At 34.7% G+C, this 72,089-nt stretch overlaps 3 protein-coding genes across 3 annotated transcripts; all 3 read left to right on the forward strand.

Moving 5' to 3' along the window:
* The first annotated feature begins 13,718 nt into the window (after positions 1-13,718).
* LOC132562769 (uncharacterized) lies at positions 13,719-38,758 on the forward strand. The gene is made up of 12 exons (XM_060227531.1): positions 13,719-13,791; positions 16,276-16,456; positions 17,378-17,573; positions 19,031-19,067; positions 21,256-21,369; positions 21,736-21,792; positions 23,406-23,525; positions 23,901-23,957; positions 27,337-27,456; positions 33,954-35,250; positions 37,033-37,306; positions 38,753-38,758. The coding sequence occupies exons 1-12, from the start codon at positions 13,719-13,721 to the stop codon at positions 38,756-38,758; spliced, it is 2,532 nt and encodes an 843-aa protein (XP_060083514.1).
* A 35-nt stretch (positions 38,759-38,793) lies between these two features.
* LOC132562770 (uncharacterized) lies at positions 38,794-45,141 on the forward strand. The gene is made up of 4 exons (XM_060227532.1): positions 38,794-38,944; positions 41,682-41,723; positions 42,883-42,966; positions 44,882-45,141. Exons 1-4 carry the CDS (start codon positions 38,794-38,796, stop codon positions 45,139-45,141), a joined length of 537 nt encoding a protein of 178 aa, XP_060083515.1.
* Positions 45,142-62,270: 17,129 nt separating this feature from the next.
* On the forward strand, positions 62,271-63,257 carry LOC132562771 (uncharacterized). Its single transcript, XM_060227533.1, has 2 exons — positions 62,271-62,798; positions 62,925-63,257. Exons 1-2 carry the CDS (start codon positions 62,271-62,273, stop codon positions 63,255-63,257), a joined length of 861 nt encoding a protein of 286 aa, XP_060083516.1.
* The last annotated feature ends 8,832 nt before the right edge of the window (positions 63,258-72,089 follow it).

Consider the following 72,089-nt stretch of genomic DNA (forward strand, 5'->3'; position numbering starts at 1 on the left):
AAAAATAATGGATGCAAGTTAGTAATATATAAAGCAAAAACGAATGTTTTGTTTTATTATGAAATCAAGTTACGGGGGCTTGTGCTGAAAATACATTTGAGAGGAAATGTAAGATCCAGATCAAACTGTGGAGTGCTCAGTGCAGCCTATAACAATGCTGCAATCTCCGGGAATCAATTTACCGTCTTCGTGTTTTAACAACAATTCGATATCCGTATAGCAATAAATGTTGGAGGAATGAAATAAGATCTTGTTTTGTTGTGAAAAGGTAGTGGATTATATTTCCACAATGAAATATTAATAGAAATATTGTGATTAACGCAAACATTGTTCAGTAAAACTACAAATCGTCGAGATATCGTTAAAATTGGGTTATATATATCTATAAATAGCAAAGGCTACCTAGTATGGATTATGAGGAGTGAGAGATCAAAATATGAGAATGGAATATCTCATTTGACATATTATTACGAAGAATGAAATAAAATTAAAATGCAAGATGAGGAAAACACATTACAACATGTTACATTAAGTTTAATTGTAAAATGTAAACGTTTGGGAAGTATTTCAAAGAGAGGATACTTATGGGGAGGACTGAACTGTGCATTGAGAAAATCCTTCTGGTAGTCGGTAGTCTAATGTCCCGGAGACTTGAAAGACGAGTGAGAATGTTTGTGAGGAGACCGATTATGTGCCATTATTGGATATGAAATGGGACGATTATGGGGAGTGAGAGATCAAAATATGAGAATAGAATAACTCATTTGAAATATCATATCGAGAAATGAGATAAATTGTAAGAAGCAATGCAAGGAAAGCACATCAATTTTTCTCAATGTTTAATAATGATTTTAACTATCTTGGCTATAAACTGAATCATATGAACTCATGATTTATACAAAATAATGGATGCGATTTAGTAATAACATTTTGAAATCTAGTTATGGTTCTTTTCTATAAAAGACATTTGAGCCATAGGAAACTGTTAGGAAGTGTGAGAGGAAATGTAAGATCCAGATCAAACTGTGGAGTGCTCAGTGCAGCCTATGACAATGCTGCAATCTCCGGGAATTAATTTACTGTCTTCGTGTTTTAACAACAATTCGATATCCGTATAGCAATAAATGTTGGAGGAATGAAATAAGATCTTGTTTTGTTGTGAAAAGGTAGTGGATTATATTTCCACAATGAAATATTAATAGAAATATTGTGATTAACGCAAACATTGTTCAGTAAAACTACAAATCGTCGAGATATCGTTAAAATTGGGTTATATATATCTATAAATAGCAAAGGCTACCTAGTATGGATTATGAGGAGTGAGAGATCAAAATATGAGAATGGAATATCTCATTTGACATATTATTACGAAGAATGAAATAAAATTAAAATGCAAGATGAGGAAAACACATTACAACATGTTACATTAAGTTTAATTGTAAAATGTAAACGTTTGGGAAGTATTTCAAAGAGAGGATACTTATGGGGAGGACTGAACTGTGCATTGAGAAAATCCTTCTGGTAGTCGGTAGTCTAATGTCCCGGAGACTTGAAAAACGAGTGAGAATGTTTGTGAGGAGACCGATTATGTGCCATTATTGGATATGAAATGGGACGATTATGGGGAGTGAGAGATCAAAATATGAGAATAGAATAACTCATTTGAAATATCATATCGAGAAATGAGATAAATTGTAAGAAGCAATGCAAGGAAAGCACATCAATTTTTCTCAATGTTTAATAATGATTTTAACTATCTTGGCTATAAACTGAATCATATGAACTCATGATTTATACAAAATAATGGATGCGATTTAGTAATAACATTTTGAAATCTAGTTATGGTTCTTTTCTATAAAAGACATTTGAGCCATAGGAAACTGTTAGGAAGTGTGAGAGGAAATGTAAGATCCAGATCAAACTGTGGAGTGCTCAGTGCAGCCTATGACAATGCTGCAATCTCCGGGAATTAATTTACTGTCTTCGTGTTTTAACAACAATTCGATATCCGTATAGCAATAAATGTTGGAGGAATGAAATAAGATCTTGTTTTGTTGTGAAAAGGTAGTGGATTATATTTCCACAATGAAATATTAATAGAAATATTGTGATTAACGCAAACATTGTTCAGTAAAACTACAAATCGTCGAGATATCGTTAAAATTGGGTTATATATATCTATAAATAGCAAAGGCTACCTAGTATGGATTATGAGGAGTGAGAGATCAAAATATGAGAATGGAATATCTCATTTGACATATTATTACGAAGAATGAAATAAAATTAAAATGCAAGATGAGGAAAACACATTACAACATGTTACATTAAGTTTAATTGTAAAATGTAAACGTTTGGGAAGTATTTCAAAGAGAGGATACTTATGGGGAGGACTGAACTGTGCATTGAGAAAATCCTTCTGGTAGTCGGTAGTCTAATGTCCCGGAGACTTGAAAAACGAGTGAGAATGTTTGTGAGGAGACCGATTATGTGCCATTATTGGATATGAAATGGGACGATTATGGGGAGTGAGAGATCAAAATATGAGAATAGAATAACTCATTTGAAATATCATATCGAGAAATGAGATAAATTGTAAGAAGCAATGCAAGGAAAGCACATCAATTTTTCTCAATGTTTAATAATGATTTTAACTATCTTGGCTATAAACTGAATCATATGAACTCATGATTTATACAAAATAATGGATGCGATTTAGTAATAACATTTTGAAATCTAGTTATGGTTCTTTTCTATAAAAGACATTTGAGCCATAGGAAACTGTTAGGAAGTGTGAGAGGAAATGTAAGATCCAGATCAAACTGTGGAGTGCTCAGTGCAGCCTATGACAATGCTGCAATCTCCGGGAATTAATTTACCGTCTTCGTGTTTTAACAACAATTCGATATCCGTATAGCAATAAATGTTGGAGGAATGAAATAAGATCTTGTTTTGTTGTGAAAAGGTAGTGGATTATATTTCCACAATGAAATATTAATAGAAATATTGTGATTAACGCAAACATTGTTCAGTAAAACTACAAATCGTCGAGATATCGTTAAAATTGGGTTATATATATCTATAAATAGCAAAGGCTACCTAGTATGGATTATGAGGAGTGAGAGATCAAAATATGAGAATGGAATATCTCATTTGACATATTATTACGAAGAATGAAATAAAATTAAAATGCAAGATGAGGAAAACACATTACAACATGTTACATTAAGTTTAATTGTAAAATGTAAACGTTTGGGAAGTATTTCAAAGAGAGGATACTTATGGGGAGGACTGAACTGTGCATTGAGAAAATCCTTCTGGTAGTCGGTAGTCTAATGTCCCGGAGACTTGAAAGACGAGTGAGAATGTTTGTGAGGAGACCGATTATGTGCCATTATTGGATATGAAATGGGACGATTATGGGGAGTGAGAGATCAAAATATGAGAATAGAATAACTCATTTGAAATATCATATCGAGAAATGAGATAAATTGTAAGAAGCAATGCAAGGAAAGCACATCGATTTTTCTCAATGTTTAATAATGATTTTAACTATCTTGGCTATAAACTGAATCATATGAACTCATGATTTATACAAAATAATGGATGCGATTTAGTAATAACATTTTGAAATCTAGTTATGGTTCTTTTCTATAAAAGACATTTGAGCCATAGGAAACTGTTAGGAAGTGTGAGAGGAAATGTAAGATCCAGATCAAACTGTGGAGTGCTCAGTGCAGCCTATGACAATGCTGCAATCTCCGGGAATTAATTTACCGTCTTCGTGTTTTAACAACAATTCGATATCCGTATAGCAATAAATGTTGGAGGAATGAAATAAGATCTTGTTTTGTTGTGAAAAGGTAGTGGATTATATTTCCACAATGAAATATTAATAGAAATATTGTGATTAACGCAAACATTGTTCAGTAAAACTACAAATCGTCGAGATATCGTTAAAATTGGGTTATATATATCTATAAATAGCAAAGGCTACCTAGTATGGATTATGAGGAGTGAGAGATCAAAATATGAGAATGGAATATCTCATTTGACATATTATTACGAAGAATGAAATAAAATTAAAATGCAAGATGAGGAAAACACATTACAACATGTTACATTAAGTTTAATTGTAAAATGTAAACGTTTGGGAAGTATTTCAAAGAGAGGATACTTATGGGGAGGACTGAACTGTGCATTGAGAAAATCCTTCTGGTAGTCGGTAGTCTAATGTCCCGGAGACTTGAAAGACGAGTGAGAATGTTTGTGAGGAGACCGATTATGTGCCATTATTGGATATGAAATGGGACGATTATGGGGAGTGAGAGATCAAAATATGAGAATAGAATAACTCATTTGAAATATCATATCGAGAAATGAGATAAATTGTAAGAAGCAATGCAAGGAAAGCACATCAATTTTTCTCAATGTTTAATAATGATTTTAACTATCTTGGCTATAAACTGAATCATATGAACTCATGATTTATACAAAATAATGGATGCGATTTAGTAATAACATTTTGAAATCTAGTTATGGTTCTTTTCTATAAAAGACATTTGAGCCATAGGAAACTGTTAGGAAGTGTGAGAGGAAATGTAAGATCCAGATCAAACTGTGGAGTGCTCAGTGCAGCCTATGACAATGCTGCAATCTCCGGGAATTAATTTACCGTCTTCGTGTTTTAACAACAATTCGATATCCGTATAGCAATAAATGTTGGAGGAATGAAATAAGATCTTGTTTTGTTGTGAAAAGGTAGTGGATTATATTTCCACAATGAAATATTAATAGAAATATTGTGATTAACGCAAACATTGTTCAGTAAAACTACAAATCGTCGAGATATCGTTAAAATTGGGTTATATATATCTATAAATAGCAAAGGCTACCTAGTATGGATTATGAGGAGTGAGAGATCAAAATATGAGAATGGAATATCTCATTTGACATATTATTACGAAGAATGAAATAAAATTAAAATGCAAGATGAGGAAAACACATTACAACATGTTACATTAAGTTTAATTGTAAAATGTAAACGTTTGGGAAGTATTTCAAAGAGAGCCATAGGAAACTGATAGGAAGTGTGAGAGGAAATGTAAGATCCAGATCAAAATGATGATGATGATGATGATGATGATGATGATGATGATGATGATGATGATGATGTTAGGATGATGATGACGATGGTGATGATGATGAGGAAGAGGAGGTGGAGGAAAAGGAGAAGGAGAAGGAGGATGCGTGAGAATAGGGATAATGATAATGAATGTGAATGATTGTAATGTAGTTTAGTGTATGTTGACAATTAAGGAGATACTGAAGATGAACTTATTGATGTTGGGTGATAATGACAATGGGAAATAATGAATAGTGAGGGTGATAAGTAAGACATGACGTGGTGAGGAGGCCTGTAAGCAGTGGCGTAGCCAGGATCTAAAGTTGGAGGGGGTGGGGGGCAAAAATCTGGTAACGCCGGCGAAGCCGTGCGTCGCGAGCGCCTAAGGCGCGAAGCTTTGGCGAGGGGTCTGGAGGTCCTCCTCCGGAGACCCCTCCCCCAGAAAATTTTGAAAATTTTTCCTGCATTTTGAGCGTATTTTGAAGGAAAAGAACGACACGATAATACTGGGATAAGTCGATATAATGTATTGAAATAAATCAAAGTTAGAAAAGATACAAATGGAAACAAAATAATGTCGGACTACATGTACATAACAATCAATAAGAAATATCAGTAAATGACAACATACATAAACATCAAAAATCAGCATAGACTACTGCTCAGGTAAAAAAAATGTTTGTTTTGTATTGCCATGTATATGTATTACAACTAAAAATTGGAAATAAATATATCAAACTGTGGAGTATACACTGTGGCCTATGGCAATGGTGGTACTAGTATTAATACCTATTTAAATTACCTACACGATTATATCATTCCTTCTTTCAAATTCTCCTTAAGTGTAAATGTATGCTTTCATTTTTTTTAATCTAATGGCGCTAATTCGTTTTTCCCGTCTCATTATAATTTTGGCGAATGCTATCTAAATGTTTTACAGACAAGACACAGACATCGGTGCAGCTCATCGAAAAGTCATTTGTTTCGTGTTAATTAAGATTGTCGATACTTTGACCCATCGTGTGCTTGTGGGCATTTCTGCGAGGATGTTGGTCACTCTTTCCTAGAATGTAAACTATATGACACAGCAAGAATATCGTTTTTACAAAGCATGAACGTGTTAAATGTATATCCTGTGAATTTAGGTTGATTTTTATTTGGTAACGAAAAATCTTTCTGTAGCTACCAATACAGAGGTATTCAGACATGTGCAAATTTGCATAAAATCCAGGAACAGATTTTTAATAACACGTACTAATTGTTAAGCATACATGTATTACGTATGCCTGATCATATGCTATCATGTAAACATTAATATGTACTGGATTAAAGGTGATTGTTCAAGATCAGCATACGTATTGATAAACTTTCAATTACCACTCAGTTATTTCGATTAATACACCCCCATCTCCCCTCCCAAGTTAAACTCACACTTCATGCATTTGATGAAGTCAAACGTCGGGATGTTTCAGAAAAAGACTTAACCGACATGTTACATGATTTTCCAAGCAAAATTAAAATATTTTCTTTTTCTTTTTTTTGTTTTGTTTACTTTTGTAAACGCTATGTGTCAGTGTAAAATTTATTATTATTTCATGTTGCCATAAATTAAAATGATAAATCAAAAGAAAATTGTGCGTATTTGAATTATGAAAAAAGTTCTAAAACGGAAGGTGTGGATTACATTTCTGGTGCACAACGAGCTCCAAAATTCACGTGTATAAAGCGTCCCTCTGTATATGGCGGTGTGTATAGGCAAAGTATTGTATTGTAACGTACAGTTTTGTAGGCATGTAGCTTATGTTATATAAGAAATAGAATCTAACACTCGTGTTCATGTAGTATTTAATTTATCAAACGAGTATATTAACTATATATACAACGAGCCTTTGGCTAGTTTAATAAATTCAATATTACATGAGCACTCGTGTTAGATCCTCCCCATTTATCATATAAATACCGCCCGTTAACGGGTGAATTTGCCCGTGTAATATTTTTGCATATGTCAATAGTGTAATATGACCTGGAGCGTTTTTTATTGGGCAAAAATCGATTGTGACGTCATCATAAAAAATGACGTGACGTCAAGAATGGAAGATGGCGCAACAAAATGGCTACCCCTGTTTGATTTTCCCCATCACATTATTACTTCAAAATTTGTCAAGGTGTAGGTTTTTTTTAGTTATGTGATAAAACGTATATTAAATTTGTGTTCACTTCATATAAGATTTTATGAAACTCGTCTCGCAGTTTAATTTTTGCTCTCCAGGGCTCGCTAATAGAAAAAAAACTTTAAAACTCGTTTCGTTATATCTCAGATGAAATGAACACTCATTTAAGATCATTTATATATTTCATATGAATAATATGATATGTAACGACCCATTAGGTGAGTGATTTCACAAGTCAATTCCACACTATATTGATAAGCACTCACACATATATTTATCACTGATGTAATATACCCTGAAAAGTTTCTCATTGGTTATTCCATTCAGGAAACGACTGTAACGTCATGATATGGACAATGACGTTACGTCATGTATATAAAAAAAGAAGAAGAAAGGTTATAAAAGGTATCGCAGTAATTAACGTACGTACCATGTAGTCGATTATTTATCGTTCATCCTATGCCGATGCGATGATCGATTGTATTGTTTCACAATCGATTATTGTGCTGTAGCAAAAACAATTTATAAAAAAAATCACTGTAACGAAAGCGTTCCCGTTCTATAAATATTGAACACTAACCGATTTTAACAAATGAGTGATTATGAATTTTAACCGATTTATATGGGGCGCCGTTTTAGTATTTAAAAAAATAACAGCATTTGTCTGATAATCGAATTCTGATAAAAAAAAAATAAAAAAAAAATAAATAAATAAAAATACTGATATCAAAAAGTCGATATTCCGATATAAAATCGAACTTCTGATATCAAGAATTACATGTAAAAATGACTTATTAATATTAATTTATATATAGATATATAAATTATATAAGAAGATCATTTTCTGATATAAAAAATTATTTGATATCACCAATTCACATTTACGACTTCAAGAAATGATTTTCTGATATAAAGGACAGTTGGAATTTTGATATCACCATTTCGGTTTGTTAATATAAGAAACTGTCTGTACTTCCCATCAGGATTGTAATGTAATATTTTCTGATGTAAAAAATATTTTTTTTCTGATAAAATAAGAAATTCCTATTTTTGATGTCAACAATCGAATTCTATTTTTTTTTTCTTCTTTTTTCTTTTTTTTTCTATCAGAAAACTGAAGATACTCTTGATATCACAAAATAGATAACGTTAAGACTTCTGAGATAATAAAAACATATAATTTTATACCAAATAATCGAATTTCTGATAAGATCTATGTAAAATTAATTTTTGATATCGGAAAGTCGGATTTTTGATAAAAAAATATAACTTATAAAAATTTGATCACACTAGATCTATATGATATCCGGCAAAAATCAGATCTTAAGTTTTGAAAAAAAAGGATTTTTTTTTATGTAAGCCTATGCATATCAAAAAATAGTGAATACGTTGTAAATACACTAAAACGGCGCCCTATAGATTGCACAATTGTATCTATACGGACTGAGGAGTTTGAGGCCCTTTTCTCTTCGGAACATTTCGTGAGAATTTCTAGAGAGAAGATTGACCAAGCGGAATAGTCGCTAGTAGAAAAAGGTGATACTTTTTTCGCACTAGACCTATGGCAGGGGTGATTGGGATGATTGTTGTGTTCAACGACAAAGGTATCGAAATAATTCAACGCTTGGTTGAACATCTGGCATATCAGGAATACGATAACGGGACTCTTGTGAAATTTGAAGATCATTTAGATTTTCGCATTGCAAAATGTGCCTTGCGGGAGGAAAACGTCGCACACGAGGTGTTTGAATTCACAAAAAATAATAGGCGCCATTGTATCTATCATACGAAGATCGAAGACGTTAATACAGTTCGGAGTTGAAGTAAGTTTTTGTTACTTGTAATATTCAGTCAGAGTTATGTTTTTGAAGACTTTCCTATTTTCTGTACGTCCGCCATCTTGTGCACATTGAATGCGCTTTATGACAGGATCTACAGTAGACCTAGGACATTGTTCACGTAATGGAAGGCACCTGGACCTATTCAAAGTTTGTTGGGAGGGATTATTTCAATATTAATGTATGGCTTAAATATATTAGCATCGTTAAATACAATGAATTCATCTTCAAAGTTTCTCGTATTCATCGAAAAAAAAAGAAAGAAAAAAAAGACAAAAATTTGCATTCGGCCTACAACAGTAATCCTTGAACATTAAGGAAGAAATGTGTGAGAAGTATTTTTTAGAGAAATGTGTTCTGGGGAGACATTTTACGCAATAATTTAAATATACCTGCCCCTACCACCCAGTACATGTACCAGCATTATATATTTCAGTTCCTTAAACAGGCTGTACGTATGCACTTATTTCAAATAAACACTAAATATTAAGTAAATCTTAGGTTTTTATTGATTGTAGATCACTTTTGTATATGTATTCCTAATGAATTATTTCTGAACTATTTTTCCTGCTTGGAGATATGCCTGTCTGACAGTGTATAACTTTGCAAGCTTTATATCAAGCAATGAACACCTTTACAACAGAGGAGCTACCTGTTGGAATTGCCTTGTTTGTTTGTGACATGGAATTCAGTCAGGCAATTTCATTTTGTAATGATTTTGCTATGGATGTGATGGACATGAATGTGTATATCTTCAATGCAATACTATTCTTTGACAAGAAAGAATTGCAAGATTGCCAAATATTTTGTTTTCAAAATCAGTTTGATGTCAAGTTCTTGTGCTGAATTTAAATAACTGTTTTATCAATCTTGTATTGAAGGCATTTAATTTGCTGAATTCAGTTTTAGCAGGTATGAAATAAGGACATAGACTTTTTTTCTTTTTCACATTTGTTGGCAGGATATATCAAGTATTAATTACTTAATGGTTTCACTGAATTAATCTAGAAAAGTTAAGATTTGTTTTTGTTGTTTTATAAAAGATTCTGCATATGTTCTTATGGCAATAATACAATGCCTTCATTTGATGCAGAAAACACCTTACAGTATTTATATTATCTTCTAGTCTTGCTAGAAATGAGTAATTTCTGTTTTGCACAATATGATTATACATTTGCATCAATTGATTAATCAGTTTCATTAGATTTTTATTTCCCGCTTTCAGGGAAGCTGGGGATATTAATTTGGACCTGTCTGTCAGTCTGTCTGTCACACTTCGTTTCTGTGTGATAGCTTCAGTTTCTCTAGGTCGATCAACCTCAACCTTCATGCACAGGTTTCTTATTGAAAGTGCTTGCTTTGGAGTGCTTTTCAACTGCATAGGTCAAAGATCAAGGTCACTGTTACTGTAAATAGAAAATCAGTTTCTGTGCAATGACTTGAGTGTCCTTAAGCTGGTCAATCTCAAACTTCATACAGCAGTTTCTTACTGAAAGTACTTGCTTGGAATTGCTTTTCAGCTTCAAAGGTCAAAGGTCGAGGGGGCTGTTGCTGAAAGCGGGGAATAGAATTTCCATGACTTAGCTTGTTCAATAATAATCAATAATCAGCCCATCACTATAAACAAGCTGTGCTTAGGCATTCTATAAAATTTTGGAATATACCTTAAATAGACCAAATATAATACCTAAATAGATTTAATTTAAACTCAGTACACAGTTTGTTTTGAAAAGATAACATACATTTGTTTCAACGATGATTCTAAATATGGCACATCATGATTTCACTGGTTTTGATATATTTTAGGGGAAAAACAGCAACAGATCATGAGCTTCTTTAAAAAAAAAAAGAGAAATGGAGCATTTGGGTGAGTACTTTGTTAAAGGATGTTGAGATTGATCTCCGAGATATATGTAGCATCTAGCTTTAGCAACTATTTAAATATTTTATCTTATTTAAAGGCCTTTCCAAAGCTCAGCTATCTGAAAATCCATGAACAGATAAGACAGAACAGCGGTAGGTCTACAATTCTTCTTCAGTAATAATTCATTTTCTACCTATATACCTGCAAATTCATGAATTATAAAGTTTACAAATTTGCAATGCAATTTACTTGGTTTTTAGATATACTGATGTTTAAAACTATCAGTTTTTACGGAAGTTTTGTTAGAGATCTGTATAGGCCAGTTAAGTTATTTTCTAACCACTTTTGTATGGAAAAATATGCTTTCCTTTTGCAGATTATGATGAAGTTTCTAGAGAAGACAAAAGTTGTAACCAACATGGACGGTAAATACACTATGTAACATTACAAGGTGATTGGAATGTAATGAGAGTGGCAAAATGCACAGACAAAATAGGGTTGGAACCCAGGACCTTACAAATTCTATATGAATGCTCAACCAATTGAGCTAACTGGTCACTGATAATTTCTAGTGTCTTGAAGTACTTGTAAGAACAGTAATGGCAAAAAATTATCAGTTAGTTAAAAATAATACACACAGTCAAACTTGTAATAGCTGACACCCTTATATAGTGGTCACCTGTCCATAATGGACAACACAAGGAATCCCCAATGATAAATCATATATAATGTAATATATATAGCAGATACCCCCTGAATGCGGACAACGGACACTTGGTTTTGTTAGGAAGTTGTATAGCGTCTGTATAGTGGACACATAATATTTCCTTGCCATGATGAAGTTATTGTCTGTATCTAGCCTATAATACAGGTAAAAATGTTCATTTCTAGTAATTAACCTGTTTGATCATGTGAGAAAATAGTACAAATGATTTGCTACATGAGACATTGCGTATTAAAATTAAATGTAATAATAGTTCTTTCCACTTCTCCGATAAAGTTATATTTCATAGTAAGATTAACCAGAAAGGGCACGAGAGCACTTGAATTAAGGCAGAAATTATTCGGGAAAATGATTAAGACCATAGTTTTCCTCGCCATCTGTCCATGTGTCCACAGAAGTTTATCAGCACTCTAGCACTCTTTCTTGGATTCCCATCAAACTTCACATACTTGTACATAATTAAAATATTTTAGACGAGTTAGAGTTTCAGGGTTGTAGGGTCAAGGTCAAGTTCACTTCCTATTTTTTGAAAATCATTGTTATCGTTTTTTCATGGATTTCCATCAAACTTCACACACTTGTACAGAATTTAATGTGGACGAGTTTGAGTTTATGGGTTGTAGGGTCAAGGTCAAGGCCACTGTTGCTATTATGAAAAAAATTTATTGTCATTACTGTAGCGGCTTCGTTCTTTCAGGCAAAACAAAAATATGTTTGTTTCGGGAAACATGCCAGAAAAAATTAGGGTAGGTTGGTAGGGTTTTTTTTTTCAATTTTTCTTTTGATGGGGTATGACATTTCACTAACATAGTTTTTTGCCTGTAAATAATGTGATTTATAGTTGGTTTTGAAGTGGTGAGCATAACACAGTGTTTTGACTATTGTGCAAGTTTTAAAATTTTTCACTGTCACTTTTTGTCAGTCAAAATGGTAATGGTCGGAGGTAAAAACTAGGATAGGTTGGGGTACCTGAAACATACATACTTTTATTTTTTGACTTTTTGGATTTCACACACATCACACACTTGTACAGAATTAAAATATCTTTGATGAGTTCGAGTTTCAGGGTTGTAGGGTCAATTTCAGGTCAAGGCCACTTGCTATTTTTAGAAAATCATTGTTAACTATCTAGATGCTTCAGTTCTTGATGAAATTTCATCAAACTTAACACATTTATTAAGGATCAAGACAAGTTAATGTTTTAGAGTTAGGATTTGAGTGTGTTTACATGTACTGTTAAATTTTCTTGCCTTATCATTGTTACATTATAATCCATTATGAATAAATTGCCTACCTCTATCATTGCATCTTAGTAGCTTGCGTCCCCGGGGCCAGTAGGGGACAAGCATTGCTTCAGCAGTACTCAGTTTGCTTGTTTTAATTAACTTTGGATTATGCGTAAGGCTACACTGGTTCTATTTCAGAAAAACAGATGGGGGCTGCAAGACTGCCATAAAGGTACGTAAAATTTTAAGTAAAGATTGTAAATAGTTTTCAGAGCATTATGTACTAATTTGTGACATGAAATTCAGGTTGCTTTGAAGGGGTGACTCCTTTTGATAAAGATTGGAAAATTTACATAAATTGACTCATTTGGTTGGCTTATTGAAGTTCAAGGTATTATGATCTTTTTATGTACAGCATCACTCCTATATTACCAAACCATCACTCCATGCATGTATATAAGCTTTATTTCAAATGTAGATATGCTTGTTATGATCACTTTGCAAGTTAAAGATATACCTATTATCCTTTGCTATGATCTGTGGATTTATCAGTATCCATTTATAATGATTTAGAATATTGTGAGGTAAGCAAAGTGAGATCTACACATATTATTTACTTTCCCCCAAGAGTGGTGTCCACCTTGGCTTTGCCTTTGTTACTGCCTTGCCTGAAAGTAAAATACAGCACATCTATGTTTTAAATATATTTCAAAAACTTTTAGGATGATATACGTCATAAGAGAAGTGGTAGGAGTAGGATAACACCACAAAAGATGGCCCATATTTGGCTTGGAAAAGAAGAAGACCCAGAGGGATTTAAAATTATCTATATCAACCCAGTGAAAGGTACAGTTTGAAAGATATACAAATCTTGTTGCTGAACGAGATACTGAAGTGAATTTGGGGCCCATAAGGTCCCGTAAGGGAAATTACTTAGCCATTTTCCAAGTTTACGTTTTGGTTTTTTACACAGATGAATAGTTTTTATGACCTTTTGAAGCAAATTGATGTTGGTTAGAATTGAACAAAGAATCATTTTAAGCAGAGGTCAAGGTAAAACTGTCTCAACTGCTAAGATTTTGCTATGACATTATGAAGCAAAGCTGATTGCAATCAAATAGCAGGGATAAATTGACCATAGCTCAAGGTCATGGATCAAAGGTCAAGGTTAGATTTTGTATCTTTTAACTGCTTAACATTTTGTTATGACATTATGAAGCAAAGTTGGTCACAATCAAACAAGAGTTGTAAAAAAATTCATTTGATTTCTGTAAACATTTCATTATGACATTGTTGCAAAGTTGGTCACATACAAAAATGATTGTGCATTGAATGTTTTAGAGCAATCATGTAACAGTTTGGTCAATTTATATTGTTTCTTGATATTTTTGTGTGTGTATTCTCTTTCAATTATTTTGATTCTGTATTAAGTTTCCTCATTTCCTGCCTCCTCGACAAAAAAACAGGGTAGTTAGGTCGGGAAAATTTTTTTTTTTGATTTTTGTTGTTTTTTATTGGGTATTTTTTGGGTTTTTTTTTTCTGTTTTTTTTTTCAAACTTCTATATTCTACATGCCTTAACAGATTCATATTCAGTAAAACCAGCTAACAGTAAAATACACTTAATAATTCTGTAAACAAATATGATTTTAAAAATATAATGATGAAAATTACTGTCCCTGAAAATAGTCTGGATATCGGTTCCATGTATTAGAATACCCCAAACTAAAAAAAACATGGCGGACCCCAATATGTGCTTGCAGACTTTTTGAGAAATGAACATTACTTTCTGCATTACACAGGTACCCTCTTGTGGTTAGTATTGACATTCATTATTATTTATGTTGTGAATAACATTATTTATGCTTGACAGCCCAATTAATGCATGCCCATGAAAATCAACAGATCATCTTTGCATAAAACAGTAAAGAAAGGATACTCAATATCCAGGAACTCTTGTATCTGTTTATTCTTAAGAATAAACAGATACAAGAGTTCCTGGATGTTGAGTATCCTTCCTTTACTGTTTTATGTTTACATATTCTAAGGATCTCTATTGAATACCCTGTGGTATCCATCTAGGAACCATACCGCAATCTAAGACTTCAAGAGTGTTGGTTCTCCAACTTTGTTTTCTCCTTCCAGATCATCTTTGGAACAACAATCAACATAAATGCCTCTATGAGTTTTGATAGACATTGTAGTAAAATGTACATAGAATTTACTTATTTTAGATGCAAAATGGTTATTCTTATGAATATAGGGTTGAACAGCAGCATTGCTGTGAGTTATAACATACTAAGAACCTGCAATGATATCCGTTAGCAAACTAGAAACTTTATTGAAAGTCAGGACCCATGTGCAGGAGGGGGTGTGAGGCTGGAGAATTTTGAATATTTGACAGGTGTGCAACATCAATAAAAATATCAGGGTTGGGGGTAAAATTAAGGAAGGCAGGAAACAGAACAATTGTTTGGTTTAATTTCCGAACTAAATTTTCTTATTTTTATTGAATATATCTGAATACAAGATATGTTATTCGTCTGTTGAAAACAGGACGCATTGGTCAGCCATTTTTGTTGATTCTCGTCCAGGTCGCAAAAATGCTTGCAACTATATAATTTGGACAGCAATTTCAGATTTTGTCTTGCTTTTGAAATATGAGGACAGCAATTTTTTGGGGGGCGTGGACAATAAAATGCTCTCATAGGCAGGTATAATGGGCACATGGCAGTGTCTGAGAACCAAAACATTTTTTGTTGCAACATTATATGCCTGAAAATATACATGGGTAAAACAATGGCAGACATATATAATTAACTTTTATGCTATTGGTGGTGAAAATAAGTCTACATTGAATTGGTTAAATAACTTTACACACTACACAATTACCTGTGGCAATCTTCTGCCTGACCAGTCTTTATTGTTATATTTGGTATACAGTTAACCTGTACTAGTCCAATTATCAGTAGTTATTGGCTGCAATTAGGGTCAGTCCAGATCTGCTATGCTTGGGGCATTTTCCATTTATTTTTCAAACAGTCAACAAAATCATAGATCACCAAAAGGGGAAAGGCGCAAGGCATGTTATGCTATTCTGTACAATTACTGCCATGCTAGCTGGAACACTCCTATTACTCTAGCTTGTTTTTCAATTACCGGTAGCTATGTTGCATACAGTAAATGAAAGTCTTTTTAGACTAAATGTTAAAGGTGGCATATGTTATATGTGAAGATATAGACAATGTTATGAATGAACATTTGCAGTTGTATCCTAATTAAGTTTCACAGTATGCACAGGGATTTGGACATTTGCCTGAAATTTTAACAGGATATGGTGTTTTCACTACAAAAGAATTTACGAAGGGCGATTTTCTTCTGGAATACGTGGGAGAAACAATTCATGAAGAAGAAGCGTTGGAAAGAGAGAAGAATTATGCCAAGCGACAGAAGAATGCAAAATATTCAAGATGCTATACCTTCTTTTATAAACACAATGAAAAGCATTTTTGGTAGGTAGATTGTTAACATGAAATACAATATCAAATGAAACTGAATTTTGTTACTATTATTATGCTTCTTGAAATTTCACTTATCCAAGGGCTGTATTTAAGAGAGTTGTAAATGGAGTGGAGTAAGTAGATTTCTTCTGGATAGATAAATGTTTAAGTTAATCTGACAACAGACATTGTACACAATGGTAATAAGATTGTTTATCAACAAACACAAAAAAGTCAACTGATCATGAAACCATACCATTTGGTGTAAAGAGAATGTAATATACAAGATGTAAAATAAATAGAGGATCTTACAAGAGTGTCATTGTCAATGAAAAAAAACATTATTACTAAATGGTGATAACAAATTATTTTCACATGGTGATGACAGCAAGCATTCCTGTCTTGCAGACATTTCTCAGTTTTAACATGACAATTAATGTCTCCAGTCCTGTTTGCCATTTACTGGTTCTCAAGATATAAGCACAGTTCTTGTTAATATTGCATCTACTATTTCTGACAATGAGATCCAGGTGAGTGACACAGGCCCTCTGGGCCTCTTGTCTAAGGTAATTTGGGTTGGAGTCCTCGAATTGGAAAAGGTTTCCCTGCTTCATTGACTGTGACCTTCAACACAAGTTTTCTTTTGGTACTCTCATACAGTTTTCTCCCACATACACATTGATCATTACTCTAGAGCTGACTTGCATCCATTCAAGATACTTATATTGTTCCAAATAAGTTTGTATCCTGTATCTTGATATTAATTGATAGATGGATTTTGATAATGTATTTTTAACTACATATATAATTACATAAACTTCTTTTATTCTACTACGACTGCTAAACAAGAAAATTTGGATTAATAAAACAAATTGGTACAATGTTCTTACACCACAATTGAATGCTATTTGAAGTTTTTACATTTGTTTACAGCATAGATGCAACCAACACAACAGGAAGGGCTGGCAGTTTGGTGAATGATGGCATATTGATCAAGCACTTCAATTGCAAAATGAAAAAGATAACACTAAATGGAAAAGTGCATTTGGCTTTATTTGCCACAAGACAAATCGACAGTGGGTCTGAATTATTGTATGATTATGGAGAAGATAATTTGTGGTGGAGAAAGGTCAGTGTATGGAACTGTGATTTGTTTTAGGTCACTAATGAGACAAGTCTCAAATGATCATGCATCATCTGTCTGTAAATATTTCACACTTTCAACTTCTTCCCATAAACCCCTGAAGCGGTTTCTAGGAACTTTAGCAGAAGCCTTCCATTATCATTGATGCACTAAAATTCTGAATAATTTTTACATTTTCCCACCCATGACCTCTGAAGGGCATACCAAAAAGGGGTCAGATTAGCCAACATTTCAATAATTTTCTCCTTATGACCACTATTCTTTATAGATGAAAAGGTGATTTTTGTGAATTTCATAACCCCCAGGCTCAATATTTGCCCTTTGGAGGGAGTAAGTTGATATGGGAAAACCGTAATTTTGAGTATATTTTGTTCACTTTCAATAGGAAGTATTTCATACTTTGAAATGTAACCCCGAAGTGATAGTTAATATATCATATAAAGATTTTATAAAGAGTCAACTCCAAAAAGGTTAAATTTGTTTAAATCTCAGCAGTTTTATTAAGATCCAAATTTATTAAGTTACTGTAGAAACATTATAAATATTTTAGTGCATTTTGTTCATTTCAGTTGGAAAATCAAACTGGTTGGAATTATGTTGCAGGAAATTGTTTTAGATAACTTAGAAATGGTTGAGACCTCAAGCCCATTACTACACTTGTTGGGCATAAAGAAACAAATGCAACAATCATACCACCATTTGCCCTGGGGTCCGACCTACACTCTTGGGAGTTCACTTGGAAATGGTTAAGATCCCGATCCTATAACCATACATCTTGTTTATTATAGTGCTGGGCATAAACAGATTAATATTAATGACTGCCCATTAGTCCAACTACCACTGAGGACTTAATCTCTGGACCATACCTAGAGATGATCCCTATTCTATATCCATATTTCGTGATATTAGTACTAGTGGTCATGAAGTGTCCTGCTGTATATCCATGCTACAATGCATGAATTAATCTCCTGTTAGATAGATGAGCAATGCAGGTCCCACATGCCTCTTGTTTACTTTAGTAAATGTGCAATATCCTACTGTTTTGTACAGTTCTCTGCTAGGAATGCCAAAGTGTAACAAGAGATGAATTTAAAGGCATCCAGAGTATATAACACAAAACTTTGGTGAATTATCTTTTTACTCCGCCTTTACTTCTTTTGCCATCAAACGGAAAAAAAATGTGACATTTAGCAGAGCGAATAGAAAGTGCCGTTCTCATTAGTCAAATCTCTGAACTTTTTATCATTTCTAGTGAATGATGTAAGCTTTCATGAAATAGATATCTTGTTAAATTTCAAATGCAAAACAGTAATGAATGTGATTATTGATAACTTATATCATTTCTGACTATATGTGAAAATCTAAATGCTCTGTATATAAAGTGAATACAGATGAGTGAGGGGGGCATTATATGATTAACATTTCTTGTTTATTTTTTTCAGTCATGTGAGCAGAACAATGAAAATTTGGAGACATTAGGTGAGGGATTTAGCACAGAATAACTCAGCAATGATGTCTTTCCCCTTTTTATTAGGTCACCTGAGAGAAAGTCTCATGTGACCTATTCTAATCGCAATATTAGGCATGTATTGGGGTGAAAGGCTAGCAAGATTGTAAAAATGAATTACCTTGACCTTCATTCAAGGTACCAAGGATCAAATATGCTAAAAATTTTAAGCATCATCTTCTTGCTAAGCAATAGGCCTAGAGCCCAGAGACCTGATACTGGGCCTATAGCATGCTGGGTGAAAAGCTATCAAGTTTGTTCAAAGGAACTACTTTGACCTTCTTTCAAGGTCACAAGTTTCAAATATGCTTAATTCTTTTAAACAACATTTTCTCACTAAGCTCAAGAGGCCCAGAGGCCTGATATTTAGTCTATATCAGACTGGGGTGAAGAGCTATCAAGATTGTTCAAATGAATGATCATGACCGTCATTCAAGGTTACATGAATTAAACTTGCTCAAATGCACATCTTCAAACTGAGTCAGAGGTCCAAGGACCTGATATTAGGCCTTTAGCATGCTGAGATGGACAAAATTATCTGCGAATTCAAGGTCACATTTACCAAATCTGCCAAAAGATATCAAAACTCAGGTGACTGTTAAGGCCCATTTGCCTCTTGTTTGTAACATTTTTACATGAATCATTTGTAATTAACCTTTTTTATGCTTGCTGTAGTTTACATCTGCAAATTTTAGGTATTACTTCATAATCTCCTAGCTTACTTTGCAGGTGACACATCCACTTTGTAGAATTCTTGTTATCAACTGGGAAACACGTTTGGGGGGATATTAAATCGGGCACCGTTCGTCGGTCCATGCGTCCAGTTGAACGTTTTTCTGGGCTATAAGTACAAAACCGTTCAGTTCAAAAGTTCAAAACTTTCTGTATCTATTAGGTCAGTTACCTAGATGTCCCTTTTACTATTGATGACATTTCATTTTTGGTATTTTTACTGTTACCATTGAAACATAATAAAAAAAGTACAAAAGTGTCTGGGCGGAGCGCGGGGATATTGATTTAAACAGCGATGCATTTATATTACAGACATTACTTTAAGTTTACTCAATTTCATTTGAAGCTAAAATTAGTATTGAAGTATGGAAACTTAACTGTGACAGACAATGTATGAATGTGCGCAAACCAGATTATCAGAAAAGTAAAAAAAAACTTCTGACATTGAGATGAATGTATTGTTACCAGTTTGAGAATTTGTTAAAGATCATCTTTGTATAAATTAGGGCCTTGTAGTGCTTAAACATCCTGTGTTTGCTTTCCAGGTTCTGATGCGCAAGGCAAGACTGAGGGTAATGACAAAATGCCATCTGGTGATGATTCGGATGTATCAGAAGTGTTGGTTGATATGGAAACAGAACATGGAAATGACAGTGATGGTAATTATGTTGTTAACAATTTTGTAGATTCAAGCAGTGTCCTATAAATTACATGTAATAGAATATTTTATATTTATTAAAAGAGTACTATTACCATGATGTGGAAATTGACTTGGTGTATGCTAATACAGAAGGATTTCTAAGAAAATTAAATCCTGTACCTTGTGATGTTTCATTATTTCTCTATCATTCATAAGAAGGAGACAGCAAAATGTTTTCTGTTGGTTGTAGAGTTTAAATGTTTATAGTCCACTAAGATCAATATTGTGTTCTCTAGGAAAATGTGTTTGAAGATAACTCAAATGGGAAAACTCCGAAGATTTCAATTCTCAAGTACAATTATGATATTTATGCATTGATTTCCAGTTGGCAAAAGATCACCTGATGTAGATGTCCCTGCAGATACCAGTGATGAAGTCAAAGGTATTAATGAAATTAACTGTATAAATGTATCATTCTCACAACTCACCCTTTTTGTAAAAATTGTTGCTAGTCAAGAACTACTGAACAGATATTGATAAAACTTTAAATTCTTTGTGGGTAAGAAAGATCCAATTTTGTACATTAATGTCTAATTTCCTGGGGCAGGGAGGCAGGAACAAATAGTCTAAATCAAGGGTGGGGGAATGAAAGGCTATTGCTGTCAAGATAAATGTATTTCAACCAATTTGCCAAGATGATATGACGCATCTTTGTGTAAATCCGGAAATCAAGTTCTGTATAAAAAGTGGACCTTGTAGTGCTTTAACATCTCGTTTTTGCTTTGCAGGTTCTGATGTACAAGGCAAGACTGAGGGTAATGACAAAATGCCATCTGGTGATGATTCGGATGTATCAGAAGTGTTGGTTGATATGGAAACAGAACATGGAAATGACAGTGATGGTAATTATGTTGTTAACAAATTTGTAGATTCAAGCAGTGTCGTATAAATTATATGTAATAGAATATTTTATATTTATTAAAAGAGTACTATTACCATGATGTGGAAATTGACTTGGTGTATGCTAATACAGAAGGATTTCTAAGAAAATTAAATCCTGTACCTTGTGATGTTTCATTATTTCTCTATCATTCATAAGAAGGAGACAGCAAAACGTTTTCTGTTGGTTGTAGAGTTTAAATGTTTATAGTCCACTAAGATCAATATTGTGTTCTCTAGGAAAATGTGTTTGAAGATAACTCAAATGGGAAAACTCCGAAGATTTCAATTCTCAAGTACAATTATGATATTTATGCATTGATTTCCAGTTGGCAAAAGATCACCTGATGTAGATGTCCCTGCAGATACCAGTGATGAAGTCAAAGGTATTAATGAAATTAACTGTATAAATGTATCATTCTCACAACTCACCCTTTTTGTAAAAATTGTTGCTAGTCAAGAACTACTGAACAGATATTGATAAAACTTTAAATTCTTTGTGGGTAAGAAAGATCCAATTTTGTACATTAATGTCTAATTTCCTGGGGCAGGGAGACAGGAACAAATATTCTAAATCAAGGGTGGGGGAATGAAAGGCTATTGCTGTCAAGATAAATGTATTGAATTACTTCTATTTTACGCATTTCTTTACCCATAATAAAGCATTTATCTTAGTTTAATAAAGTTAGATTGGCAGAAGACATGACCATGGCTAGGTAATATAGATATAAGCATTGAGCTGTCGTGTGTCTGCATTTATGACTGGCATAATTACCATGCCATAATATGACAGTTTATTACTTAAATATGATTACCAGGTTATTGCAACTAATGAACATTTATTTAGCTTAAAATATTCTATTTCAAGGTGAAATAGTTACCAATATGTATATGAAGAAAATGTTTCCATTTCAATAATAGTTTCAACAAATATGTACTAAAAGGGAAACCATGCTGATTTCAGTTAGCCTGCTTCCAGTTCATAGTGATGAAGAGGATGAGTATTTGGATGAGTATTTGGATGATACGGATCAAGATCTTGATTATAATCCAGAAAACTCTGATGAATCTGGTAAAGTTATGAAGATGTAACATTGATGTACATATCAGCAAATAGATCAAGTTAACATTCTGTTTTATTGTACATTGCTATTCTAATTTAATGAAGATAAATACATGTCAGTTTCAATTAAGTGTGTGTAACACACTTTAAATGGCCATTGATATTCCATTAGCCATGCCTGCTATCTATTTTGATTCTATATAGGCAGTAAGTGTTCACCTGGAATGATTTAACACAAATTTTTGCCTGTCCTGTATAAACTTTTTTCAGTTAGAACAGGGAATGCAATTTTTAGATTGGATGTAAACCCATGATGACCTCCATCATAGAATTTCTCTCTTCACCAGTGAGATGATTAAGTAAAGGTTATGAGGAGACTCCCTGTAAAATATTAGAATTTCTCTCTTCAATGAGATGATTAAGTAAAGGTTATGGGGAGACTCCCCATAAAATATTAGAATTTTTCTCTTCATCAGTGAGATGATTCATGAAATGTTATGAGGAGACACCCTGTAAAATATTAGAATTTCTCTCTTCATCAGTGAGAGGATTCATGAAAGGTTATGTGGAGATTCCCTGTAAAATATTAGAATTTCTCTCTTCATCAGTGAGACGTGATTCGCTAAAAGTTGTGAAAAGACTCAAAAAAAAAAGGGAGGTGGATGGGAGTTAAGATACTTGCTGATTTTGGTGAAAAGAATTTTATAAGTTTTGTCTAATATGAAGATATCAATGATAAGTTCTGTGTTTCTGATTTGACAAAATGACTGTCATATGGAAACTTCTGATTGGTCATAATTTATGTCCAGTCCATTATTGCTGAAAATTGGTATAACATAAGTTCTGTATGACACAACTCACATATCTAATGGTCCCCATTACAATTACAAGTCGATAGTAAATGTGTTAATAGCATCAAAAGTTTTGTTTTCCCAGATTCTGATTGTGATGTGCAAGGCAAAACTGAAGGTACTGAAAAAATGCTATCTGGTGATGATTCGGATGTATCAGAAGTGTTGGTTGATATGGAAACAGAACATGGAAATGACAGTGATGGTAATTATGTTGTTAACCATTATCTAAAATTTGTAGATTCAAGCAGTGTCCTATAAATTACACGTAATAGAATTTTTTATATTTATTCAAAGAGTACTATTACCATGATGTGGAAATTGACTTGGTGTATGCTAATACAGAAGGATTTCTAAGAAAATTAAATCCTGTACCTTGTGATGTTTCATTATTTCTCTATCATTCATAAGAAGGAGACAGCAAAAAGTTTTCTGTTGGTTGTAGAGTTTAAATGTTTATAGCCCACTAAGATCAATATTGTGTTCTCTAGGAAAATGTGTTTGAAGATAACTCAAATGGGAAAACTCCGAAGATTTCAATTCTCAAGTACAATTATGATATTTATGCATTGATTTCCAGTTGGCAAAAGATCACCTGATGTAGATGTCCCTGCAGATACCAGTGATGAAGTCAAAGGTATTAATGAAATTAACTGTATAAATGTATCATTCTCACAACTCACCCTTTTTGTAAAAATTGTTGCTAGTCAAGAACTACTGAACAGATATTGATAAAACTTTAAATTCTTTGTGGGTAAGAAAGATCCAATTTTGTACATTAATGTCTAATTTCCAGGGGCAGGGAGACAGGAACAAATATTCTAAATCAAGGGTGGGGGAATGAAAGGCTATTGCTGTCAAGATAAATGTATTTCAACCAATTTGCCAAGATGATATGACGCATCTTTGTGTAAATCCGGCAATCAAGTTCTGTATAAAAAGTGAGCCTTGTAGTGCTTTAACATCTCGTTTTTGCTTTGCAGGTTCTGATGTACAAGGCAAGACTGAGGGTAATGACAAAATGCCATCTGGTGATGATTCGGATGTATCAGAAGTGTTGGTTGATATGGAAACAGAACATGGAAATGACAGTGATGGTAATTATGTTGTTAACAAATTTGTAGATTCAAGCAGTGTCCTATAAATTACATGTAATAGAATATTTTATATTTATTAAAAGAGTACTATTACCATGATGTGGAAATTGACTTGGTGTATGCTAATACAGAAGGATTTCTAAGAAAATTAAATCCTGTACCTTGTGATGTTTCATTATTTCTCTATCATTCATAAGAAGGAGACAGCAAAAAGTTTTCTGTTGGTTGTAGAGTTTAAATGTTTATAGTCCACTAAGATCAATATTGTGTTCTCTAGGAAAATGTGTTGGAAGATAACTCAAATGGGAAAACTCCGAAGATTTCAATTCTCAAGTACAATTATGATATTTATGCATTGATTTCCAGTTGGCAAAAGATCACCTGATGTAGATGTCCCTGCAGATACCAGTGATGAAGTCAAAGGTATTAATGAAATTAACTGTATAAATGTATCATTCTCACAACTCACCCTTTTTGTAAAAATTGTTGCTAGTCAAGAACTACTGAACAGATATTGATAAAACTTTAAATTCTTTGTGGGTAAGAAAGATCCAATTTTGTACATTAATGTCTAATTTCCTGGGGCAGGGAGACAGGAACAAATATTCTAAATCAAGGGTGGGGGAATGAAAGGCTATTGCTGTCAAGATAAATGTATTTCAACCAATTTGCCAAGATGATATGACGCATCTTTGTGTAAATCCGGCAATCAAGTTCTGTATAAAAAGTGAGCCTTGTAGTGCTTTAACATCTCGTTTTTGCTTTGCAGGTTCTGATGTACAAGGCAAGACTGAGGGTAATGACAAAATGCCATCTGGTGATGATTCGGATGTATCAGAAGTGTTGGTTGATATGGAAACAGAACATGGAAATGACAGTGATGGTAATTATGTTGTTAACAAATTTGTAGATTCAAGCAGTGTCGTATAAATTATATGTAATAGAATATTTTATATTTATTAAAAGAGTACTATTACCATGATGTGGAAATTGACTTGGTGTATGCTAATACAGAAGGATTTCTAAGAAAATTAAATCCTGTACCTTGTGATGTTTCATTATTTCTCTATCATTCATAAGAAGGAGACAGCAAAACGTTTTCTGTTGGTTGTAGAGTTTAAATGTTTATAGTCCACTAAGATCAATATTGTGTTCTCTAGGAAAATGTGTTTGAAGATAACTCAAATGGGAAAACTCCGAAGATTTCAATTCTCAAGTACAATTATGATATTTATGCATTGATTTCCAGTTGGCAAAAGATCACCTGATGTAGATGTCCCTGCAGATACCAGTGATGAAGTCAAAGGTATTAATGAAATTAACTGTATAAATGTATCATTCTCACAACTCACCCTTTTTGTAAAAATTGTTGCTAGTCAAGAACTACTGAACAGATATTGATAAAACTTTAAATTCTTTGTGGGTAAGAAAGATCCAATTTTGTACATTAATGTCTAATTTCCTGGGGCAGGGAGACAGGAACAAATATTCTAAATCAAGGGTGGGGGAATGAAAGGCTATTGCTGTCAAGATAAATGTATTGAATTACTTCTATTTTACGCATTTCTTTACCCATAATAAAGCATTTATCTTAGTTTAATAAAGTTAGATTGGCAGAAGACATGACCATGGCTAGGTAATATAGATATAAGCATTGAGCTGTCGTGTGTCTGCATTTATGACTGGCATAATTACCATGCCATAATATGACAGTTTATTACTTAAATATGATTACCAGGTTATTGCAACTAATGAACATTTATTTAGCTTAAAATATTCTATTTCAAGGTGAAATAGTTACCAATATGTATATGAAGAAAATGTTTCCATTTCAATAATAGTTTCAACAAATATGTACTAAAAGGGAAACCATGCTGATTTCAGTTAGCCTGCTTCCAGTTCATAGTGATGAAGAGGATGAGTATTTGGATGAGTATTTGGATGATACGGATCAAGATCTTGATTATAATCCAGAAAACTCTGATGAATCTGGTAAAGTTATGAAGATGTAACATTGATGTACATATCAGCAAATAGATCAAGTTAACATTCTGTTTTATTGTACATTGCTATTCTAATTTAATGAAGATAAATACATGTCAGTTTCAATTAAGTGTGTGTAACACACTTTAAATGGCCATTGATATTCCATTAGCCATGCCTGCTATCTATTTTGATTCTATATAGGCAGTAAGTGTTCACCTGGAATGATTTAACACAAATTTTTGCCTGTCCTGTATAAACTTTTTTCAGTTAGAACAGGGAATGCAATTTTTAGGTTGGATGTAAACCCATGATGACCTCCATCATAGAATTTCTCTCTTCACCAGTGAGATGATTAAGTAAAGGTTATGAGGAGACTCCCTGTAAAATATTAGAATTTCTCTCTTCAATGAGATGATTAAGTAAAGGTTATGGGGAGACTCCCCATAAAATATTAGAATTTTTCTCTTCATCAGTGAGATGATTCATGAAAGGTTATGAGGAGACACCCTGTAAAATATTAGAATTTCTCTCTTCATCAGTGAGAGGATTCATGAAAGGTTATGTGGAGATTCCCTGTAAAATATTAGAATTTCTCTCTTCATCAGTGAGACGTGATTCGCTAAAAGTTGTGAAAAGACTCAAAAAAAAAAGGGAGGTGGATGGGAGTTAAGATACTTGCTGATTTTGGTGAAAAGAATTTTATAAGTTTTGTCTAATATGAAGATATCAATGATAAGTTCTGTGTTTCTGATTTGACAAAATGACTGTCATATGGAAACTTCTGATTGGTCATAATTTATGTCCAGTCCATTATTGCTGAAAATTGGTATAACATAAGTTCTGTATGACACAACTCACATATCTAATGGTCCCCATTACAATTACAAGTCGATAGTAAATGTGTTAATAGCATCAAAAGTTTTGTTTTCCCAGATTCTGATTGTGATGTGCAAGGCAAAACTGAAGGTACTGAAAAAATGCTATCTGGTGATGATTCGGATGTATCAGAAGTGTTGGTTGATATGGAAACAGAACATGGAAATGACAGTGATGGTAATTATGTTGTTAACCATTATCTAAAATTTGTAGATTCAAGCAGTGTCCTATAAATTACACGTAATAGAATTTTTTATATTTATTCAAAGAGTACTATTACCATGATGTGGAAATTGACTTGGTGTATGCTAATACAGAAGGATTTCTAAGAAAATTAAATCCTGTACCTTGTGATGTTTCATTATTTCTCTATCATTCATAAGAAGGAGACAGCAAAAAGTTTTCTGTTGGTTGTAGAGTTTAAATGTTTATAGCCCACTAAGATCAATATTGTGTTCTCTAGGAAAATGTGTTTGAAGATAACTCAAATGGGAAAACTCCGAAGATTTCAATTCTCAAGTACAATTATGATATTTATGCATTGATTTCCAGTTGGCAAAAGATCACCTGATGTAGATGTCCCTGCAGATACCAGTGATGAAGTCAAAGGTATTAATGAAATTAACTGTATAAATGTATCATTCTCACAACTCACCCTTTTTGTAAAAATTGTTGCTAGTCAAGAACTACTGAACAGATATTGATAAAACTTTAAATTCTTTGTGGGTAAGAAAGATCCAATTTTGTACATTAATGTCTAATTTCCAGGGGCAGGGAGACAGGAACAAATATTCTAAATCAAGGGTGGGGGAATGAAAGGCTATTGCTGTCAAGATAAATGTATTTCAACCAATTTGCCAAGATGATATGACGCATCTTTGTGTAAATCCGGCAATCAAGTTCTGTATAAAAAGTGAGCCTTGTAGTGCTTTAACATCTCGTTTTTGCTTTGCAGGTTCTGATGTACAAGGCAAGACTGAGGGTAATGACAAAATGCCATCTGGTGATGATTCGGATGTATCAGAAGTGTTGGTTGATATGGAAACAGAACATGGAAATGACAGTGATGGTAATTATGTTGTTAACAAATTTGTAGATTCAAGCAGTGTCCTATAAATTACATGTAATAGAATATTTTATATTTATTAAAAGAGTACTATTACCATGATGTGGAAATTGACTTGGTGTATGCTAATACAGAAGGATTTCTAAGAAAATTAAATCCTGTACCTTGTGATGTTTCATTATTTCTCTATCATTCATAAGAAGGAGACAGCAAAAAGTTTTCTGTTGGTTGTAGAGTTTAAATGTTTATAGTCCACTAAGATCAATATTGTGTTCTCTAGGAAAATGTGTTGGAAGATAACTCAAATGGGAAAACTCCGAAGATTTCAATTCTCAAGTACAATTATGATATTTATGCATTGATTTCCAGTTGGCAAAAGATCACCTGATGTAGATGTCCCTGCAGATACCAGTGATGAAGTCAAAGGTATTAATGAAATTAACTGTATAAATGTATCATTCTCACAACTCACCCTTTTTGTAAAAATTGTTGCTAGTCAAGAACTACTGAACAGATATTGATAAAACTTTAAATTCTTTGTGGGTAAGAAAGATCCAATTTTGTACATTAATGTCTAATTTCCTGGGGCAGGGAGACAGGAACAAATATTCTAAATCAAGGGTGGGGGAATGAAAGGCTATTGCTGTCAAGATAAATGTATTTCAACCAATTTGCCAAGATGATATGACGCATCTTTGTGTAAATCCGGCAATCAAGTTCTGTATAAAAAGTGAGCCTTGTAGTGCTTTAACATCTCGTTTTTGCTTTGCAGGTTCTGATGTACAAGGCAAGACTGAGGGTAATGACAAAATGCCATCTGGTGATGATTCGGATGTATCAGAAGTGTTGGTTGATATGGAAACAGAACATGGAAATGACAGTGATGGTAATTATGTTGTTAACAAATTTGTAGATTCAAGCAGTGTCGTATAAATTATATGTAATAGAATATTTTATATTTATTAAAAGAGTACTATTACCATGATGTGGAAATTGACTTGGTGTATGCTAATACAGAAGGATTTCTAAGAAAATTAAATCCTGTACCTTGTGATGTTTCATTATTTCTCTATCATTCATAAGAAGGAGACAGCAAAACGTTTTCTGTTGGTTGTAGAGTTTAAATGTTTATAGTCCACTAAGATCAATATTGTGTTCTCTAGGAAAATGTGTTTGAAGATAACTCAAATGGGAAAACTCCGAAGATTTCAATTCTCAAGTACAATTATGATATTTATGCATTGATTTCCAGTTGGCAAAAGATCACCTGATGTAGATGTCCCTGCAGATACCAGTGATGAAGTCAAAGGTATTAATGAAATTAACTGTATAAATGTATCATTCTCACAACTCACCCTTTTTGTAAAAATTGTTGCTAGTCAAGAACTACTGAACAGATATTGATAAAACTTTAAATTCTTTGTGGGTAAGAAAGATCCAATTTTGTACATTAATGTCTAATTTCCTGGGGCAGGGAGACAGGAACAAATATTCTAAATCAAGGGTGGGGGAATGAAAGGCTATTGCTGTCAAGATAAATGTATTGAATTACTTCTATTTTACGCATTTCTTTACCCATAATAAAGCATTTATCTTAGTTTAATAAAGTTAGATTGGCAGAAGACATGACCATGGCTAGGTAATATAGATATAAGCATTGAGCTGTCGTGTGTCTGCATTTATGACTGGCATAATTACCATGCCATAATATGACAGTTTATTACTTAAATATGATTACCAGGTTATTGCAACTAATGAACATTTATTTAGCTTAAAATATTCTATTTCAAGGTGAAATAGTTACCAATATGTATATGAAGAAAATGTTTCCATTTCAATAATAGTTTCAACAAATATGTACTAAAAGGGAAACCATGCTGATTTCAGTTAGCCTGCTTCCAGTTCATAGTGATGAAGAGGATGAGTATTTGGATGAGTATTTGGATGATACGGATCAAGATCTTGATTATAATCCAGAAAACTCTGATGAATCTGGTAAAGTTATGAAGATGTAACATTGATGTACATATCAGCAAATAGATCAAGTTAACATTCTGTTTTATTGTACATTGCTATTCTAATTTAATGAAGATAAATACATGTCAGTTTCAATTAAGTGTGTGTAACACACTTTAAATGGCCATTGATATTCCATTAGCCATGCCTGCTATCTATTTTGATTCTATATAGGCAGTAAGTGTTCACCTGGAATGATTTAACACAAATTTTTGCCTGTCCTGTATAAACTTTTTTCAGTTAGAACAGGGAATGCAATTTTTAGGTTGGATGTAAACCCATGATGACCTCCATCATAGAATTTCTCTCTTCACCAGTGAGATGATTAAGTAAAGGTTATGAGGAGACTCCCTGTAAAATATTAGAATTTCTCTCTTCAATGAGATGATTAAGTAAAGGTTATGGGGAGACTCCCCATAAAATATTAGAATTTTTCTCTTCATCAGTGAGATGATTCATGAAAGGTTATGAGGAGACACCCTGTAAAATATTAGAATTTCTCTCTTCATCAGTGAGAGGATTCATGAAAGGTTATGTGGAGATTCCCTGTAAAATATTAGAATTTCTCTCTTCATCAGTGAGACGTGATTCGCTAAAAGTTGTGAAAAGACTCAAAAAAAAAAGGGAGGTGGATGGGAGTTAAGATACTTGCTGATTTTGGTGAAAAGAATTTTATAAGTTTTGTCTAATATGAAGATATCAATGATAAGTTCTGTGTTTCTGATTTGACAAAATGACTGTCATATGGAAACTTCTGATTGGTCATAATTTATGTCCAGTCCATTATTGCTGAAAATTGGTATAACATAAGTTCTGTATGACACAACTCACATATCTAATGGTCCCCATTACAATTACAAGTCGATAGTAAATGTGTTAATAGCATCAAAAGTTTTGTTTTCCCAGATTCTGATTGTGATGTGCAAGGCAAAACTGAAGGTACTGAAAAAATGCTATCTGGTGATGATTCGGATGTATCAGAAGTGTTGGTTGATATGGAAACAGAACATGGAAATGACAGTGATGGTAATTATGTTGTTAACCATTATCTAAAATTTGTAGATTCAAGCAGTGTCCTATAAATTACACGTAATAGAATTTTTTATATTTATTCAAAGAGTACTATTACCATGATGTGGAAATTGACTTGGTGTATGCTAATACAGAAGGATTTCTAAGAAAATTAAGTCCTGTACCTTGTGATGTTTCATTATTTCTCTATCATTCATCAAAGAAGGAGACAGCAAAACGTTTTCTGTTGGTTGTAGAGTTTAAATGTTTATAGTCCACTAAGATCAATATTGTGTTCTCTAGGAAAATGTGTTTGAAGATAACTCAAATGGGAAAACTCCGAAGATTTCAATTCTCAAGTACAATTATGATATTTATGCATTGATTTCCAGTTGGCAAAAGATCACCTGATGTAGATGTTCTTGCAGATACCAGTGATGAAGTCAAAGGTATTATATTATCATCAGTTAGGTTATTAGCTCATCTGATCCAAAGGGTCAAGTGAGCGTATGTGATACCGCAGCATCCACCGTCAGTCTGTTAGTCGTCCATCAGCGTTTCATTTAATTGACTTCATCTGAAATACCAAAAGGCCTAGAAGAATGATATTTAAGTGGTAAGACACATGGAAGCAGTCCATCAAAGTTTATGAAAAGAAATGATCTTGAACTATATTCAAGGTCACAGGGGTCAAACATATGAAAATTTTTAAAGGACTTCTCTTGATAAACTGAAAGGCCTAGAAGCATGATATTTGGCTGGTAGGTACCACCAGTGAAGCACAACAATGTTTTTGAAAAGAAATGACTGTGACCTATATCCAAACTCACAGAGGTCAAATACGTCAAAACCTTTCAACGACTTCTTGTGATAAACTAAAAGGCCTAGAACTGTGATAATTGGTTGTCCCTTGGATGAAGCACAAGGAAGTTTACAAAAAAGAAGTGACCTTGACCCATATTCAAGGTCACAGGAGTATGCGAAAACATTTAAACGACTTCTTGTTATGAATCAAGAGGCCTTGAAGCATATTTGGCTGGTAGGTCCCTTGGATATAGACCCCCCCCCCCCCGACAAAGTTGCTTAAAGAAATAACCTTGACCCATATTCAAGATCACGGGGGTCAAATATGCAATAACTTTTAAAAAACTTCTTGTGATTAATTAAAAGCCTTGAAGCATGATATTTGGTTGGTAGGTCCCTTGAATATCTACCCCCCCCCCCCCCCCCGACAAAGTTGCTTAAAGAAATAACCTTGACCCATATTCAAGATCACGGGGGTCAAATATGCAATAACTTTTAAAAAACTTCTTGTGATTAATTAAAAGCCTTGAAGCATGATATTTGGTTGGTAGGTCCCTTGAATATAGACCCCCCCCCCCCGACAAAGTTGCTTAAAGAAATAACCTTGACCCATATTCAAGATCACGGGGGTCAAATATGCAATAACTTTTAAACAACTTCTTGTGATTAATTAAAAGCCTAGGAGCATGATATTTGGCTGGTAGATCCCTTGGATGGACCCCAACAAAGTTGCAAAAAGAAACGACTTTGACATATATTCAAGGTAACAGGGGTCAAATATATGAAAGTCTTTAAATGACTTCTAGTGATGAACTGAAAGGCCTAGGTCCCATAGATTGCCGCCATCTTGAAAAAAACACATTTCAAACTTCAACTTTAAAGTTCAACCAAAGGGATTGAGCTGAAACTTGTTTGATATGATCCTTAAATGGTCCCAAGCAAGTGTTGGTTTTTTTTTCCGGGTCTTTCTAAAATCCAATATTGCTGCCATGGCCACCATCTGGAGAAACAGATTGTAAACTTCTTCTCAAGTTCCACCAGTGGGATTGACCTGAAACTTGCCTGAAATGATCCTAAGATGGTCCTGACAAAGTATTGTTACATTTTGAGTTGATCTGGAATCTAAGATTGCAGCCATGGCAGCCATCTTGAAAATCTAGCCCTTAGCAAAATCAATAAACTTTGAATTGTAGGATACAAACCATTCCCAGTATCATAGTCAGATGACTGTTAAGGCCCATAGGTCTCTTGTTCATTATACCACAGCTACGTTTAGGGGCAGGAAAGGAGTATAGTAATCACTTATTGAATGCAGAGCTGTTTTTCAAGATTTTTCACAACCACAATACTATATTTGTTATGAAAATTAAAAATGGTGTAGATGTATCTATGTAAGTATATATTCACATTGATTTCTATTCTTTTCAGACTTGCATACTACACCTGTTTCTGAGAAAGATTCTCCAACGAACAAAATCAAAGGTATGAACCATATGTCTATAGACCTACACAGATGATGACAGTTATCACTTTATGACTACAATTCAGCTGAAATGAGACTCCTAAATTGTAATTATTACAACTTCGAAATTACGGCCCATTTGTTTTGTAAGTAATATCATGTATGAATGAATTTTCTTTATACAGATGTTGCCTATATTGAATGACGATAGGTTATATTTTCTAAATTAGATAAATGTTCACACTCAAAGTGTTTCCAGTAATGCTAAGTAAGTGATTAAAATAAATACTGCCAACTTCCATTCTTCATTTTTAGTTGCACAAGTTTCCCATGGGAAGAAAGGAGAACGAGTTTATGACAAAAGACAAGCTTGTTATTATTGTGGGCAGCTGTTTGCTAAAATTTCTGAACATTTGGAAAATAAGCACAAAGATCAGATGGAGGTGGCCAATGTTTTAGCCTTGAAGAAAGGAAGCCAAAGTAGGGCATTGGCATGGAAAAAGCTAAGGAACATGGGGAATTTTCAGCATAATGTCTTGATCCTGTCAACACCAACACATGATCAGGCTGATGATGATTTACAGCTAATAGTGGATCGTCGTCCTAAGAATGCCATAAATATGGATGAGTTCTTGCCATGCAGTTTTTGCCTTGCATTTTTTCGGAAAAGAGATCTCTGGCGTCATGCAAAGAAATGTCCTTTAAATATTGCAGGCTCGTCGGAGGAGGAGACTCGTGTACAGTTATCATCAAAATTACTATTAGAATCATCAATGGCAAGGAACAACAGTAAGGTAGATCAAAATTTTTTGACAGTTGTAGCTGGTATGAAGAATGATGAGGTGCTAGATTGCATCAAATCTGACAATGGACTGAGACTTCTAGGGGGAAGTATGATCCAAAAGGTGGGGAAGTCCAGGTTAGCAAATGTTAGGCAAAAGCTTAGGGAACTTGGGCGTTTATTAATCGAATTGAGGAAAACAACTCCTGTGAACGGGACATCATTACAGAACTTTGATGACGTACTCAAACCACAAAACTTTGATCGTGTTACTGAGGTTGTTTGGAATATTGCTGGAACAACTCCGTCAGGCGAGGAAGCTTTTACACAAAGAGGACTCCCAAAGTATGAGAAACCGTCTTTGGCACTAAAGCTTGGGCATTCTTTGAAAAGAATGGCGGAAATGAAGCGAGGATGTGCAATTCGCTGTGGAGATGAAGTTGCTAGAAAAGAAGCTGAGAACTACATTACATTGCATACAACAGAGTGGAATGGCAAAATTAGTAGCCATGCTTCTCAAACTCTGTCAGAACGCCGGCATAATGACCCAAACCTCCTTCCACTAACAGAAGATGTGATAAAGCTAAGGCGCTATCTTCTTGATGAACAACAACGCCTTATTCCACAACTGAGAAGTGCTCCATCAGTGAGCGTTTGGAGAACCTTGGCTCAGGTTGCACTTACTCGTGTGACAGTTTTTAATAAAAGGAGGGGTGGGGAGACTGGACAAATACTTCTGGAAACATATCAGAACAGAATCAACTGGAATGAAGCTGGTAATGCTGAAGTACTTGGTACCCTTCAACCACTTGAGAAGAAACTCTTGGAACGGTATGTGGTTCTAACCTTCTCTTGTTGTGTCTGTGTAAATGAGGTGAGAAACTAGAGGTAAAAGGTGATCCTCAAGTCCCAAAGTCATCAAATTTTACACAATACTACCATATCTGCTAAAATGATCAGTGATGTGTCCATGTTAAGGGACATTGTATAGGATTGCAAGGTTGTGTAGGCATTTTGCAGGCTCCAAATGTCATTGTGACATTGAGGTTAAGGTCAAAGGATGAGGATAAGTCAATAAAGTTTTGTAGATCTCTACAAACTGAAATGAATGTAGGAATACTTTGGTATGTCAGTGGTTGCTGTAATTTCCCCAGTAAGTAATTTTTTGAGCACTTTGTATATTCCAGATAATCTGTACCTACAGATAGTCCATGGGAAATAGATTGATTCTACTTATTTACACGTGTGCAAAGGGAGTACATTATGTACATGTACCTAAACAATTTGACGTATTTTCTGTCTAAATTTCTACAACTCTGAGCAGTAAACATACTTAGGCATACTTTGCTGTGATGAATAAAACATAGCATGTAAAATCATTGGATATTTGTCATTGCTAATGAAAATAATTCTGTTTCACAACTGAGAGATGCCCAATTAAACTGCAGCATAGAAAGTGCAAGTTGTGAATATCCTTCAAAAGGAAAACAGTAATGTTGTACTGACAAATTCAAAGTGAAATTTTAATTCTATGCCCGTCGAACTTCGACGGATGAATTATGGAATACAGTGGGCTGTCGGGTTTCTAGATTTAGTTCTGGTGCACATTTCTTCATTGTTATTCATTTCAGTTTATTTTCTCAATTTGTGAATGTTTTGGACTGAACTTTTTTTTTTCAATTTTTTGGTGCACATTTCTTCAGTGGTTTACAGTTAAGTCAGATAATGTGTAATGACCTTAATTTTTTTCAATGGGTGTTCCTACAGGGTCTTATGATGATGAGATTGATTCAATTTGTGGAAGTTCATCTAATTTAGATTTTTATCAGTTTTTAACCCATTTTGGAATTTTTTTCAATCTAAAGTTTGGGTGTAGATTTCTCTAGTACTTTGTTGTCAAACAACCACATGGGGCACACTTTTCTTAACTGGTCATTTAATTTCTAACTCATGGTCCTGTATTGTTGGTATGTATCAAGTTATCTTTAACAGTTCATATGTTTTACTTGTGTTATTTTGGACAAATCTTTACTTTGTATGTTATGTGGTAAATTACTTCAGATGTTTCCCTGTTAACCACAGGTCAAAACTCATTATTCACTATCAATGCTCTGATTACATTCTTTAGGCAGTGCATCAGTAACAAAAAAGCCTGTTATTTTCACTAAATGGGAACATCTGCATACTGTGGACAATCACTTTTCATAACAAAAGCATCAATGTAAGCTTTTTTTATCACATGCCAAATGGGCATAATTCATTTTTGGTGCTATTTTTTCCAATGAAATGCATAGTCAAGTGTAGGAAGGCAAAGTTTATATTTGATAAAATATATTGAATTGAATCTCGGACAAAATGTTTACCCAGTACCACATTGTGTGTGGTTTATCTCATGAGTACTAGTATTACAAGTATACATACTGTATGTACAGTAAAACACAGGCAAGTCAAAGTCATTGGGACCAAGTAATATATGATATTACATATATACCAGCTATAACCCACTGTTATATTTTTCCTAGAAGTCAGAAGGTCATAATAAGCAGAATCTGCTGTACATGTACTTTCAGTTAGTGTATATTCTTTTAATACTGATTTTGTGAAACTTGTTAGACTGCAACTTGTGGAGATTGTGGGCAAAAGAGACAGAAAGGTTCCTGTTATACTAACTGAAGACATGGTCAGCACCATAGATGCATTGAATGAGGTCAGAAAGGACATTTTGTTGCATGCGGAAAACAAGTACCTCTTTGCGGCCCCAACAACAAAAGATGGTTTCTTGAAGGGATGGGATGCACTACACTTCACAACGCAAAATGCTGGTCTTGCCAAACCCCAACTAATTACATCAACCAATATGAGGAAATATGTAGCTACAGTTTCCCAGGTAAGATTTTTCAATGTTTTTTGCCTGATAATCAGTAAAACTAGTTTTTAGTTCACTTGCCTTGGTGTGGTCTTGACCTACTTTCAAGATAACAAGTTTCAGTCATATTAAAGTCAATATACAAATTCTTCTCTTAAGAACCCAATGTATCACGGTGCTGATATACGCCCTGTATTATGTTAGCATTGCAAGGGTTAAGAAGTTTGTCAAAATAAATGACCTTGACCTACTTTCAAGGTAACAGGGGTCAAATACCTTAAAGATTTCATATTCCTTTTCTAGATAACCAAAATGTGTTCAGAGTATTGCTATTGGTTCTATAGCATGCCTTGATGTTGAACTCTGAAATTTGTTCAAGTGAAAAGAATAAACACATCACTGTAAAAAGTACCTATTCTTATTCATGTAGATATTAGATCACAGTTATGCATTTGATATCTCTCAAAGACCATACAATAAAATCTCCCTTTTAGTAACAGTAAACATCATCACACACCCTGTTATACCTTGTACCTGAACAATAAACAACATCAATGATACACAATCCTAATTCATTATGTATAACATGACACTGATTTAGTTAATTGCTATTAAACATCAACAGTTCATTTCAACTACCTACTGTTAACCCAAACAATGGGTCAAGCGTCCTAAGGTTCAGAAATAACAAGTTTAAAACTCATGTATCTTGACAATGCCATACTATAAACAGAACAATTATAAAGATTACTAATAAATTAGAGTAAAATCACTCTTCTGTATTAGTGCAAGACAAAAAACAGGAAACACATAAAAAAGAGATCTATGGATAAAATCAATAACATGAATTCATGGATTTAAGTAAGTAAAGATAAATCATTCCTCACTAATATTTATTATGTACTATTCAATTGTGCTCTTTTGATATTTTTGTGTCTGTACGTTGGAATGATCACTAAATTCCACCAAATACATGGAACAAAATCCACAAACGATATTACGTTGCACAGGTTAACTAGACTCATACATGCATGTACATACAGTAGCAACACACTGCACGCAATGCAGGAACACTGTCGAAAATTAATGCCACACAAGTGAGTGATTCAGGCCAACTAGGCCTATTGTTGTCACATAAATTTGCCATCAAGTAGTGTCAGGGATTGCCCTATAATAAGCCATGTTAATTGGTTTTGATGCTTGATCTTCCTTTTAATAATGAAAAGATGCAGCAGGCCTGTCACATGCTATCCAAAGCACTTTGGTAAAGTGTCATCCCAAGAACACCTTAATGCCATTACAGCTCATGATCATCATCCTTAGAAACCTGCTTTGGTTACAGACTGGCAAATTTTCTACTTACTTCACTATCATGACCCAAGTATCATTTGCATTTATCATCAACTTTTGGTTTCTACTGAAGTATTTGATTAATAATAATTGTGCAATTCTCCTTTCAGATTGTAGACCTGAACTCGAATACGGAGCTGGAATGGCTTGCAAACCACATGGGGCATACACTTTCGGTACATCGCCAGTACTATCGTTTGCAAGACCAAACACTGGAGCTTGCTAAAGTTAGCAAGCTGCTGATAGCATCGGATGCAGGACAGGCGCACAAGTTCGCAGGGAAATCCCTGGACAACATTGCTTTGGAAGGTATATATATATATTTAATATCGGTCAATAAAGCCTGAGGTTTTAGCCCATTCAAATCACCTGTTGTTCATACTTCTGTCTGTCCATAAACAATTCTTGTTACTGCTGTTTCTCAAGAACTACCAGATATAGTTTCACCTCGATGTGTAGTTGTGCATTACACTTTTTTTCTGGTTGATTAAAAATGCATGTACATACAGTAGCAACACACTGCATGCAATGCAGGAACACTGTCGAAAATTAATGCCACACAAGTGAGTGATTCAGGCCAACTAGGCCTATTGTTGTCACATAAATTTGCCATCAAGTAGTGTCAGGGATTGCCCTATAATAAGCCATGTTAATTGGTTTTGATGCTTGATCTTCCTTTTAATAATGAAAAGATGCAGCAGGCCTGTCACGTGCTATCCTAAGCACTTTGGTAAAGTGTCATCCCAAGAACACCTTAATGCCATTACAGCTCATGATTATCATCCTTAGAAACCTGCTTTGGTTACAGACTGGCAAATTGGCAGGGCCCAATAGGTTAAATCAGAGACGTATATAACACAGAGACTGGAAACTCCCGCAGTTCTCGTGATACCACGCACGTCCTATTGTCTTCTCGAAGGAAATGTATCGAGTGCGAGATTTGGTTGTGCGCTTGCGCTGTAAGGCGGAACTGGCTTTCCGTGTGTTGTTTTGACAGTAATCATCACATGGTTTAGCGATAACGATGAAGGCGACGATGGTCTGGTAATTTCTTTCACGCATGAATCTGACTATGTATTTGTCAGTTCATGCCATCATGTCACCTCACCTAATGTATTGTTATGGAGTATCTGTGCCCATTTGGCATTATATCCAAAATAACAGAGGAGAATGTAGTGACTTTAAAAATAAAAACAATTGTTATTGCTTCTTGTGTATCTTTTGTATAATCATTAGTCATCATGGACCTCAGTGTCATGTTTACCTCATAATCTAGTGAATTTTCTGTTTGTAAAATAAAAACTTTCCATATGTTTGATCGACTTGATATTAAAAGGGTTTCATCAAAAGATATCAATAAAATTGAAACAATCATTTGATTAAAATTCAATATACTAGTTAAAACACAGTTGTTTGCATTATTGTGGAGCACTGGCAATGATTGTGTTAATATCCTCGTATCTTTTGAGTTCCCCTCCACGTAAACTACCTATATTCTGTTGTAAAATAATAAACTTTCCATGTGTTTGATCGACTTGATATTAATAGGATTTCAGCAAAAGATATCAAAGAAAATACAATAATCATCTGATTAAATATATGTATACTAGTGAAAACAAAGTTGTTTGCATTATTGTGACCAGCGAGTGTGTCTATATCAACTCGCACCATGTGCTTTCCTCTCCACGTGACATTTTGTTTATCTTTGATAACGCATATTATACTTAAAATGTTCATGCAATAACACAAAATATATACAGAGGCATTTTATAACACCAGTCCAGATAATAACAATACAACTTATGTTTAATTTTCGTCCTTTTCACCACAAAAATTGTCTTGAAAAAGCAGCGTATCTTTGATGACTTCGAAGCGTTAAAACAATATGGCGACGAGTTGGCGTCGAATGTCTACTTCTGGTACTATAGCATTATGGTAAGCTATAGAGAGAGTTTCCTATCTCTGTGTTATATACGTCTCTGGTTAAATATAGCAACTCTTTTAAAATCCTTCTTCTTCTGTAGGAATAAAAGGAATTGTTGCATATCAGGTGTAGAGCATCCTTGGGTGAATTTTGTATAAATGGTGGGGCCAGGGGCCAATGTCTTTCCCTGTTTGCCATTTACTGGTTCTCAAGATATTTTCTTGTTCATATTGCATTTGCTATTTCTGACAATGAGATCCAGGTAAGTGATACAGGCCCCTTGAACCTCTTGTATAATTTTTATATTTAATTCATGATAATACTATTAATTTGTCGCTTGATAAAATAGATTTTGAAATATATAAATAGTAAATGAATAAAATAAAAAAAACTGTGGTCAGTGGATTTTAACTCGCTATGCTGAAACTGGAAGTTCTTGGCAGTTTCTGAGCATTGAATTATGGGAAAACTACATTCGATGGTGTGGATTACGTTGAAAAAGTGCATTAAAAGAACGTTTGAATGATGTTTTGTCAAAGCATTTCCAAAGAAATGATGCCTAACTTATAAAATTAAGACATTATTGTAGAATATTTACCCTTTAATAACAGATTTTATGCACAAACTTTCTTGCTTAATGTGATGGCATGACACCAGGCATGGAGGTTTTATGGGGGTAGACAGCGTGTTCTGTTGTGGCTTTCTGATAGGAAAGTGGTACAACAGGGAGCTCAATATATAAGCATAAACAGCCAGACAAAGATATTAATCCAATTTATCATCCCACAAATGTGTAATTTTGCAGTTGTAAACACATACAAGATATTTACATACATGTATATGTCTAAAACTCAGGTGAACGTTAATGCCCATGGGCCTCATATCTTCAAATACGGTTTACTACTGGGGTAATCTTTAGTTTGTCTGTTTATTTAAAGTGCTCAGTAATGTTTACTATTAGGTATTCTTAAATCTATTAGATAAAACACAATATACATGTTAACCAAGCAGAACAGTCTTGGGTAAGTCGTTTTATTGACTCCAGCCCTTTGTTGTTTATTGCTGGACAATAACTGGTTTCTATTTTGACTGATTGTGACAATTTATTTTTAATTATTACAGATGTTGAGTACTTTCCAGAAGAAGAGGACGAATCTTTGAATGGTCAGTATACATAAAATATATTAAAAAGAGTAATTTAAATTTCCACTGTTATGCAGATTTTCACTAAACTTTGAGCTTTCAATAACAAATTTGTGATCATGCAATATCTTCTTAAATGGACTAAATCATTAGATTTTGGTCATTTTATTCGCACATTGCTTTCTGGCACATGTTGTAGTACTTAAAATTAGACTGATGAAAAATTTGTTCCTCAACAGTCAATGTTGTGATTGAATGAAACTTTGTTGTTTTGGTCGGAGACAGCCGAGTATCTCACATGATCTTCCGCAACCTCATTCACACCTGGGCAACATGGTAATTGTAAACATTTGCCACGTGTTGCTGTATAGCTTATGCAGCTATACATGGAATCAATAAGTGCAAGTCCCATGTGGATTCACAGGTACGGATTAAAATTAAAAATAATAACATTCCATGGTAAGATTTAGGACCTCTCTGTTGGTCTGGGATCTGCAAGGAAACTATTTACACTTCACGCTTCAGTTCTTGCATAGCTTGCCACAAACATGTTATTTGACTCACAAAATTTGGGGTCTTTCAATATATCAAAATGAGGCAAACAGTTCTGGAAGTGTCAGTTAAGTCCAAGCCTGATTGAATCAATATCTTAATCAGCTTTGCCTCATCAACTGTAGCGGAACATTTTTGGTAAGATAAGTTGTGTCATCGGCCATTTTTGTAAAATGGGCTAAATATTTGAGGCAATTTGATTGTTCAAAAACAAAATTACTCATTAACAATGGAAACACTCTCTGTCTATTTTTAGATGCAGGTTACTGGACTCATGAGCCAGACTTGGTCAAGTCACCTCTCTTGCATTTAGCCACTTGTATAATAATTAGGATTGTCATTGGATTACTACAATATCTGAGGCACCTACCATTGCAAGGGTAATTTTGGAACACATACATCATGGCTCTCACACCCCATTTTGGGACTGGGGCCCGGGGCCTTTAGAATTGGGGAATGTTTTCCTTAGAATTTGGGGTCTGAATTGGGAAAAAAAGGTACTATTTTGCATTGGGAATATTTGGCCCCAAATCTGGCAGATAGAGAGCCCTGTATTTATATCATTGATGGTCATAAAGTTCCAGGTGATCGATACACGTAATACAGGCTCACTGGTTATGAATTTCAGATGTCGTTGAAGGTGAGGAAATATCAAAGGATGATGATTATGTGGATGATGGTGTTGACACAGCTGACATCAGTGGTGATCATGGTAATTTGAAATGTTTGATATATTGCTTGTTTGAATTCTTTGAAAAATTACCTGTTTGTAAAAAACAACTGTTCAGAATTTATCATACACAATTTCCTGCGATCAAAAACTAGGTCACTGTTACTCTTAATACAAAATCAAGCAATACTTCAATGTCGACACACTACAGGCTGCAATTCTCATCCGATTTTAATGAAACTTCACGCGCATGTTCACCACCAACACCGCTTGTACGAGTTTGCATTTCAACTCCCTATGTTCAAAAACTAGGTCAGTTTGAATACTCTTCTGACCATACCACCATTTGCAGCATTTGATTAAAAGGTAAACAATATCTCAAGTTTTGAAATGATATTTTGTAATAAAATTATTAAAGTGGTAGTAATATTAACATTTACAATACAACTCCCATGCACATTTCAGCTGATTATTCAGCCCATTACAACCCCTTATACAGTCAAACAAACATTTCTTGGTGTGTCAAAGCTTTTTGTTCCTATATTTTTGTTTCAAGTTATTTCATGGACCATTAGCTACGATTTTATACCAAATGACACTTTATGATTCAAACAAAAAGTTTACCTGTACAATGTTACAGGTGTTCAGTCTTGCAGCAGATCTACCGAAGATGACAAAGGGATTATGATGTTTACTCTGTATAACAAGGTTAATAATTGGCTGGACACAAATTAAGTCTAATTGCATACTCACAAGCCGTAACCAACAACAACAATGGATGTTGTTTGATGTTTACCACCGCCACTGCGGAAATAGCATATAGTGTAGAAAATGTACGAAACTTTGCAAACATGCAGAGTAAATTACATAGACTAGTACCATGTTTTACATACACTTCCAGGTTGTAAACATTATCATTTGATTTTGAAATACATAATGTTTGTCATGTACACACTGTAGCTATCGCAGAAAATGTAAACCTATGTATGTACTGTCTTTGATTTCTCAAACTTTATTAAACATAATATGTTGCTTGATGAAAAAAATATGTATTATTAATAAAAAACATCACTTTGAATCTAAACAGCTTTGATGATGAAAAACAATGAACATAATGTTTGTCATGTACACAGTTTTTTTGTTAATCCCTTGAACTTTGATTCACCAAAATTGACTGTATATAGCATTTCATATAAGGTAGCAGTACACAGTTTCTCTGTGTTGATTTTTTCTTATTAGATTACCCCTTATAAAGGTTTTAATTAAACATGAAAAAAAAATGTTGCTAAAATTGGTCCTGTCATGTAAAAAAATATGTATTTTTTTCAGGATAATATAAAAAACATCACTTTACGCACCAAAAACTAGCTTTACAGGAAGTGAAATGTTCATAGTGCTTTGATGATGAAAACGAGTTGGAATTTGCTAAAATGTAAGTACTTTGTTACCATGACAGTGTTGTTGATTGTAAGATAGGTGTTTAGAATTAAATTTCTCCTAGAAAATTGTAGTCTTGGGTTGGAATTAGCAGTATTTTTGCATTTTTAGCATTTTTTCAGTAGGTAACCATGACAATCAAATGTCAGAAATCAGAGGAAATTTTTTTTACACAAATTTCATCTCTCTACTGTAATGTAATGTAATTGTTATGCAGTTTATAAATATATATACAATATGTATTTTTCATTCTGCTATACCTGTATATCTCAAACATGACAAATAATTTCAGGAAAAATGCAAATTAACTGTTTACTGCTACCTAAGTATCAGGCACGCGAGAGTGTTTGTATTTTCAGCAATGCCTTGTTATCTTACCAGTATACATCAATAGGCAATAAATAGTACCTCATTCTTAATTAATGGTTTTACATTAACATATTTAGATTGTCAAAACACTGATTAAGAGAATAAGGGCTATTTTGAGATATCTTATATAAAAATGGGTTATTTTTTTCAGGAGTTACACCAAAGAAGCAGACAAAAGGTTCACAAAGAAAGCCATGGATTAAAGAAGACAGACTTCTGTTGAAACGGGTTTTCTTCCACTGCTTGACAACAAAGAAAACACCAACAAAAAATGACATAATGCTAGGTGTGAGAAAGAATGAAAAGATAAAAGCACTTGTTAAAGAAAGAGGATGGAAAGCAGTAAAGTACTATGTATGGAATTTGGTGCAACAGCACCAAAAGCAACAAAAGAAGTTACTGGCTAAGTGAATTATTCCAGACCTGCACTTGGAAACAATTATGGACCCTTATATCTTGGGGCCATTTTAGTAACCTAACATTCTGTAGGAGACATTCTTAATGTTCTTTTTATGTTTCTATCTACTATAAGTCTGTTTAAGGGTACTATTATATTTGCCTTACTGTATTGAGATGTTGAAATCACCCTTTGTAATCTGTCCATTTGACTTTCTCCCTTGAAATGCAATTTTGGGACAGATTGAAATAGCAAAATAGTTGAGATGCAGCCATATCATATTAGATTTAAAAGCCGATATCACCTTTTTCAAATTTCTTATTTAGACTCTTCATAGATGTGGATGGTCAGGCAGCTTGTTTAGCTTATCTTTTGAGAACTTTGAGATATACCAGTATCATAAACATGTATGTTAGAGGCTGATCAGAAAAATAAAATGACAAGTAGGTGGCTATTTTGAAAGTTGAAATTAGTTAATGCTTATTGCTTTCAAATTTCATCTGCATATTTCCTTTGGTGTGTAGGTGTGCAGGATCATTTTTAGCACTGGTCTGAAACATCATATGCTTACCTGAAATCCATTTGGATTTTGACAATTAGGAGTTGAGGCTGTTATTTCTTGATTAGTAAAATTGGATCAATTTCTTATGTTTTCCCTTGATCAAGTTATGCTTGTTCAAATTTGGTAATTATCAGATCTTTGATTTTGAATGTTATGGTTTGTTACCATTATTTCTTAACAATTTATTATGTAGATTCAGCTTGGTGCATAGTTGTGCATGATTAAAATGAGAAAATAATGACCACAAGGTGCCATCATGGAATTTTACGACTGGTGTTGGTTATTTCAAATGTTAAATACTGGATTCTCCAATTCCGTATGTAGGTTCCGCATGAAAGATCGACTGATAAAGAAGTAAAAAAGATACATTGAAGGCACTCGTGGATACATGTTAAACCTATTAATTCAAAGGTTATGGTTGTTGGACTTGAGATCTAGATAGTCCTGTCAAGTAGCCTGGTCCAAATGTAAAAATTGTATGATGATAACAAAACTAATTTGGTTTCACTATTTAAACTTAGATCATCAAGTTCAAAATGGCACTATAACCAAGAATGTATGGCAGGTACTGCAGATTGTTTGCAAAGCATCAAATTTTGCCAGCACAAGTGGAAGACAGATTTAGTTCCATGTAGTACAATTAGCAATCCTTTCATTTTATGAAAATACAAGTTTTTCCGAGCTTTGCCTATGCAGCATAAAGAGCCGGCCTTGTTTTTCAGCCAAGACTTGGTTACCTCTAAGGATTAATTGTCATTGTATGTACAATTTGCGTTTTTTTACTTGGGTTGGAAGTCGTATAATGTCATGTCCAGTTTTAATTGGAACTCTAAATTCAAATTCAGCAGGTAAATTGGTTTATTCATTGTTCTAAGCTTAGATCAATAACAGCATCATTTTCAACATAAAAGAAATGGAAAACGAAAATAAAAGTTTGCCTACTGAATTCAAATTTTGTCTGGCATCTGTCCTTTGAACCTTTACATTTTCAACTTAAAAGCTACTGAATAACTTTCAATAAAATCATGCTGAAACCTCCTATGGCCAAACAAGGAACCAAATTTTTTTAATTAATTGGTCATCAGGGGCCCGAGAGATGGGTAAAACATGGGTCAAGTTGACTAAAATTATTGAAATCTTCTCAAAACCCACGTATGGTAGAAACAAATCGGTTTAGTTATTATTACTGAATGGTAATTTGATATCTCCAGACTGATTTATATTGACCTGACAGAAAGGGCCAAAGGGCCGGTTTCCAAAACGGCCCCTTCTCTGATTCAAATGTCCTTTTGGTGGTGCATTGCCCATACCGTTGTGGTCACAAATCTATAAAGTATAAAGATGTAGGTCACTTGGTTTGTTTTTTATGGCTCCTCAAAGTTGTACATTTCAGAAGCTGTCTAAGTGTTGATAAAATGTGCATGTTATGTAAAATATAACTTTGAAAATCTAATCAAATGATAGTCACCGTATATAAGAATACATTCATGGCATGATTGTGACAAAAAATCATGTTTCCATCGCGCCATTTGGCTGTTTTATGGAAGAAACAATCTCAAAAATGCCATTTTCGATGATAACATTTTAGACACAAACATTTTTTGTCATTACCATCCTTTGTTCATTTGCATGTACAAGTAAGTACTTTAAGTAACGAATAAATCCTTCAAAACTCCTTACTTGTTTTAATCAATACATATTCACCAAATGCTTCATTTTTTCTCCTTCAAATGATTGAAGGTACTGAAATTATGCTGGTTCTGAATCTTTTGTTACGAGTCATAATTTCTATATCATTGAAATATCTAGACAAATCTTGCAATATGCTTGTATTATTAGCTGACCTGGTCCAAAAGACGAAGGTGAGATATTTTGATTTCTTTAATCGACTTAATGATTAATGGTGGGAAGCATCTTTAGGAGGCAGGATTCGTATTGTACAAATGAAGTGGCTGATCCCCTAGGGGTCTGATGGGTGGGGTCCAATTGGGGATAATTTGGCCGTATTGATTTAAGCATTTTCTTCAGTGGAACTGTAAAAAACTATCAATTATATTTGGCTTGAAATACCTTCAGGAGATGGGATTCATAATTGTACAAATGGAGGGGGTACCACCTTCTACCCCAGGGGCTTGATGGGCGGGGTCTAAAAAGGGTGGTCATATTGCTTTAAGCAGAATTTCTCTTCATCTGAGAGACAGCATACAAATGAGGTTGTAAGGAGACTTCCAGTAAACCCAAGAATTTCTGCCTTCGTCTGCGAAATATGATTAAGTAAAAGTAATGAGAAGACTCCTCGTAAAACGGACTTATTTTCATCAGTGAGATGATTAAGTAAATGTTATGAGGCGACTCCCCGTAAAATGATATATAATTTCTCTCTTCATCAGTGAGATGTTTCAGTAAAGGTTATGAGGAGACTCCCAGTAAAATATTAGAATTTCTCTCTTAAACAGTGAGATGTTTCAGTAAAGGTTTTGAGACTCTCCGTAAATGTTAGAATTTCTCTCTTCATCAGTGAGACGATTTATTAAAGGTTATGAGGAGACTCCCCGTAAAATGTTAGAATTTCTCTCTTCATCAGTGAGTGGATTTAGTAAACGTTATGAGGAGACTCCTCGTAAAATGTTAGAATTTCTCTCTTCTCTTCGTAAAATATTAGAATTTCTCTCTTCAGTGAGATGATTTATTAAAGGTTATGAGGAGACTCCCCGTAAAATGTTAGAATTTCTCTCTTCATCAGTGAGATGATTTATTAAAGGTTATGAGGAGACTCCCCGTAAAATGTTAGAATTTCTCTCTTCGTCAGTGAGAGGATTTATTAAAGGTTATGAGGAGACTCCCCGTAAAATGTTTGAATTTCTCTCTTCGTCAGTGAGATGATTTATTAAAGGTTATGAGGAGACTCCCAGTAAAATGTTTGAATTTCTCTCTTCGTCAGTGAGACGATTTATTAAAGGTTATGAGGAGACTCCCAGTAAAATGTTAGGATTTCTCTCTTCATCAGTGAGAGGATTTATTAAAGGTTATGAGGAGACTTCCCGTAAAATGTTAGGATTTCTCTCTTCATCAGCTTCATGTTTCTTTGAAATTCCTGAAAAGTAATACCTTTTATAAGGGAAATGAGTGACCTGCCCTTGATCTATGGAAAAGGTCGGTTTCAGCTCCGGAAGAAAACCTTATTTTTTTTTATTTTTTCCACGACGTTACTACAATTCCTTGTTTAATTTTCTTCAAGAAGATTATTACTACACTTCACACGTGAAGAAACCAGACCCTAAAACAGAATGAAGGATAGGGAAGAAAAAAAAATGGCTCAACCATCATATGCATAGATGACAACAATGGCGGACGGTCAGGTGAGAAACACGGCCAAGCCAGTTTTCATAAAAGAAATTGACATATTTGGTGTGAGAAATCCCCCAAAAGAACAGTGGTTAAGCCATGTAGAAGTATATAAAGCTATGGCGAAAATTGTCCCTGCAGAAAACATCTCTGGCCTTCAGCGCGTACGTAGCCTGTGGCGTATATATATGGACAGTAACGACACAAGAGAACTGTTTTTAACTAGTGAGTTCTGTCATTAAGAGAGTTAGAATAAAGAATGTCCCTCTGTCAGCCGATGATGGCCAGATAAGGCGGGCCCTATCGCTAAAGGGCTGTAATCTAAAAAAACTTGTTCAGGGAAAAACTAAGAGTGGGCGGAAGGTTGACAAATTGTGAAACCAGTGACAGGATCGCCATTGTTAGTGACCTATTTGACCCTCTTCCAAAACTAATGGAAATAGGTCGATACAGGGCCGTGATTGTCCATAGAGGTCAAGTAAATGACAAACTCAAATGTACCAAGTGCTTGGGTTCCGGTCATATATCTAAAGATTGTCGGAAGGAGGTAGTTTGCCATTCATGTAAAATGTGTTGACATCTCGTGGCCGACTGTCCTGAAAACTTAAATCAAGATCAGGAGGTAACATCCAGCAGTGATGAAAGTGAATCTGACCCCATCGTTGGCGATACCGAGGCGGAACAAGAGCATCTTCGTGATCCAACTCTTAATCGCGACATTCATACGGACGACGAAAAACAGCCAAAGCAGTCGAGTACAACGAATCTGGAGACAAAAGTAAAAAAACACAGTAAAAAGGATAAAGGGACCAAAGACCCCAAGCCAAATCCTAGAGGTACGCTGGACAGCTTTATACAAAATAAAGGATCCGGTACACCATAGTCATCCAGGAAATCCTCTAATGTCAGCAAGGAAGAAGATCCCCTCTAAGCCCTTTAAATGATGAAAGGTCATCGAAAAAAAACTAAGGACATTGGTTAGACAGCTGTCCATACATAGGACACTGTACAGTGTGTAGACTAACTATCCAAAGTGTCAGATACCTATGGAAAATAACACAAAGTGAAGTATATATACAATCAAAAAGTTTTTTAATCAAATGATACAAGAAGTACAAGTACAATCCAATGAATTTACCAAATTACTATAATGTAGTTGTGTGACAATTATGTTATACAATATATCATTATTTCAACATAGATGATATAAACAATATGCATAGCGTAAAATTCCAAATACCAATGCAGAGAACACACTTTGTCATTGTATATATGAGTATACCATTAATTTATACAACAATCATTTGTATGATTAACACTGGTATAACACTCAGGTATTTTCTAAATACAAAAAGATATGTCATGTATGTTGTACAATATATCATTATCTCAACATAGATGTAAACAATATGTATAGTTTACAAATCAAAATATCTACGCACGAGTGTATGTATATAAGTGTGAGACATACTTGTCATCATTAATGTATGTATATATACTCAACCAAAAAAAAAAAAAGAAATGTTAACACGTTTCCTTGCCGAATACCAGTAAATGAGTGAAAACAAAATGACGTTTGTGCAATATTAGAAAATGGTGATGTTTTACATTACAAAATCCAAGGGGGTTACCAAAATCATTCAAGCGTGGAAGTCTGTATTAGCGAAAGAGCTGCACGAGGTTTTCTGCGACTAACTTGTATCTTCGCTTGAATTTCATAAACATTCAAACTGACAACTGTTCCTTAGATCCTTAGGACTTAGAAATCACCGAATCTTGCTATCTATCAACTTTATCATTATGCCCCGGCTGTCACAAGTACAGAGAGCAAGGGCTGTAGACATGATCCAGGCTGGGGAGTCTCGCCGTCGAGTTGCACGGCATTTTGATTGCAGTATTAAGACAATTTGCCAGTTGGTAAGTCGTTTAAACGAAACTGGGTCAACATCCAATCGAGCGGCCGAGCCCGTTAAACGACCGCCAGGGATGACCGTCGTATACGATTGACCGCAGTAGAGACTACAAGGACATTGTTTGGGCGTCGTGTGTCTCCCCAAACAGTCCGCAACAGGTTGAGGGCCTACCAATTGAAAGCGCGGCGTCCCTACACTAGACCCAATTTGTTGCGACGTCACCGTAATAATCGGCGTAACTGGACCCGTGTTCACCGTCGTTGGGCCTTGCAACAATTGAACAATGATCTGTTTTCAGATGAGTCCAGGTTTTGTCTGCAACACGGTGACGGAAGGCGCAGAGTGTGGAGGTGACGGGGGAGCGTTTTGCGAACTGCTGCATCGCAGAACGGGACCGCTTTGGCGGCGGAAGTGTAATGGTTTGGGGGTGGTATTTGTGGGGGGACTCATACCAGACTTGTTTTAAATGGCAATTTAACCGGCATTCGATATCGGGACGAAATTTTAAGACCAGTGGTTCTGCCATTCTTAAGACGCCATGGCGTTGGCGCCATTTTTCAACAGGATAACGCACCAGCGCACACCAGTCGCGTCAGCAGAACTTTCTTGCAGCAGAATAACGTACAGGTGTTATATTAGCCATCTAGATCACCTGATTTGTCACCAATTGAGCATGTCTGGGACGTTCTTTGGCGATGCGTGAGAGAACGTCGAAATCAGCCGTCAAACTTGCAGGAGCTGGCCCAAGCCTTGATCGCTGAATGGAACAACATCTCTCCTCGAATTATCCGCCGGTTTACGAGTTCCATGCGACGACGCTGCAATGTTGTTTACTTCGCAAACGGTGGCCATACCCATTACTAATGGTGTTACCTTTGAAATTGACCCCAACGTCCTTTACAGTCGAATAAAATCAAATGAAAGCAAAGTTTTATAATGAACCATGACTGCAGTTTTATCAGAATTGATCAATTACTTTATTCGTACATGATTGATAAGGATTTATGAAGGGGTTAATTAATTAATCATAGAATAAAGTATTGTTACGTTTCTTTTTTTTGTTTAGTATACATTATCATATACAACAATTGTTGATATGACCAGTAAGGAAGTCAATGGTATAACACCAAAGTATTTTTTAGATGAAAAAAATGTGTCAATTATGTTATACAACATATCTTATTTCAACATAGTATACTTTAAAATTTCAAATTGGTATAACACCTAATTTTTTTCTTTGTGTTCGTTATGTTATACATTCACAATATATCATTATTTCAACGTAGATATAAACAATATACATAACACCGTAGTTTGCAATTGAAAAATACGTACACATTGGTGATACACAAGTCATTGGTATTATTGCCACTGGTATAACAACACCTAAGTATTCTTCTGGTAAGAAAAAAAAATGTGTCAATTATGTTATATATTGCCTCATGAATTATTCATGATTTCGAGGTCACTGGTACAACACCCAATCATTGTTCATGTAAAACGTGTTAATTATATTATATAATATATCATTATTATATGTATAGTTAACAATGCTAAAAAATGCATGCAAGAGCGTATAATCATGTATATGTTTTTGGTAAATGTTAAACATACAGTCTCCTTCAACATGCAAACAATTTCAAAGCTACATCTAATATCTCTTAATACACAGGGGCTGAGAGACAAACAAAAAAGACTTAGATTATATGAGTGGGTAAAACAACAAAAAGCAAACATAATATTAGTACAAGAAACACATTTCACAAAAGATTTAATTTCCAATGTTAAAACTGAGTGGCCAGGTGATAGTATACACAGTTTTGGTTCATCGCAAGGTAGGGGTGTACGTATATTTATATAAACAAATATTAACATAGATATAATTGATTACTATACAGATAATGAGGGAAGATTAGTAATGGCCAATATTAGGATACATGAAGACATATATTGTATCACAAATATTTATGCTCCCAATAAAAGGCAAAACAGAAACGTGAATGAATATTTGCTCAACAACAGCAAGGGTTACAATATAATAGGTGGTGACTGGAATGAGGTACAGAAAGAGGAAGATAGAAAAACAATAAATAAAACACAAAAACCTGTTAAAAATCTTCATAAAATAATGAAGGAAAATAATTTGATTGATCTATGGAAAATTAAAAACCCATTAAAAACAATATACATGGAAAAGGAAAAATAATAATAATGAAGCAAGTAGGATAGATCATCTTTTAATAGAAAGGGAGATTACTCGCCGAATTATATCCTCAGATATCCACACAACTATAATCAAAAGTACAGATCACCTTGGGATATCACTGATAACTAGAAATTGTTGTTAATAAGCAACAACACATTAGAATCGAAGATGCATAACAGTTTATTTTTGTAGTAAAATATACAGACCTTAACTCTGTTAAGATGTGTGAAATTGTGACTCTCCAACATCCTGTTTTGAACAAGTCCTATTGCAATAATCTGTGATACTAAATTATACATATCCCAACCTTTTTCTGCGTAAAGGACTTTGTCCCTTTCCTCTGTGTATACACATGTACCTGACATGTCTACATGTACCTCCATGTAGTTGTAACAAAGTTATTTATCCTTAACAACTGTCAGTGTTAGGGGAAATGAAGAGTCTTCAATGAAGGTGATTTCCAGCTTGTTGGTCAGAAGAAATTCCTCAACAGCATCCGTGTCAGCAGTATCAAGCTCTTTAGCTAGTGACTCTAGACAAGTAGACAGGATGTTGCTGGTCACTGTGAAAATGGGATGTGGACCAGGGAACTGGATTTTTGCACTGATGGATTTTTGCATATTTGCTTTGAGCTGACGCATTGCACATTTGTCACATTTTATCGTTTTTGCATTTTGTTGCTGAGGAACAATTTCAAGTAGTGAATGACAATTAACGCAGGTGTTGGTGATTGTCACTGTGACAGATGTTGGCATCGCAGAAATGGTTACTGGGAGGTAGGATTCCTCTGTTTCACCAATGTCAATGTCATCATGAGCCTCAATACTTGTGCTTGGTGTAGTGGATACATATTTTTTCTCATTAAAGTCCTTTATGACAACCTTTTTGCACAGGTAGGAGGATTGCAAAGTGACCTGCTTAATGTCCATATAGCTAACTTGACAGATGCTGTACTATCTGCTAACATGATGTTCTGCAGTGGTAGCTGTCGTCCTGATTTGGTTGTTAATATCTGTGTTTCAAATTGATGAACAATTTTCCCAGAAATTGTTACCTGAAAAAGACAATATTTCACATTTTCAGTAAGTGCTTATATATTCGAGGTCGAAACCGCAAAGGTTATTAGCTAAAATGCTATAGTCACATTTTGGCTTTCAGATGACAACTTGTAATGTTGACTGAAAGTGCATGTACTTATTCAAACTTCATTTACACGGAGTGCAGTGTGTAAGAACTGTAACTCTTGATTGCAATTTAGCATAGTTATGCCATTTGTTGAAAAAAAAGGAATTTATTTGTCTGAAGCATATCTCCAAGAGTACCGGGGAATGATAATAATTTGTTGAAAGTTAGTGTTCATAATAAGTACCTGAAAGCAGAGTGCAGTGTGCCAGAATTGTAATTTGTGATTACCAATTAGCAGAGTTATGCCCCTTTGTAAAGAAATAGGAATTTCTTTGTCTGGAACATACATCCAACAGTAATGAAAATAATTCAGTGAAACTTTGTATACATACAAATATCTGAATGCAGAGTGTAGTGTGCAAGAACCGTAACTTTTGATCGTCATTTAGCAGAGTTATGCTCCTTTATATAAAAAAAAATTGGAAATTGATTTTCCTTTTCTGGACCCTAATTAACTGGAAAAGTAATGATAATGATGCAATGAAATTCATACTGTCCCTTGCTGCTTTGCCCCATCAATCCATCTTTCTTTTATTTGACAGAGTTATACCCATTAGTATAAAAAGAAGGGTTTTTTTGCAAAGCATAACCCCTAGAGCAATGGTTCAGGCCTTGACCAAGTATACAGAGTGGAAACCAAGACCTACAGTGCATATCTTTCCAGCCTACTTCAGTGACCATGACATCATTTGGATAGGGATGCCCTGTTCATGAAACACAATAACTATAGTGCAATAGTGATATAGCATGATACATAATCTAACATATTTTTACCTCCTCTCAGAAGAAAATATTTAGTGTGAACCACCAATGTATGCTCATACTGTGTGAATACCAGTAAGAATTAATTTTTGCATTGGAACATAATTGTAGAAAAAATGTTGCATAATAAAAACTTATCATAATAGCATTCCATGTTTTTTTACACAAAAGGGGCATAATTTCATCCAATTTTAATTTGATGAGGTATAAGCCACCAAAAATTCCAGTTTTTATACACTGCACACTGCCTTGAAATACTTGTAATTTCTTTCTATGATACTGGTCTTTTCTCCTCTTTATTCATTTAGCATAAACAAATTAAATGTGTTTGTTTCTTAAGATGATGTGTGTTTCTTAAGATGATGTGTAATGCCTAAAATTTAGGGACATGTACCTATAAAAGCGCATTAATATCCCCATGCTTAAACGTTTTGTTCTCTGCCTAACTTTCCCTCAATATGAAATAAGAGCATGCAAATTGATGTATAAATTGATCAGTAGAAGACTACAATTATGCTGAATTACAATATAAATCCTATATAGGGGCTGTGGTGATGTAGTGGTCAAGGTGAGTTGAGGTCAAGGAGAGTTGACTATCTCTGTCACTTGCACACACCTCTGGGTTGCGTGTTCGAGACTCACATGCGGCAGTAGCCAGGTACTGACCATAGCTTGGTGGTTTTCTGTGGGTACTTCAGTTTCCTACAAAATCTAAACCTGGCATGTCTCCAGAACACTGAAATTCGGTAAGACAGATCCTAGTAATAGGAGGAGTCATGTTGACGTAAAACCTGTAAATAGCTAAATCCTGTACCAAGCATAACTTGGAGAGCATTCATCAGTTCCAGTGATTGCCTTGTTCCTTATAATTGTCAGTAATGTAAACAGATGGTAGGATCTTTGATAATTCTAGTTGAAATAAATTGAATGAAATGCATTATATATAACATAGCTCTTATTAGTCCCCCACTAGAAATTTTTTTGGGGGGAGGAACTATATTTTGCATCATTCTGTCTGTCCACAGATCTTGTCGGGGCTTTAACTCCTATACTCTTTCATACTGGAAGTTCAAACTTGGCATGTGGGTGCACCTTGGTGATATGACATGTTGCATACCAAAAGTAGGTCACATTGGTTTTGACCTTGACCTTTGACCTCCATCAAAGGAAAACCTTGCCCAATCTTGTCAGGGCATTAACTCCTATACTATTTCATACTGGAACTTCAAACTTGGCATGTAGGTGTACCATGGTGACAAAATGTGTCTCATACCAAATGTAGGTCACTGTGACCTTAACTCTGATCTTTGACCCCCATCAAAGGAAAACCATGTCTGGGCTATAACTCCTATACTGTTTCATACTGGAACATCAAACTTGGCATGTGAGTGCACCTTGGTGAGACCGTGTGTCGCGTACCAAAAGTAGGTCGCCTTGACCTTGACTTTGATCTTTGATCTCCTTCAAATGGAAACCTTTTCCTAGCTCTAATTTTATACTTTTTTATACTGGAACTTCAAACTTGGCATGTTGGTGCACCTTGATGAGGCGATGTGTCACATATCAAAAGTAGGTCACTGTGACCTTGACTGTGACCTCCATCAAAGGAAAACCTTGCCCAATCATGTCTGCTCACTAACTCCTATACTATTTGATACTGGAATATCTATACTATTTGATACTGGAATATCAAACTTGGCATGTGGGTGGATGTTACTGAGTTGGTGTATGTCACATACCAAACGTAGGTCACTGTGGACTTCCAAAACAAGCCTGATTGAACTTGTGTACACAATGGAACCAACGAGATTCCCTTTACATTGTGAATTGTAAGATGTCATTTTCCTTATGAGTACCATATATTATTGGCTAGCAATTTTAACTCCATATATGCTTCTTATTATTATTGGTACATTTTCATATGTAACGTTTAAGTTTAAATACTCCTGCACTCTTTCTCACTAGAACTTTAGACTTCGGCGTATGTATGCACATGATAGTGAGACGGTGTCTAGCATACCAAAATATGTTACCATGACGTTAATTTTGACCTGTGACCTTTATTAGATAAAAAATTTTTCTTGGGCTCTATCAACTACACTCATTTCTGGCATATGGGTCCATCTTGAAGTGGTTTGTCTCTTAAAAAGATCACCATGACATTTAACCTGCAATTGTCAGAAACCCACGGTGATTGTACTGTCAGTTTTCTGTAAGCAAAAGTACAATTAAATGCTGATTTCCCCATGATGTTTACCTGCAGGACGCTAATATTCTAACATCCGGTGGGAGGGGGGGAGGCTGTAATTGTTTGAATTGTCTTGTTTTGTGTGTTCTTAATGCTAAGTTATCTGCCCTTGTGAATACTGATGGGCCAATAATTCACAATAATTGTTAAGATAGATAAGACTGATTAATGAGAAAAATACTAAAACACTCGTCATAAATGTTAAGAATTACATTACTGTGAAGTGAGAATGTAACTTTTTGTATTTCAATAACATGAAATGGTAGGAGGAAGTGTCATGTAGCAAATTGCTCATGTTCATTGCTGTAGCAAACTGCACTCTTAACAGATTTTAATGAAAAGGGAAATATAGAAAACTTTGCACATACATTTTTGTATTTCAGTTTTCCAAGGTCAAGGTTGGAGTTGTTATGTATAGAATATCATCAACTGATTCATTAACTGTTTTGCATGCAACCATAAGACTTAAGTCAGGGACATTCTGTGTTAGTCTGATTCCATTCCTACACCTGTCTGTTACGATAACACTTAAGTCAGGGACATTCTGTGTTACTCTGATTCCATTCCTACATCTGTCTATTACGCCAGTGTAATACAGGGTACAAAGGACTTGTAATGCAGGCATGATTTTGATCAGATATTCATCTGATATCAGCTATTTTGTTGCAAAAATCTTTTCTTAAAATGTTCTGTTTTCAGTATGAAATATCAGAAAATGTACTTTTTAGAAAGGGGTATATGTATAGCGAGATATTTTGGAAACAGTTTCAGATATTTTCATTGATGACCACAATCATCTCTGTGTAATATAGGGTAAAGATTTTTTTTAACAAGTTGTGTTTTTATGATATGACTGTAGATGCTATAGATTAAAACTTCTACAGAGCATTATCTTAATTTACCCATATGATAGTGGTAAAGTTTACTAGTTTTACACTACTTGTTATATAGGGTAATTTTTTTTGTGAATTTACATGTAGATGTTGTAAAATGTAGTTCATTTTAAGGAACACAAAATGTCCACTGTTAATGAACCAATTTTGATGAAGCTTTGTAGCCTTATAACAATAATTCTTTGATAAGGTTGATAACAGAACTTATTCATTAATTACTTTTTATTACAATTTTATTATACCTAAACCTTGTGAACAAAATAACTGAAAGTAATGTTTATGAATCGATAATATCAAAACTTTGTATGTGGCCTTATAGTTTGTTAACAGGACCAAGTAAACAGTTATTGCCCTTTGTCTGGGAGGGGGTAAACTTTACTATAGTTTATATAGGGAAATCACATTTTTGTCCATTATTTGTTTAATTTGCATATTGTTCATTCAAACTTGTTTAGCATTATCAGTGTTAGATTTGATACAGTTTGGGATTATATCGGCTCTACTGAACCCCCAGGTGCAAATCAAAGATTAAATTTGATATTTGTTATATTTTAGCAGTTAAATATTTTCTGATAACGTTATGAAGTAAAGTAAGTCAGAATAATAAACATGAAGTCAAGGTCACATTTTGAATCTTTCACTGATAAATATTTTGTTATGACATTATGAAGACAAATGGGTCAGAATCAAATGAGAAATAAAATGGTCACTGTGCCAAAGGTCAATACTGTTGGGTAAAAGTTTAAAGTCCAGTTTGGTATCTTTTCACTAAGGAATATCTTATGACATGATCAAGCAAAGTTGAAGCAAAGAAATGAGTAGTACAATTACCAAAGGTCAAAGTCACTGGGCCAAAGGTCAAGATTGCTGCATCACAGGTCAAGGTCAAATTTAGTATCTTTTCACTGATGAATATTTTGTTATGACATGATTAAGCAAAGTTTTTTTCAGAATTAAACAAGAACTTACTGGCCAAAGATGAAGGTCACTGGTTCAAAGGTCTGAATGATGTTTCTGTTCATATTTCAAAAACAAGAAATAAACTATATGTATAGTCGTGTGGGTTTGAAATTGGAAGTAGATCACCCCTATTGATTTTCAGGTCAAAATATCAAAAGTCACCAGGTGACCTATGATATTAAGTAGAGATGAATGTGTGGGGAGCATAAATGTTTAACAAACATTTCTTATTGATATTTGCAGACTGAGAATGCCACGTAAGAAGAACTGGCGCAAAGGGTTGGCGAAGAGGAATGTTGGTAAGGGACTCGAGGATCCTGGCCTCGTTAAAAACAGGATAAGGGACTGTGAGGATCCCGATATCCTAAAAACAGGATTGAGCATGACGGTTGACGGACTCGAGGATCCTGGCCTCGATAAAAACAGGATAAGTGACTGTGAGGATCCTGCCCTCCTTAAAACAGGATTGAAACCACCTTCGGGTGAGATGAAACTTGATGAACCACCTTTGGGTGAGATCAAACCTGATGAACCACCTACGGGTGAGAATATTCCTGTTGTGTCACCTTTGGGTGAGAATGACCATGTTGTACCACCTTTGGGTGAGAAAATCCAAGTTGAGCCATCTTCGGATGAAAATGTCCTTGTTGAAGAACCTTTGGGTGGATATGTGTTCAAACCTGTGAAAGCTAAAAAAGTGAATGTGCAGAGAAAGGAGCAGCAGATCAAAGAGAAAAAACGGTACAATATTCTGTTGATTACTGCAAAAGCAGATAGAAAAAAAAAGGAAAAAGACAGATGTGTGCAAAGTTGAGGAAAGTGAAGCAATTGTCAAACCTGTGAAATCCAAGAAACTGAATGTGCAAAGGAAAAAGTATGAAAGAAAAGGGAATCAACTCTATAATATTATGTTGATTACTGCAAAAGCAGAAAGAAGAAACAGGAAAAAGACCGAGGTATTCCAGTGTGAGGAAAGTGAAAATAATGAAAGATGCAGTAGAAAAAACATTCGCATTTCAAAATTAAGATATTCATGTGACAAGCCAACCAATCGTAGAAGGGTCAAAACTATAAATTTTAAAATAAAAACAAGCAATGACATAGTTAAAACGTCACAAGAAAAGAAAAGAACACAACGAAAAGGCAAGACGAATGGAAGGAAATCTTACAAGAACAGCGAAGAGAGTGAAAGAAAAACAAAAATAGACATCCCACTGCAAAATGCAAATGAATCACAAAGCAACATGATTACAAGTGTAAAATCAGAAAACAATACTGTTGCCCCCAAAACCAGAAAGCATTACCAACCATGTGTGGAGAAAAAGACATTGAAGGAAAGTAAACAGGATGTGATGTCTATTAGCGAGAAAATGTAAGTTAAGATAAAAGACCGAATAGAACAGCTATCATGTAATGATGACAGGAACTTTGTATTGCGTGATACTTCTACCATGGAGCAAAATGAAAATTTGTGCCAAAAGGATGTTTCAGCAAAAGCAAGTGAGGAGGATGAAGTTGTGTTTGAAGGTGGTACAGGACCAGCAGTATTAACTTTCCATCCAGTGTCTCCTGCAACAAAGCAGAAATTGATAAAAGAAGTTGGCATAACAAGTGAATTTTGCTCAGAAAGTGAAATTATTTCTTGCAAAAGCTTGGGTAAACCAAAACAGGAAAAAAGTATATGTGGTAATGGTAACTATTTTTTTAGAGCACTGTCCTACTGTCTTACCGGTAATGAAAGACACCATAGAAAGATTAGACGTAACATGGTTATCCACATGGTCAAAAATGGTGATCAATTCGACAGTCATTTAAGATCCGGTTATAAATCTGTTAGCGACTGGGTAATGAAGAAAAAGATGCTTGAAAATGGTTCATGGGCTACGGAAGTAGTGATCTTGGCCGCTAGTCATTTTCTCAATACTTATATATACATTTATGAAGAAAATATATCGTCTTGGTTGAAATTCTCAGCAAAACAGGTAGATCCTTCCAGTGATGTAGAACAAGAGGCTATATATTTGATACACATATATCGAGCACATTACGATGTAGTTGTTGACGTAGAAAATGAAGATTGAAATGTGGAAACATTTGCTGGTTGTAACCGAGCTAGTGTTACTAGAGAAACAAATCCTCATGCTAAATCCGCCAAACAGTCCAAGAAAAAATATTGTTTAGAATTGGTAGACAAGAAACATGTTCAGTCCGACGAAAGCCAGTGTAAACATGGACGCACTCATCTAGACATATTAGAATCAAATATACAGATGAATGAATCTGTTCTGGGAAGTTTTCATCAAGGTCATCCTAGGTTTTTAGAAAATTCAGGGAAACAGTGTGTGATGAACAGTTTGGCAGCTGTAGTGTACAGTCGAGAGAAAAATCTGAATACATGGACAAGTGATGATTTAGACCACATTCTGATCAAGGGAAACGAATTGTACGGGTTTCTTCAACAGAGTTCTACAATGCATCACGATTAGGTTTCAATAAATGAAATACCAAGAGTATTAGAATGTTATAACAAATCATACAACTTTTGAATTTCAAGAACCACTGGAAGGAACTCTTGGTTATACAGGTCAAGATTTGGATATGTTCCTGTTCGTAACACTTGATGAAGCATTGCATATTGCGTTAAATCAGTCCGAGAGTGATGCCGCTTTGGTCACCTTTAAAGGGAACACGTTCACTATAATTAAGGAGTCTGGTATATATTTAACTTTTGATTCACATTCAAGAAATCTTGAAGGTTTGCAAGTACAATGTGGAGCAAGTGTGATTGTGAAACGATTGTCAATTCAAGATGTCTATGATCATTGCATTCGGTTAGCGTCATCAATGCATTATCAGACGCACGATCGTTTTGAAGTTACAGCAGTCAAGACCAAAAGGGAGCATTTACGTATTGATACTGATGTTGGAGATATATCGAATCAAAGTGAAGGTTCAGTACCAACGGAAGAAGATATTAAAACTACTAAAGATATTAGAGTTTTATCATGTCCCAAGACAAAAATGAAAAGAAAACTTTATGAGAAAAACAAATTAGATAAAAAATTTGAAATGAGAGAAAGGAGAAGAAAGAATGACCTTGCAGGAGTAATAAATAGAAGTACAGATTACGGAACTAGAAATTCCTATAATTCAGAAGAGACTAGCAAAATAGATAAAATGAAATTAAAGTATACGCTAGACACAAATTACAGGGATCTCAAAAAAGCAAGTTCAAAAAAGAAATATGCAGAAGACAAAGGATATAAAGAGTCTAAGATTAACGCTTCAATTGGGAAATATCGTTCGAACACAGAACACAGAGAAAATGTTAAAATAGCATCAAAGAAAAAATACCAGTGCAATGACGAGTTCAGAGAAAGTGTGAAAACTGCATCAAAGCTAAAATATGAGACCAATCTAGAGCATAAACTTTATAAAATAAATGCATCAAAGAGGCTATACCAGTGCAATGAAGAGTTCAGAGATCACGTGAAAATTGCATCAAAGAAAAAATATGAGACCAATGAAGAGCACAAACAGAATAAGATATATGCATCAAAGAGAAAATATCAGTGCGATGATGAGTTCAGAGATCATGTGAAGTGTTCATCGCAGAAAAAATAAGGGACCGATAAAGAGTTCAGAGATCATGTGAAGTGTGCATCAAAGAAAAAATATGAGACCAATGAAGAGCACAAACAGAATAAGATATATGCATCAAAGAGAAAATATCAGTCCGATGATGAGTTCAGAGATCATGTGAAGTGTGCATCAAAGAAAAAATATGGGGCCGATAAAGAGTTCAGAGATCATGTGAAGTGTGCATCAAAGACAAAATATGGGACCGATAAAGAGTTCAGAGATCATGTGAAGTGTGCATCAAAGACAAAATATGGGAGCGATAAAGAGTTCAGAGATCATGTGAAATCTGCATCAAAGAAAAAATATGAGACCAATGAAGAGCACAAACAGAATAAGATAAATGCATCAAAGAGAAAATATCAGTGCGATGATGAGTTCAGAGATCATGTGAAGTGTTCATCGCAGAAAAAATAAGGGACCGATAAAGAGTTCAGAGATCATGTGAAGTGTGCATCAAAGAAAAAATATGAGACCAATGAAGAGCACAAACAGAATAAGATCAAAGAAATGAGTTCAGAGATTATGTGAAGTGTGCATCAAAGACAAAATAGAGCGATAAAGAGTTCAGAGATCATGTGAAGTGATCAAAGACAAAATATGGGAGCGATAAAGAGTTCAGAGATCATGTGAAATCTGCATCAAAGAAAAAATATGAGACCAATGAAGAGCACAAACAGAATAAGATAAATGCATCAAAGAGAAAATATCAGTGCGATGATGAGTTCAGAGATCATGTGAAGTGTTAAGAAAAAATAAGGGACCGATAAAGAGTTCAGAGATCATGTGAAGTGTGCATCAAAGAAAAAATATGAGACCAATGAAAATCACAAACAGAATAAGATAAATGCATCAAAGAAATCGAGAAATGCCTTGGAAAACCAAAAGCATGACATAAATGTTGTAATCAATAATTTTACAAAAGTTGTTAAGGAATTTCCAGACCACATTTGTTATGTCTGTCATAAACTGTTGTTTAGAAAACAGGTGGTTAGATGTAAAAAAAAAGACACATCATAAAGGGATCGAAAAGTACCGAAGTAGCGGAACTATGCATAATTGACAGGTATGTGAATCCTTGTGCAACGGAAGAAAATCATCAGTGTTCATCTATGTATACATCATGGATTTGTTTTACATGTCACAGAAAGTTGTTGGAAGGAAACATTCCGTCTGAGGCTGCAATAAACAAAATGGAAACCAAGGTTATTCAAAGCCAACTCCAGTGTTTAAATCCGATTGAAACACATTTGATATCAGTCATTGTACCATTTATGAAAATTATAGCGTTGCCAAAGGGTGGACAACATGGAGTTCATGGTCCAGTTGTATGTGTCCCTGCTGATATCAACACGTCTGTCACAAATTTACCAAGATGCGAAAGTGATAACCAATTGATTCAAGTTAAATTAAAGAGGAAGCTCCTCTCATACAAAGGTCATTATGACTACCATTTTGTAAATACTGGTCGTCTTGAGAATGCAATAACATTTTTGAAGGAAAAGAACAAGTGGTATGGAGATGTGAAAATAGAGGATTTTTTCCAACGTCCATCTCCTCCAAGTGTGATATGTGCTTTGTTTGCCAAGAATAAGCCATATGCACCATTATATTAACAAGCTACGTATACTACATGTAGTTATGATGTATTAAATATGTACTGTTAGCATGGATATTTTACATATACTGTAATCAGAAAACAATTGACTGGGCAACTGTTTGTACTCGCATATAGCTACATTGTACATGGAAAATCAAACCTGCTGTAAAGGACACATCTTTGTTCAGAACATACACACACAAACACAAATATATATGCTACATGAACATTGTAGAGGTATTAAAAGACCTATTTACCTTTCAAACTATTCAGAATCTGAAGTTGCTGGCTTTTGTACACCTTCATGGTGGCTGGAATGGTATACAAAGTCTGGACCCGCGACACTGTCCTTGTGCTCATGGTCTGGACGTTGGCTTGGTTGAGACATCTTAAAGCTTTAGATGTATTGGACCCACTGGTGAGGATAGCGCTAGCCAGTTGTAAATTAAACCAATGCATCTTTCTGTGCATGGCCTGTGATGTCCATTTATTAATGTGTCCAACAGTGCATGTTGACACAACAGAAATCATGGTTCCTCGGCTGTACTCTATGATGGGAATGGTCTCTTGGTTCTACAGATTTTCAATAAATCAAGCAAAGATGACTCTGCCACAACATAATACCTTTCCTCATTTTGAATGGTAGTACAACTAAGTATATAGTTTTCTAGTTTTTCATCTTCATCATCTTCGCTGGCATACATGTTGTCAGGGTCAAAATCAACATCTGAGTCCATATTAAAATCAAAACTAGTCTAAATCAGAAGTTGCCCTGGATTCGTTAAAACATCTAATTGAGAATCAAATTCACAAGACATATCACTAGCACTTTCTTCAATATCTCTCTCTCTACACTTACATGTACAATTTGAAGTCCTTCTATTGTGCATTGTGTCGCAACAGACATATGTTTAACATTGACTGAAGACTTTCCAACTTGTATCCTGCATGTTCTGGTTGATGGAATCAAGTTGACTTGTGTATTAAAGTCACAGTTTGCAGGACTACTAAATGTTGGTTCTAGTAGATCATTTCCTAGGGTCACTGTAGTCATGCAGGCATTGTTGTCAAATGTGTCTTGAAGAACCTGTAGAAATATTAATGGACTCACATGTAGTGCATGTATAATAAAATATTGACAATATTGATGAGAGTAGAACAAGTAGCCATTCTAAGAAAATATTTTTAAACAAAGCCAACTTGATTGAAGAAAACACCTTTTCAGTGATTGGAGTGTGAATTTATGGAACAGCCTTCCACAACACATTATAAATGCAGTTACAATTTGAAACTTCAATAGGTGATCTTTGAACCGATAACCATTAAAATTTTAAATCTAAAGAAAATTAATCTGTAAAGGCAATATATTGCATCTAAGTATAATTTTTAAATTGTGACATAGACGCTATCATCTGATGTCAATTACTTTCCTAGCTAATAAACCCTGGTACATATTAGTCAATATTGATTAAAATATTTAAGGTATGTTCATCATTATATTCCAAAAATGAAAATACAATATAATTGAAGTGGTTCGTTTTTGTTTATCAGCTTCTACAAATCAACTAATGTGCATGTAGAACCATGACACTTCTTTGTCGATTTTCGAATTGCTCTTGCAATTAGAAACTGCACAGTACGGCATATTTGTAAATGTACATGAACAAAATCACATTACAAAACGGCAATGTCCATAATCATTCCATATTGCGTTCAATACGTAACGTAAACACACTGAAGTCACTTCACACAAGCATTTAGGCGTTTTCTCTCTCCAGTACTGGTCATTGGCATGAACACTTTAATTATTTGATATCCATGAGTGTAAGAAAAACTTGATGGCAGATCATATCAGTACCGATTAAAGCTTAAATATCACTTAAGTCTAATAATCTTCTCCATTTATTTTTTCTAAATTATGTTGTGCAAGATCACCTTTGCTGTTAGCAATATATTTGTTGAAATGTGTAATACTCTTTGATTGAGTTTATCAGAATATTTGGATTTAATATTTTATGTATACATCTTGTTATATATATATATATTTAACTTAATCATGATCAGAATTTCATTATCTACGGAGTTTCCTATAGCATTGTCATAATCTGAAGTTACCCCAAAAATAAAGCTTTTCTTATTAAAAGAAAATGGAATCAATAGTGCATCAAGAAGAGTTTCAACATTAACCAAAAATTTCTGAGTTTCTCGACATTCCCACAAAGTATGGATGATTGTCTCTCCAAGTTACAGAGAGGACAGATAGGACTATTTTCTAATCCAGCATTAAACAAATATGTATAGGATAGGATCAGAATGGTATTAAAGAAAGTTATAGACATTTCGAAAAGCGGACAATCTCGCTAACAAGAAGGAACGGAACGAAAAACCAGATGGGACTCATAGTGACAACCTGCACCTTACCAACTACGATCTATAGTCCGGCCTGTGTGAGAACTGTCCAATCTCGCATATAAAAGATCCTCCTCCGGTTTTCGAAAACAAGAGTAGGCGCCTAACGCCGCCCAGGAGCCCCCCAGTAGATCGAAGCACAAAAAACATTTGGTATATAACCGATCTGTTTTACTCTATTAAAAAAGACTTAAAAATTTCTCATACAAAACAAAAAAAAAACAAAACAAAAAAAACCGAAACAATAGGACAGCCTGGATGTTGGGCAGGACTAAAGACAAGGAACCCGCTCCCCCTCCTCCTCCAGAAGTCCAGACACAACAACTCAACATCAGACCAGGGAGTCGTCCCCAAAAAACCGTGAACCATCACGCCTTAGACGACTCCAACCAATGAGGGGAGCACCCCCTCTTAAGTCGCCAGAGAATCGACGGACGTCGATTGGACTCTGCCCGAGTCACGGAGACAGAAAACTATCATCATCATCATCATCATCATCATCATCATCATCATCATCGGCCAACCTCTCCCTCCCTCACCAATTCGACTTCCAACCGATCACCACCGCACTCCTCAGAGAAATCAGCCCAATCGCCCAGAGAATCCAAAAAGTACCCAACTGCTTAACACCCAGAGACCCTAGAAAGATCAGAAAAAAAACCAACAGCTTAATACCCTGAATAGATAGGAAATTTAAATAGATTTAGAAATTCATCAGTGCCTTTGCTTGAAGTGTATCCGTACCGTGCTGTACCCAAGCCTTAGAGGAATTTACGGTGTATATCCTGTAGATAGAACTTTTGTGTTCGTTTCACTCCGGGATATACCTTCAGGAGTTGTACAGCTACGATCTACATCTTTTAAGTTAAGTGCACTTAACCCCCCTACTAACCATACCTTTTAACCTTCCCGTTATAGTCAATAAGTTCAGTTAGATTTAAAATATAGCTCGAGTCCACCCCAACAAAATATCCATTGAAATATAATCCCGATAACAGCAAAGCCCTTTTCAGACCTTATCTCTTTGTTTAAAAAAAAAAACAACCTTTTGCATAAGCGTCCCTACATAGGATCGAAACGAGTCGTTAAGGCTCGGTTATAACAAAAAAAAATGACCAAGAAACAAAAGCCCACACAATTTAAACAGAAAATTCGAGCTTATCAAACTTTAACTTAAAATTTCACGTACGACCCGCAATATACACAATCAAATAATCTTTAGCTCTCCTCATTGAATTTTTAAAGTATTAGTACTCACACCCATACCCCGGGACTGGAACATCACGCCGTACCTGCATATTGTCACGTAGTCTATCTTAAGAATGTTTTTAGCAAGTGTATATCTGCATGGATACGTCGTGAGTTATCTTATCGAGTGCCTGTGTTATTGTTTATCTTGGGACATGTGCGCGTACCGCTGTAAAGGTGAGTCGATCTATATTTAGCCGTCACACTTGGCCAACCGGTCCGGGTACCTGTTCCATTGTTAGCGTGCGTGGGTCGAACTGTCATAAAATGTTGTCGAGTTGTCTTGTATTCTTTACAGTAATAGTTTGTAAGTGGCGTACGAGTGTGTAAGTCAAGTGGCCATGAGATAATGTTGTCGAGTTGTCTTGTATTATGTATTGTATTAGTTTGTAAGGGGCGTAAGAGTGTGTAAGTCAAGTGGCCACGTGTATTCTTTGTAAATCGTCGGCCTTTGTTCGGGCAGACTGAGCTCGTTCGTTGTGCTGTGCAGAGGTGTTACTGACACGCTGTTTTATTATTTCTCATGTCTTATCCCATTACCCCCTTGCTTATTTCATTATACTCAAACTCGTTCTACTGATCTTGAATACACAACTTAAGTGACTTTTCAGTCTTTAAGTGGTTTTTCTCATAATTCGCCTGAAAATGATACATGGCCAACTGGCCGAGTCCCAAATTAATATGTCGACAACGGCAATTGTCACATTGGCGCCCAACGTGGGGTTCTGCTAGCGTTACATGTACATTGTATACCACTTGCATTGGTTTAGCTTTTGAAACTTTTGTCATAGCGTTTTACAAGTCTTCCCTAGAAGGCTCACCATTGTTATCGCCGGTTAATGTCTTAACTCCGGAGATGGTTTTAGACATGTTTGAGTTGCGTCTCTCGAGTGAGAGCCTTTCAGTGTTGATGAATCACTTTTGGTATGTCAAAATACTGTCTTTTCGTCGCGCGAGGGTCTGCACGATTTGTACAGCCCCAAACAACACAAGTGTGAACCATTGCCAGAGGCTATTATCACTGTTAACAATAACTAGGACGGTGATCGTTCTGTAAACACAATTTACAGCCTTGGTTGGTTGGTTAAAGAGTTTTACGTCTCCATAACAACTCCCGGCTACGGGCGTTGTTTCAATCGACGCATGTCGATTTTCGGTCGACGCGAGGGGGGTGCTCCCCTCTGGAGGTGGGAGTCGGCTGATGTCTTAGATTTTGGAAAATTTATCCGACTCCCGATCTAAAGATGTTTCCGGTCGATGTAACATGATGTCTGTGTCCTGGTCATCGGGTTGGTGGTGGGTCGCGTCCGCTAGGAGGCTGACTGAGGGTGTGTTTTGATAGCTCCTAACGCTATCCTGAGAGCTTTGTGTTGTATGATGTCTAGGGTGTGTAGGGCGTTGTCTGAGGCTGTATCATATACCTGGGAACCATAATCAATGATGGATCTAATAAGTACTCTTTATAATTTGAGTAGATTTTTTTGTTGGTTCCCCAGGTGTTTCCAGTAATAAATGCGAGTGTGTTAAAACTTTTTTGACATCTGTTTTTAATAGAATTGATGTGAGGAACCCAAGTTAATTTTCAGTCGAATACCATGCCTAGGTATCTCGTTTCTTTAACAAATTTGATTTCCGAATTGCCTAAAAACGTTTGGGTTCTCTTTGGCGTCTCGAGAATAAAATGGCCATTGTTTTTGATTGGGAAATTTTGAAGCCTCATTCATCAGCCCATTCTTGTATAGTGTTTAATGTACGTTGTATTATGTTGCATGTATTTTGTATGGTATTGTCTGAGTGCCAAACACTGGTGTCATCTGCAAACTGTCCTACAGAACCTAACTTTTTTGATAGCCTAACCTCTTCTAATTTTCGATCTAGCTTATTAATATATATGTTAAATAAGGTGGAGATATCACACTACCTTGGGGGACTCCATTTTCTAGGGTTTGTTCTATCGAATGTTCGTTATTTACTCTGACTGTTATAGTCCTATTCCGGAGGAAGTTTGAAATAAATCTAAAAATATTGCCTGTAATACCTATGTCTTTAAAAGATAGCAATAGACCCTCGTGCCAAATTAGGTCGTATGCCTTTTCTAAATCTAGAAAAACAGCCAGAGTATGCCTATTTTTGCTAAGAGCGTTTTTTATTTCAGAGGATATTCTAATTAGGGAATCGAGAGTTGACCTACGATTCCGGAAGCCACTCTGGCTTTCACTAATTAGATTATGGTTAGTTAAGTAGTGTTTTAGTCTATTATTTATCATAGTTTCTAGTGTTTTACATAGATGGGAGGTAAGGGCTATAGGTCTGTAGGAGGCCGGGTCTTCTTTATCCTTACCAGGTTTAAGTAGAGGGATAATTTCTGTTTTATTCCAGGAGTTGGGGTATGAGCCAGATTGCCAAATATGGTTTATATAGCTCACAATTATAGTATCTATGTTTTGCGGGCAGTGAAATCGATGTTGATAATTATTTCTTATGTGAAAAAATGCTTGGTGGCTGTTAATGGAAATCTCCTTAAGAATAATTATAGTAGTAAAAACTGTTACAACCTACATGATAAGCAATATAGATGATAAAAATACAAAGATTGCAGCGGCTTAAGAGATGAAATATGTTAAATCACATTACATATTACAGTATTTCTTACTGTTGTCAACTGACTTGAAGAAGCCACTGCGTATTCATTCAGAAATAGTTTCACTCCCGGCTTCGCCTGATGGATCCAGTTGCACATCTCCATACTTATGTTTGGGTGACCCGTATGCTGCTCAAAGTACATTCCATGTAAATTTTCGTTGTATCCATCCCAGTGCTCGAGACTAACCCTGCGATATATACATCATGTAGATAAGTAGTCAAGAAAATAAATTTGATGGTTAAGACATATTTTTTCAAATTTGAATCAATTATTTGATTCTGAAACCATTATTTACTTTCGAAGTAACAAGATAGTATACCCTTAATGTAATACGCTTTCTGCAATAAAATAATACAAAAATTCGCTTTAATAAGCATTGACAAGTATGAATAATGTTTGAAATTCACTATATCATGTTGCAAAAAAGACAGGAAAATCACATTTTTCACATAAAATAAATACCTTCCTCTAGTGCATGATATGACATCATTAATATGTGTGTGCATAGCTTGTTGATTGTCCCATTCCGTCAACCCAATCAGGATGTGTCCCGTGTGTCCCCCAAAACATGTTGTGTCCTCGGACATTTACACTACAAATAAGTCGCTTAAGAAAATTATTTAAAATGTCTTTTTTTTTTACATCACTTAAATGTCAGCATGTCACAGCAGATTTCATATACAAACCCTGAAAGCATTTCGGTAATATTACATATAATTTATGATGCGTTTTGGACCACTCTACTGCAACCATGTTTAATGGAGAATAACCTTTTCATTATCATTTTCTTTGGAAATCTCCAGTCGAGTTTACCATTTATTCTGTTAATCATTAATTTGTGCTAACATCTTTTGTCGATTCAGGGATACTTACATTTATTCAGTTTTTCTCTTATAAATATTACGCATTCATATCTTAGATTGATTTGACAAGATAACTTAATGTTCATCTTAGTTTATTGTATTATAAATTATTTGGTTTTATTTCAGCTATAGTTATGACAAATAGTATTAAAAAATAAATAAACTTTGTTATTCGCTCACGAAATGTATATCTTTACATTTAGATCTTTCCAGATTTACGTTGATCTGTGATATGTTTATACAATACAATACTAAACACTACAATATTACAAGTTATAAACAATTAGCAGTCGTTAAAAGATAATAGAAAGAAATAAACCTCGCTTATTTCCAATAAGTAATAGTGATTGCATTTTGAATTGAAATGACAAATCGTCATTGTTTATTGTTCAAATCCTTTTCACGACTGAGATATTCAATAAAACTACAAATATTACCCTTTCGCACGCAGGGCATTCACAGCTCTCATTGGCTTATCCAGATTA

This window comes from Ylistrum balloti, unplaced genomic scaffold, assembly GCF_031769215.1.
Source record: "Ylistrum balloti isolate Yb309-2 unplaced genomic scaffold, AGI_CSIRO_Ybal_v1 Utg371508, whole genome shotgun sequence".
NCBI lineage: Eukaryota > Metazoa > Mollusca > Bivalvia > Pectinida > Pectinidae > Ylistrum > Ylistrum balloti.

Excerpts from the sequence above, each read along its gene's own strand:
- LOC132562769 (XM_060227531.1), top strand. The coding sequence starts at position 13,719 with ATGGCCCATATTTGGCTTGGAAAAGAAGAAGACCCAGAGGGATTTAAA. Across the intron at positions 21,793-23,405 it reads TACCAGTGATGAAGTCAAAG|ATTCTGATTGTGATGTGCAA; the intron begins GTATTAATGAAA and ends TTGTTTTCCCAG. Across the intron at positions 27,457-33,953 it reads ACATGGAAATGACAGTGATG|TTGCACAAGTTTCCCATGGG; the intron begins GTAATTATGTTG and ends CTTCATTTTTAG.
- LOC132562770 (XM_060227532.1), top strand. The coding sequence starts at position 38,794 with ATGGGGCATACACTTTCGGTACATCGCCAGTACTATCGTTTGCAAGAC. Across the intron at positions 38,945-41,681 it reads GGACAACATTGCTTTGGAAG|ATGTTGAGTACTTTCCAGAA; the intron begins GTATATATATAT and ends TAATTATTACAG. Across the intron at positions 41,724-42,882 it reads AGAGGACGAATCTTTGAATG|ATGTCGTTGAAGGTGAGGAA; the intron begins GTCAGTATACAT and ends TATGAATTTCAG.
- LOC132562771 (XM_060227533.1), top strand. The coding sequence starts at position 62,271 with ATGAGAGAAAGGAGAAGAAAGAATGACCTTGCAGGAGTAATAAATAGA. Across the intron at positions 62,799-62,924 it reads ATGATGAGTTCAGAGATCAT|AGAAAATATCAGTCCGATGA; the intron begins GTGAAGTGTTCA and ends TATGCATCAAAG.